Below are 72,089 nucleotides of genomic sequence, written 5' to 3' on the forward strand. Positions count from 1 at the left end.
ACAGGGAAAGTGGCTGAAGAGCTGAGCTTCAAAGAAAAATAAAGATTCTGAGTGGTGGAAGAAGAACATTTTAGGTATGGGGCCAACTTGTTTGCATATATAAAGTCAGGTGATAGAATGCCAAATTCAGTAAACAACCAGTAATCCAGTTTGATTGAATTGTAGAGATCATGAAACATTGCATTAGTATAAAAACAAAGGTGGAAAGGTAGGTTGGAATAAAATTGGGGAGGGCCTGAAATTTGCAGGCTCAGGAACTTGTCTTTTATACTAGAGGAGCAGGAGAGTAAATTGTTCAGGCAGTGCTGTGGGAAGATGATTTTGACAGTTGAGTGGACAGTGAGTTATTCATCTCCTGTCACCACAATTCCTGCAGCTTGACCAGTGGGGCCTCTACACAATCAAGTACTCTGGGGAAGAAGATTCCAGTTTTTTTTTTTTTTTTTTGCTAGTAGTTTGCCTTGTTTCACACTCTTTAATCTTTTTTTTTTTTTCTGGGTCTTGATTTTATCTTTTGTAAAAGAAGAGAGGTGGACTAGAGGATCTCCAAGATGTCTTCTAGTTCAAAGTTTTATGATTTGTGGGGAAAAAAGAAAATTTATCAATTTCCCCACTGTCTCCCGCTAGTTAGTTGGTCAATAAATATTTATTAGGCACCTACTATGTACCAGGTACTATGTTAAATGATAGTATGCAGAATTAAATATTATTATTATTATTATTTGAGGAATTCTGGGTTAAATGACTTTCCCAGGATCACATAGCTAGGCAGTATCTGAGGTCAGATTTGAACTCAGATCTTTCCTAACTTCAGTAATGGTATCCTATCTACTGCCCCTCGGGATATGAAGATAGGCAAAAAACAAAAAACTCTGTACTCAATGAATTAAGAGTTTAATGAGGGAGGAAGGGGAATGGAACAACATGAAAATAATTACGCACAAACAAGTATACAAGATAAACTGGAGATAATTAATGGAGAGAAGGCACTGGAATTAAGGTTCATTAAGGAAATCTCATACAAATTGGGATTTTCAGTTGAGATTTGCAGAAGATCAGGGAAGCTAGGCCATAGAGATGAGGAGGAAGGATATGTGAGGTATGAGGCACAGCAGGTGAAAATGTCTAGAGTTTGGATATGGACGATTGCCAAAGAAGTGGGTGTAACTAGATCACAGAGTACATGGGGGATGGAGAGAGTCAAATAAGATGTAAGAACACTAGAGAAGGAGTCAGACTGTGAAAAGTTTTGGGCGCCAAACAGAGGATCTTCTACTTGATAGCTAAATAAGGGACAATTCCATATCTTCCTTCCTCAATTTTTTCTTTCTTTTCTTCTTCTTCTTCTTACTCCTTTATTTGGGAAGATAAATCACAGGGTAGTAGGAATCTCTTTTTCTGGAAAGAAAAGCACTGGGATGTAATGAGAAACATTGCATTAAGCATCTGAGCAAATTTCTAGGAGGGTGACACAATGTCTGCTAAGTTCTCTCCTCACTCCAACAGTCTCATTCACTAAGGCAGTGCTTAATTCCAGTCTTCTATAAGGAATGGAGAAAAAGATCTCCAAGGACCTTGCCAAGGTTCTGGTTGAATCAGAAAAAAGTGGAAGGAAAGCCACAATTTTCTTTCAGTCTTTTGACATCTTCTAGTGTTGGTCCAGCCCAGATTTGTATCTGACCCTACAGTGTTGGATACTGGCATTTCCTAGGTCCTCTATCACTTCTTTAATAGTCACATGGCTCAATGCCATGTCTTGCACGTGTCTTCTGACTAAGGAGGGAATATATAAACATGGCTTTTCTTTTTTTTTTTCTTTTTTTTTATTGTTGAACATATTGTTGAACTTTAAAGGAATAAAATAATACATTTTTATTGGTCTTTTGAATATCATTGAAGTATTACCTCTGGCTTTTATAAAAATCATCCCATTAATCGAAACACAGCAAAGTGGTGCTAACCCCAAACCTAGGAAGTTTAGGCATGCCTTTTCTAGGCCTCAAGCTTCATTGAACATTTCTCTTCCCTGAAATTTTTTCTTCTTCTTCCTCAAAGCTTCTATTTCTTTTTTCATCCTTCTTTCTTTTTTCTTTTTCTTTCTTTCTTTTATTTTTTCTTCTTTGTTTTAATTTTTTATTGTTTTATTTTTTCTGGTTATACAGGTATATTAACTTTTTAAATACACATGTCTTTATGAATTATGTTGAGAGAGAAAAATCAGAAAAAAGGGAAAGAACCAAAGGAGAGAAAAAAAAAAAGAAAAAAGAAGTGAACATAGTTATGTGTTGATTTACATTCAATCTCCATAGTTTTCTTTCTGGATGCAGATGGTGTTTTCTATACAAAGTTTATTGAGATTGCCTTGGTTCTTCTTCTTCTTCTTCTTCTTCTTCTTCTTCTTCTTCTTCTTCTTCTTCTTCTTCTTCTTCTTCTTCTTCTTCTTCTTCTTCTCCTTCTTCTTCTTCTTCTTCTTCTTCTTCTTCTTCTTCTTCTTCTTCTTCTTCTCCTCCTCCTCCTCCTCCTCCTCCTCCTCTTCTTCCTCCTCCTCCTCTTCTTCCTCCTCCTCCTCCTCTTCTTCCTCCTCCTCCTCCTCCTCCTCCTCTTCCTCTCTCCCTCCTCCTCTTCCTCCTCTTCCTCCTCCTCCTCCTCTTCCTCCTCCTCTCTCCTCCTCCTCCTCCTCTTCTTCTTCTTCTTCCTCTTCCTCCTCTTCTTCTTCCTCCTCCTCCTCCTCCTCTCCCTCTTCTTCCTCCTCCTTCTCTTCCTCTTCCTCCTCCTCCTCCTCTTCCTCTTCTTCCTCCTCCTTCTCTTCCTTCTTCTTTTTCTCCTTCCTCCTCTTTCTCTCAGACTGCCTCTAGACCCTCCTCAGATGTTTCCTAAAAACCGATTCTCTGACTCTGCCTAGATCTTCTTGATTCTCTTTCCTTCAAGTTTTTTCTCTCTTTGATTGGCTTCCCGAAACGGGTCCAATGTTTTCTCGCTTCACTCTGACCTATTTCCCTAGAACTGTTTTCCTGTCACCAACATTCCAGACATGTGGAAAATCATACTGATATCCTTTGTATTATGATGCAATGGATAGAACACTGGACCTGGAATGAGGAAGACCTGCGTTCAGATCTTGCTTTAGAAACTTATTAACTAGGAGAAAGCGTTCAACCCTGGACAAACCACTTAATCTCTTTCTGCCTTAATTTCCTCAACTGTAAAATGGGAATAATCTTCCAGGGCTATTATGAGGATAAAATGAGAGCCTTTCTAATTCTAAATGCTATATAAATGCTAGTGATTATTACTATGATAAATAAGTAGGTAGGTGGTATAGTGAATAGAATGTGAGGCTTTGAGTCATAAAGGCTTATCTTCTTAGTTCAAATATAGTCTCAGACATTTTCTAGTTGTTTGATCCTGGGCAGGTTACTTAACCTTGTTTGCCTCAGTTTCTTTATCTATAAAACAAATTGGAGAAAGAAATGGCAAACCACTCCAATAACTTTGTTAAAAAAAATCCAAGATAGGATCATGAAGAGCTGGACGTGTCTGAGAGAAATAAATAACAATGACAAATTATTATTGTTATTACCTTCTAGTGCTCTGAAGAATAGAACTCAGGACTGGGAGTGACCTTCATGGCCATCTGGTGCATTTTCCCTCTTAAAAGGAATTTCTTCTACAATGTCTCAAATAACGTCTTCAACATTTTGGAGACTCTGTTTAGAGCATTTCTGGGAGGTTTGGAGGAGCTAACTTGTGTGTCCATATACCATGAATGTAATGCATAATTAACACACTATAAAACAAATTGGAGAAAGAAATGGCAAACCACTCCAATAACTTTGTTAAAAAAAATCCAAGATAGGATCATGAAGAGCTGGACGTGTCTGAGAGAAATAAATAACAATGACAAATTATTATTGTTATTACCTTCTAGTGCTCTGAAGAATAGAACTCAGGACTGGGAGTGACCTTCATGGCCATCTGGTGCATTTTCCCTCTTAAAAGGAATTTCTTCTACAATGTCTCAATAAGCAGTCTTAACTGTGTTGGGGAACTCGCTGTCTTCAAGGACAGCCATTTCATTGGGAGGAGAGTTTGGAAGGGGAGGACTAGCAATAGTGATGTGCACATATACACATGAATGTAATGCATAATTAACACACACATATGTATATACATCCACATATATACGTGTACATACATACATTCATATATACATGTACATACATTCACATATGCATATAGAATGTGTGTGTATATATATATATATATATATATATATATAGAGAGAGAGAGAGAGAGAGAGAGAGAGAGAGAGAGAAATAGAGACAGAAAGAGACAGAGATAGAGACACAGAGAGAGAAACAAACAGAGAGAGTCATTGAACTATTTTAAAGGATGTACAGGAGAGAATGAAACATACTAAAAAAAAGCAAGTGGTATTAAATGTGGATTCATATTTTTTTATTTCAGTCCTCTATTTGTGTTCTACTGTGTATACCAAAATTCTCTCCTCTTCTCTCCTCTCCTCTCCTGTCTCTTAATTAAGTTCAAAATTCAAAACAGTAAAAAAAGAACGTATTTCTTATAACTGCTGAAATTTGTCCCATTGCAACTTTGACTCAATTTATTTAGTCCAGTTCAATTCAACAAACATTTAAGGACCTGTTATGTGATAGGTTCTGAGCTGAGCACTTGTTGTTGTTGTTGTCTGTTGACTGAGGCTAAGAACCAAAATAACCTTTCTTCTGTAAGACAATGAACCCACAGGCATTGATTCAGAATTTGCCATAATGCTAGGTACCATGTTAGGTGCTGGACACAAACAAAGAACAAATGGCTCCTGTCTTCCAGTAACTTACATACAAATACTTGAAGGTGACAGTCCTGGTTCCCCTGAATCTCACTGGAGAGAAGAGAGAATCTTTGGGTGTTGGGAGGGTGGGACTGGAGCAGACTCGGGCATCCAATCTTCTTCAGCTCCATTACCCAACTTAATTTACCACCTGCACTGCCCTAGGGCTTACAACAGGGTTGTGGAACAAACCCCACAGAACAGACAGAGCTCCATTGACAGTAGTCTGGGCTGGGGCACAGGAATCCAACTCTGTCACCAGGGTGTTGGGGGAGGGAAAGGAGAAACTAGTGGGAACTCGGTGTCTTATTCCAAGTTAGGAAATGTGTAGGGGTTCGGTTGGAGGTGGGGGTGGGAGAAAAAGCGTCCTCCCCAGCTCAGATAGTGATTAATCCTGGCTCCTCCTCGGGAGAGGAGATAACACTGAGGGAGGTGTAGGGGATGGGGGTGGATACCCAGACCCACAGCTGCCCCTCCCTCTCCCTCCTCCTTGGGCAATGGGGCAGGAGTGTCTGTGGGAGCCATGAGAGACACCTTTCCTGGGAGCAGATAAAAGGACCATCTCCTTGTCTCCTGGGATCTTCACTACCCTTTCAGCCTGAGTCTAACTATACTCACCTTCCTTCCCAGCATCCATGAAAGCCTCCATGTCTCGCCAGACCTATAGCACCAAAGGGGGCTTCAGCTCTTGCTCAGCCTCTGGCAGCCGGGGTATGGATGGTGCTCGCACCCACACCAGCTTCAGCTCCGTGACGATGTCCAGGGGAGGAAGCAGGCTTGGGGGGGCTGCCTGTGGTGGCCCCAAGACCAGCTTTAGCAGCCACAGCCTCTATAATTTGGGTGCTAACAGGAGCATCTCTGGCAGTGTGGTTCAGAGGGCATCCCAAGGGAGGTCCTTTGGGGGAGCTGGTAGCTTTTTAGGTCTGGGTACCATGAGGTCAAACTTTGGGGCCTCCTGCCCTGCTGGGGGCATCCAGGAGGTGACTGTCAACCAAAGCTTGCTGACTCCTCTTAATGTGGAGATTGATCCTGAGATTCAGAGGGTGAGGATACAAGAGCGGGAGCAGATCAAGACCCTCAACAATAAGTTTGCTTCTTTCATTGATAAGGTGAGCTGGGGAGGCTGGGGTGAAGGGGTGGAGAATCATGTGTGGAATTTTGTCTAAGCCTATTAGAAAGCAGGTCCTAGATATGAAATGGGACTGGCCCCTACACTAGCCCAGGTCCACCCGGGCCTTCTTCCTGTGGGTCTCATTCCACTGCTATTGACTAGAACTGTTGTCACCTCTTTTGTGGAGTTAGGGAAAGAACATTTGATTCAGGAGTTCTTGGATTCAAATCCTGGAAGTGCAAATTGCTTTATTTCTCAGTCTTCTCGTCTGTAAAAGGGAGATGGTAACAATATTTCCACTAATAGTCATGGTTGTTGTGAGGGAATGTTCCAAGTGTCAGGTTTAGATGGTCACAGAGCAGCTTTCAACTATCTTCAAATCTTTGAGGAGCTGACATTTCGGAAGGGGCATTAATTGGTCTTGTTCCACCTGGTCTCAGAAAGCAGAACTCAGAACAATGGGTGGGAAGTGGAGAGAAGCAAAATTCAGCTTGGGAAATCTAAATTAGAACTGTCCAGCAGTTGGTGACTTCCCTAAAAGGTCTTCAGGTAAAAGTTGAATGACTACTTGCTGGAGGCTGATGTAGAAGGTCAAGTCCAGTTTAGAGTAGGGGGCCTCAGAGGTCCCTTCCAAAATGAAGCATCAGTGAAATTTTTATTGTGAAAAGGTGATGTTCCAAAGGATGATAGGTTTCTTATTTCTTGTCTTCTCAATGAGTGGAGGAGGGACTGAAGAGAATTCATAATTAAAAATTAATTTAAAAAATGGAAAAACAATGCCCCAAAGTTTTAGTGATTGATCACATCTTCTTTAGGTTAAACTGTCAGTTGACAAGCATTAAGTGTGTGTCTGGCACTGTACCTTTGTACTTGGAGACATAAAGAAAGACAAAACCATGGTTCTTGCTTTCAAGTCCATTCTAATGGGGGAGATAATATGTATACAACTATGTATACCTAATATCTATTTATCATATTTGTGTATATGTATTATGCATAAATATATAGTATATACGTTATATATAGTGTATATGTATATAATATATATATTTCTCTTTATATACATTTATATAAGATATAATATAAAGGATAGATAATCTCAAAAGGAAGGTATTGAAGCAGAGGTGGATGCTTGGGGTGGAATAGGTTGAGTCTGGAAGGAAGCTAAGGAAACCAGGAGGCAGAGGTGAGAGGGCAAAGCATTCTAGGCTTGGAATATTTTTCCTGTATTCCCATTTACCTACTCTTGACAGAGCCCTGGAAATAGTAACTGTGCTCAATGTAAAGAAATGAAAATTAGTGGGTAGAACTGAACTGGAGAGAACCTTCAGTCTAGATGCAGGGTATCACCAAATGCTCTAGCATGGTTATAGAATTAGTGCCAGGATAGTACCAGGATAGACAGTGCAGTGGGAAAGATTGTCTAATCTTAGAATGACTTTAAATTGGGTGCTTAATAGCAGGGACAAGGAAAAAGGTGAAACCTCCAGGGGATAGAAAGCTTAGTATGCTCTGGGGCAGAGGTATTGATGAAATAATTTTTTGCCTAGGAAGGGATTCTAAGTTTTGAAGATTTGTATTTGGAGATACTATTATTCTTTAATAACAGAGAAATCTTGTTTAATTTATTATAGTTATGTGGACTTTCTTTTTTGTTATATATGTTCCATTAATCTACAGAATGATAATTTCCATATGACTCTTTTATTGTTTAGGAAATGTTTGGGGAAGCATTACACTACACTTCCAGTAAATGGCAGAACTAGAGGTTGAACAGAGATTTCTCAAATCCAAGTCCAATATTCTATCTACTCTCATTATTCCTATTGTTACACTGGTGACACATCACTGGACTATCAACACTACATTTCAAAGGATTTAGCATTGGAAATAAACTCACAGGTCACCTGGTTCAACCTGCACATTTTGCAAATGAGGAAGCTGAAGCCGGAGATGTAATGTGACTGATTAACCCATGACTATACAATGGCCATGTCAATAGTAGGGCTGAGATCTGACTCCAACTCAACTTTAGTTGGGTAAGATCTCTACCAACTCTCCCGATTTTGCAGATGGGGGCACTTAGCCCCAGGAAGGTTTTAGATTCTCACCAAAGTTGGGGGTTTGGGACCCTTGTCTTGTTTTTCAGAAGGGTTTCCAAGGGACAGTAAGAACAATCATGAGAGCACCAGATGGAAGACCAGAGAAAGGCTTGTCTCACCTCCAGATTCTCTCATTTCTTTTCCTTCCCCATTCCATCTGGTCTTGGGATATAATCATTAATAAAGAGAAGGGGATGGAATTACTCTGTGTTCTTGTTCACCATTCTATCTCTGCCTTCCAAACCTTGGAACTGCCTTCTCTCTCACCTCCCCCAGTCACATCTCTCTCAAGTGCTGGGTCACCAGCCTCATCTGAGATGCTGTTGATATCATATGGAAGGAAAGAGGTCTAGGCCTAGGATTGGGAGATACAGATTTTATACCCAGACATTTTGCTACTTGGGCTAGCTCCTTCACCACTCTGTGCCTCAGTTTCTACAACTGTAAAATGGGAACAATAATATTTCTGTTAACTCCCTTCCAGGGTTGCCATAAAGAAAGGACTTTGTGAGTCTGAAGGTCAGCTGTCATTATTTATATGATACTTTGGTATTTTCACATCATTATCTTTTCTAATCTTGGAAATAAGGACAGATAGGGCAGGAAGTATTGTAGTCATTTTACTGATGGGGAAACTAAGTCTCAGAGAGGTCAAGTGAGTAGCTATTCAGTGAGCTCAATTTTCCTGATTGGGGGCTATTATATATATTATATTATATTAATATATATATTCTACATATTATATAATTATATAATATATGCTTCTATTTGTAGCACAATGCCTCTGAGGTCACTGGGGATTTTTGGTTATTCCTCTGGTCAACTGGCATTTCTCTCTCTGCGCCTTCTCCCTTGCCTCATGATAGGTGCCGAGACTGACATGATGCTGTTCCACAGCTAGTGGCCCAATACCTCCTTGGCTTTCTTTGCCTATCATCAGGAGAGATTTTATGGTTCTGTACAGGTGGTGGCCTCAGGGTAGAGAAGAAAGGTGAAATCATGAAGCAAGTCTTTCTTACCCTCTCCCTTAGTGACTCTTGACTCCAGTGAGATTACTCTAGTCGAAGCTCATACAAGAAATCCTCCAATTTCTTCGGCAGAACTGGGCACCATTTGAATGACTCACAAAGGAGAGAGAAGTGTCCAACTCTCAATCAACAAGCCTTCCAGAATAGTTTCCAGGAAAGCACATTAGGGTCTCCCATCAGAAAAAAATTCTAACTCTTCCTCTAGTCTCAAGTGTAAACTGCTTCTGTTGGATCATAGTAGGGAAGATCATGGTAGGTATTCAATATAAATGTGGATCTGAGTCTTGTTTATTAATTGTGTGATTCTGGGCAAGTCATATAATGTTCATGAGCCTCAGTTTCCTCATGTGAAAACTATTGATAACCATACTCATAATACGTGCCTCTGATGGGTAAACTTCAAGTGCCATGTAAATATGAATTGCTGTGGTTACTGCTAGATCAGGTTATATAGACAGATCTCTATAATGAGATGGGGCAGGGGAATAGGGAAGCTTAGGTCTCTTCCCACTGCTGAGTATAAGAGCTCAAGCCCTTTCTTTCTTCATGTGGCAAATGGAAAGAGCATTGGAATTGAGAGCAAAGAAACTGGATTTCCTAGCTGTGTGATCTTGGCTGTCACTGCATTTCCTGGGCCTCTGTTTTAGTCTTTGGAAAATGGATCATAGTTGATTCTCTCAATAGAGTTATCCCTTCCACATCACAACTTTTCCTATCATGGTTTTGATGGGGTCAGAATAGCAATTTCTAGTTTGAAATACACATATATTTCATATAGGTCCTTGATTGAGAATTGGACGCTTCTATCCTTTGTGAAGTCTTTCAAATGGTGCTCAATTTTGCCTGAGCAATTAGAGAATTTCTTGTAGGAGCTTCAACTAGAGCAATCTCACTGGAGTCAAGAGTCTCTAAGGGAGAGGATGCCTTTATTTAGGAAAAGAGGTTACAGACAAAATGAAGAGAGTGGTAAATATGAAACAGATTTAGGAGAGCAATAAATTTGAGAAATCATAATTGTAAAGAATATTATAAAAATAGTATAATAGAGATTTGGTTACAGTTCAATCAACCTGAAGAAATCAAGTCAGGCATCTATCACAGATTACAAAGGGGTGCTATTTTCTTTACATGAAAATAGCTTCACATGTTAAAACAATTACAGTGCAGAGTCATAAATGATTGAGCAATTTACATTTCAGGGTGCACAGCTTTGAGGTCTCAGGGAAGCAAAGGCAGTAAGGGGAGGAATCAGGGAGGAGTGATAGATCAGAGGGAGGGATCAAGGAGGAACCAGGTGGAATCCACCTGGCAGACCATAACCCAGATCTGTCTAAAGATGTGCTAATCAAGATCTCTGAGGTTGGAAGGTTAGATAGTGGAAGCTTATAAAGAGTTCCATCCTTCCATCACACATTTGCTCATTTTTGGATCCTGATTGATTCAGATTGAATGCAAATAGCAATCATTTCTTCTTTGGCCAGAAAAGTTGAGAGTCTTTTCCCTCCCAGATTTATTTATTTAGATTTTTTTCTTTTTTTGATTAAGTTAAAGAAGAGATTCTTTGCCTCAATTGCTACCTAGCTTTAATCACTGAATGGGGTGCTCTCAGTCAAAGAGATACATGTTGAAGATCTTAAGCTTAAAAAGGCCAAGATCTCCCACTGCATCCAGGGCCATTTACAGTTGTCTTAATTTATATCTAGTCATTGGACCCAGATGTCTCTGGAGGGAGAAGTGAGACAGGTGACCTTACTTCTCTCTCCCTTAAATCTAATTCATTTGTATGTCATGGTGTCACCTCCTTGATATCAGGGTCTTCTTTGAGAATGAAGGACAAAAACAGAAACAACAATCTATATAAACAGAATGGTCTTTGGTTATGGCCGATAACTGGTCATCTTCCTGTAAGTTCATTTCAAAGTCCACACAAAACCCACAAAGTAGGTTGGCATAAGACATTAAATAGGAGTTTTTGAGAGTTTTGCTCTCAAAGGCCAGCAGATGATGCAGAAAAAGTTTAGAAATTCAGAAATGCATAAAACATATAATATTGTATAATAACAATACATTTTATCTTTTAATACCATAATAATTCAGACTTCTTCTCTGGTACAAGGGGAAAGCCAAAAAATTTTATGTGAATTTTTCAGATTGTGGAAGGGGGGTACCACGTCCCAATCCAGGGAATGTGAAAGGTTTAAGTGTACTGTGATTCCATAACTCCAGGTACGGTTTTTGGAGCAGCAGAACAAAGTGTTGGAGACCAAGTGGGCCTTGCTTCAGGAGCAGGGCCAGAATACCAAGAGTCCTGAGAATTTGGAGCCATTGTTGGAATCACATATCAACAAACTTATGAGATACCTGGATATGCTCAATAATGAGAAGGAGAAGATGAAAACTGAACTGAGTAATGTGCAAGACCAGGTGGATAACTTCAAAGACAGGTGAGGGGAGGAGGAAAGGGGTGGGGCCAATTTGGAGGTGGAAGGGTAGGGTTGGGATGGAGCATCTTTAGAAAGACAAATCAAGGACAGAATATCTAGGGGATCAGGACACTATAGTCTCTTTTGTCTCTGGAAAAGCATAAATATAATTCCTTCCCTCCTCCCCTTTGCTCTCAGACACAGACACCATTGATCTTTGAATAACAACTCTCTATATTTCCTTTATGTTTTCATTTATTCATAGTTTTGAAAATGTTTTTTCTTCATACAAGGAGCCCTTTCTACAATAGCTGACATTTCTTCCTCCTTCTCCTGCTTTTCTTTTATATCTCAAATGACTAGTACCTTTTTTAAGTTCCTAAGAAATGCTTATTGATTTGCATTGACTTGTTTTTATGTATTTCCACAGATATTATTAGGATTCTGAAAAGGAGTTCTTTAGAGAGACAGATCTCTTACAAAAGCCACAATCTCTGTTTTGAGGATTATCCCTTTTCCATTGGTTTAATAATTATTCTTCAAATAGTTTGGAGGATGAGCTGTTAGCAAATTTTAATTGTTTAAACTTTATTATTCCAATATAGTACCCATTTTACCTAATTTGTATGCTAAAGTATCTGATCTCCAAAGGAGGGAATATACGAATAAATGTAATACTTCCATATAATTCACCACTTAGCAGGAAATTGCTTCTCCTTTTGGGTGATAGTGAAGATTGTCTGGGGAGAGGGTCTTCAGGATTCTGGCTCACCTAGTGGGTCCTCAAAGAGAATGAGGCACAAGATCAAGCCTGAATTTAGGTTGCATTTTGTCACAGATTTGAAGAAGAAATCCACAAGCGAACAGAAGCAGAGAATGAGTATGTTGTTCTCAAGAAGGTGAGTAGAGCAGGCATTTCTATGGTGTTCAGAATATCTCCTAATGGGATGTTGGCTTCCAGAAACTTTGTCCCTTAATGTTATTCTTTCTTGCCATTAGGAAGTTGATCATGATTACTCAGTTAGGGAGAATCTCAAGGCCAATGTCTTCATCCTGAGGGAGAATATGGACTTCCTTATGAATTTCTTTGATGCGGTAAGACGACCCAGGGAGTATGACATTTGGGCAACATTCTGCATGCATTATTGAAAAGTTTCTAAATATATTCTGTTCTGGATTGACTCAACCAGTTCCAACTGGACCTTCATAGGAAAAGAATGGGCCTTGACCTAACTCTTACCTATGGTTCATCCTAATTAATTTGTAACAGGGTAAAAGGAGAATACAGAAAACAAATAGGGTCCAGAATATTTTGGATGAGAGGGAAAGGGGAAACATAGACTAAAAATAGAAATTTATAGCCTATCTGAAATTAGAGAATTCATTTGGGAGTCAGAGAAGAGAAGCTTAGAATGAAAACTTGAGATTTGACATGAGATCATAGAATCATATACTCTAAAGAGTTGAAAGCAATCTTAACAGTTTTGGAATCCATACACATACCACCCCCTTCTCAACTACATGTAGGAATCCCTCTAGGTTGTCATCTGAACTTTAAAAAAGATGTATTTTTTTCCACCAACTTCATGTTAAAACAATTTTTTATATTCTTAAAATTTTGAGTTTTAAATTCTTTTTCCTTCTTTCCATCCCCGCTCCCTGAGAGAGCAAGCAATTTGAATTAGATTAAGCATGTAAAGTAATGCAAAATATATTTCCGTATTAGTTATAGTGTGAAGAAAAACACAGGCCCCCACAATCCATATTCCCTCAAACCCAAATAGTTTGATCTACATTTAGACTCCATCAGTTCTTTCTGTAGGAGGAGAATATTTTTCATTATGAATCTTTTGGAATTGTCTTGAATCTGTATTACTGAGAATAGCACAGTATTACTATCTCTGTTTCTTCTCTGCTTTTTTCACTTCACTTTGCATTAGTTCATGTAAGTCTTCCCAGATTTTTCTGAAACCATTCCCCTCTTAAGTACTTATAGCACAATAACATTCCATCATAATCATGTACCACAGTTCGTTCAACTATTCTCCAATTGATGGACATCTCAGTTTTTAATTCTTTGCTATCATAGAAAGAGCTACTATAAATATTTTTGTACAAATGGGTCTCTCTCTCTCTCTCTCTCTCTCTCTCTCTCTCTCTCTCTCTAACTAAACTTTGCTCTAATTCTTTTAGTCATGGAGATCACAAGACTATAAAGTTAGAGCTGGAAAGAGTTGCAGAGGCCATTAGGATTATAGATTTAAGTCTAGAATGTCGTCTAGTCCAATTCTCTCATTTTAAAGATGAGGAAACTGAGTCCCAGTCTTGCCCAAGGTCATGCTGGTAGGAAGGGTCAAACTCAAGACTTCTGTTTGCAAAGCCACCATGATGCATTTCATGGTCTATTGCTAAGCCACTGAAGTTGTTAGATAAGTTTTTCCTTATAGGTGAGTTGAAACTATAGCTTTCATCTCTTGGTATTAGTTTTGCTCTCTGGAACTAAATACATACTAAATTTGTTCTGCTAGATGACTTTTAGAGTATTTGAAGAGTGCTATAGTATCATTCTCAAGTTTTTTATTTTTCAGAATAATGCACTCTCCTGAATGCACTAAAAATTGTAAATTTTTCTCAGTATGACACTGATAGCATAGTGTAACCATTCACTCCTCTTACCTGGATGGTCCTTTCAGTGAAACTCGTATTGCATTAGCTCTCTCTCTCTTTCCCTCTCTTTGTCTCTTTCCCGCTCCTCTCTCCATATCTTTCTCTCCCTTCCCCTATTCTTCTCTCATTCTCTCCTCTTTTTCTCTCTCCCTGTATTTCCTTCTCCTCCTCCTCCTCCTCCTCTTCCTCCTCCTCCTCCTCCTCCTCCTCCTCCTCCTCTCCCTCCTCCTCCTCTTCCTCCTCCTCCTTCTCCTCCTCCTCCTCTTCCTCCTCCTCCTCTTTCTCCTCCCCTTTCTCCTCCTCCTTCTACTCCTCCTTCTCCTCCTTCTTTTTTCTTCTTCTTTCTCCTCTCTTTCTTCTTCCTTCTCTCTTCTTCTTTTTTCTTTCTTTTATCCCTTCCTCTTTTTTCCCTCTTCCACTTTTTTCTTTCCCCATCTCTTTCCTCTACTCTCCTCCCCCTACTTTTCTTTCTTTCCCTTCCTCTCTTTCACCTCTACCCCCTTTCCTCCCCCACCCCCACCTTGAATATCTCTTTCTTCAGCAGCTGCATTTGCTCATATTGAGCTTGTGGTCAATTCATAGATCTTTTTCACATGAAATGCTTGAATCTAAAATGAGGGACCTCCCTTTTATTGAATTTTTTAAAGGTTAAAAATTTTAAAACTTTAAAGAATATTGAATAAGAATAGAAAGGATTAAACCTATATAATAGATTTGAATGACACCTACGAAACAAATGCAAAAAATGTACTTTTATCTTTTAAAAAAGTTAATTTATTTATGTTTAATGCACATTGCTTTATGAATCATGTTGGACCCAATACCAATTTTATCCTATTTAGGGATCATCTTTTCTCCTTCATTTGGTAGCTCTGTCTCTGTTCCTCCCCTTTTTGGGTGAGTCAAACATTCCAGAAGGTTGGCAGCCTTCTTTTAAATCCAAGTCTGTTGAAAAAAAAACATGAAAAAGAACCAGGTCCAAACCAGAATCTTGTGACACCATTACAGTGTTTCTTCTAGGTTGGCATTGATTAGTCAATACTCTGTGAATTTAGTTCTTCACCTACCTAACTCTTAGCATAATTATCCATGCTTTTCTGCCTTATCTACAAAGAAAACAGAAGAAAATGTTATATGACTTGCAGAAATCAAGATAAAATATGTTTCTGAATTCTATCAATCTAGTAACCCTAGCAAAACAAAACAAAACAAAATATAAACAAAAACAAAAATGAAGTTATGTTAGCTCAGCTTAAAATTTTTTTATTGTTTTCAATTAACAAACATTTATTTTCTATACTCCACCCTGTCCCCTTTCACTGAGGAAAAACAAAAACAACTCTTGTAACTAATATGCATCCATAATCAAACATAACAAATTCTAACTTTGGTCACGTCCAAAATTGATTTGCCTAATTCTGGATATTTAGCCCATCACTTCTCAAGCAGAATGTATTCATCAACTATTGGTTGGAATTATGAGTTATCCAATATTTATATGATTGTTGTTACTACATTAATTGTTTTACAAGTTCCTCCCTTTTTAGTCTGCATTTTTTTTTTCTTAGTGAACTCTACCTGGTTTCCAGTGAATATTACTTCTATTTCCAAGTTTTCACAAATTATCAGCCTCAATCATTTGTTCTAGAATTTTTCAAAACAATGATGTTGCAATTATGAATCTGGAGTTTTTGGGATTGACTTTTCCTTCTTTGAAGTCTGGGATATTTGTCCATCTCTAGTCTTTTTTCTGTTCTTTTTTTTTTTTTTTTCATTTATTTTATTTTATTTTATTTTTTATTTAATAGCCTTTAATTTACAGGATATATACATGGGTAACTTTACAGCATTAACAATTGCCAAACCTCTTGTTCCAATTTTTCACCTCTTACCCCCCCCCACCCCCTCCCCTAAATGGCAGGATGACCAGTAGATGTTAAATATATTAAAATATAACTTAGATACACAATAAGTATACATGACCAAAACATTATTTTGCTGTACAAAAAGAATCAGACTCTGAATTATTGTACAATTAGCTTGTGAAGGAAATCAAAGATGCAGGTGTGCATAAATATAGGGGCTGGGAATTCAATGTAATGGTTTTTAGTCATCTCCCAGAGTTCTTTTTCTGGGTATAGCTAGTTCAGTTCATTACTGCTCCATTAGAAATGATTTGGTTGATCTCGTTGCTGAGGATGGCCTGATCCATCAGGACTGGTCATCATCTAGTATTGTTGTTGAAGTATATAATGATCTCCTGGTCCTGCTCATTTCACTTAGCATCAGTTCGTGTAAGTCTCTCCAGGCCTTTCTGAAATCATCCTGTTGGTCATTTCTTACAGAACAGTAATATTCCATAATTTTCATATACCACAATTTATTCAGCCATTCTCCAACTGATGGACATCCATTCAGTTTCCAGTTTCTAGCCACTACAAAAGGGCTGCCACAAACATTCGTGCACATACAGGTCCCTTTCCCTTCTTTATAATCTCTTTGGGATATAATCCCAGTAGTAACACTGCTGGATCAAAGGGTATGCACAGTTTGATAACTTTTTGAGCATAGTTCCAAACTTCTCTCCAAAATGGTTGGATTCGTTCACAACTCCACCAACAATGAATCAATGTCCCAGTTTTCCCACATCCCCTCCAACAATCATCATTATTTTTTCCTGTCATCTTAGCCAATCTGACAGGTGTGTAGTGGTATCTTAGAGTTGTCTTAATTCTTTTTTCTGTTCTTTATTTCATAATCACCATAAGTCACTGACTAATCATATGATCACACAATTAGTTATTTTCAAGAAATTTTTAGATTTTTAGTTTTTTTAATACTTGGGATTTATTAATATTAATTATAATTAATCTGAATATGAGGAAAGGTAAGAAGTTTTTCAAGCTTTCAGGGAATCTAGAATCTACTTGGGGAGATAAAACATATATGAATATAATGAGCAACTGATAAGATAGGATGTGGCAGCAGAGATTATTGATTGAGATCTGGAAGGAACTATGTAGTCCAACTCCCTCATTTTATAGATGAAGAAACTGAACCCCTATAAGTTTAAGTGGCTTATCTAAGATTATAGTTAAAACATAGATGAGTTAGAATTCAAACTAAGGTCATCTTTCTCCAATCTTAGACATTAAGTTCTAGAAATCTGACTAACTTTGTGATGCTGAGCAAATTATGTCACCTACTCCAGGACTTGTTTTTCTCTTCTGTAAAATGAGAATCTTCTCATTTTTGGAACCTATGAACCTAGAAGAATATAGGTCTCCTGCTGCCCATTTTGACCTAAGGAGATGAAGGCGGGAAGGTTGAAGGGATCCAAATAGTAGCTTCATTTGTCCCTATAGGAGCGGGAAGGGACCCAAACTCAAGTTTCTGATACCAATGTTGTCCTGTCCATGGATAACAATCGAAGCCTGGATCTGGACAGCATTATTGCTGAGGTCAAAAGCCAGTATGAGGAGATTGCCAGAAGGAGTCGAGCAGAGGCAGAATCATGGTACCAGACCAAGGTGAGTGAGTGCAAGTTTTTGGCTCAAGGCAAGGGGGAAGACTAAGGCTGATTCCCCAAACTAAGGGTTAGACTGGAAATAAGAGCCCCATTCAGAGTGACTGGACACTCATGAATTAATTGAAGGCAGGGACTATTCTATTTTCCAACTTTCTATGCGTATTCTGCCTGGAAAAAATGATCAAAAAGAGAGGTTAATTCTCAAGCAAGTTCCTTGAGGGGGTCCCACAAAACGGATATGGCCTTTTGACCACTTGGATCTCTTCTGGGCATGTGGGCTATCTAGGTTTGTTGTCTATGTAACTGTCTGTGGGTCTACCACAATTTGGACTACTAGTATGAAGAGCTCCAGGTGACAGCTGGGAAGCATGGGGACCACCTTCGAGACACCAAGAATGAAATTGCTGAGCTCACCCGAGTCGTGCAGAGACTGCAGGGGGAGATTGACTCAGTGAAGAAGCAGGTGGGGACAACCTCGGTCAGGAGGTTGGGGAAGGGGTGGTCCCAGAGCTATGTCCACTGCCATCCACAGTAGCTGGGGACATCTTCATGAAAAAGGGCCTGACACTTATTACTCTACTATTGGATTGGGAATGTGCTCGTAATACTTGTAAACTATCCTGGATCTGTAATATGAACCTCAGGGTTGTTTAGTTTGAAAAAGAGCACACTGAAGGGGAGCAAATGGTGAGTTCTTTGAAAAAAAGCTGGGTCCATCTGGAAGAGGCAAGTACATGCCAGTCCAGAAATGGTGAGACAGCCTTTGCTTGAATACTTCCAGTAATGGGGAGCTCACACCACATGAGACAGACAACATTTGCTTTTCCCTCTTCTCTGATTATTTTGGGCTGAATCTGGAGGTGAGAATTTAAAGACGGTGATGCTGGAAAGTGTTCTCTATACATTTCCCTTTCTCCAGTGCCAGCAGCTGGAGACAGCTATCGCTGACTCGGAGCAGCGGGGGGAGATGGCTGTCAAAGATGCCCAGAAGAAACTGGGAGACCTGGAAAAGGCCCTTCACCACAGCAAGGAGGAGCTGACCAAGCTTCTGAGGGATTACCAGGAGCTGATGAACATCAAATTGGCCTTGGATTTGGAGATCGCTACCTACAAGAAATTGCTGGAGAGTGAGGAGAGCAGGTAACCAGGCTGGCCGTGATGGCTGGAGGTTGAAATAAGGGACACATGTGATATATGCAATATAGGTGAAATAATCAAATATGTACATAGGAAATAATTGAATATGTGAAATATATTCAACATAACATAGGAAACATAGGAAATAATTGAATATATTATGAATGAGATAATTGATTATATAATATATCAATATTGAATAGATAATATATGACATAATTGAACACATAAAATATAATTGAAGCTCTTGACAATTATTTTTGTAATAGAATTCTGATCTGATGTGGGAAATGTGGAGCTAAATAGTGTTGGTAGACACTATGTTTTTTTAGATTTATTTTATCTTGCAGCTATTATAAGTGCCAATGAAGCTAGTTTTTTTTTTACTTCCTCCTGTTTCCAAACAAAAGAAACCCCAAATATGAAATGATACTTTTATGTAAAATTTTGTTAAGTTGTGACTGGACCCATGATGAGGGTCAGTATTTCAAAGCCCTTAGTTTTCTGAATCCAGCTGAGGGAAAGTGGTATGACCCTGAGGGAGACATTCATTTGTTTAAGCCTTAATAGGAGGAAGAAAATGGTGACCTTTCCAGTTCCTTCTTAGTTGGGTCTATTAAGTGGTGGCCAAGGAAGATTGAAACCCTATAAGAAGTGAGCAGGAGGAAGGAGGTCAAGGGAGAATACCCAAGCATATGGATTCTCAACATTGACTCATTTAAATGTTCTTATGCACAGAAGTGGAAAGTTTGGGATGGGGTATGATTTAGAATGATTGACTCATTTTATTCTGTTCCATGAACTAGGGATTTAAAAAAAAGTGAGAGAGAGAATGAAAGTGACAGGGGAAACTAGGTAGCACAATAGAGAGAGATCAGGTCCAGGAGCTAGAGGACTTAAATTCCAATCCAGCCTCAGACACTTCCTAGCTATGTGACCTTGGACAAGTTACTTAACTCTGATTACTTCTCCCTCCAAAATAAAGAAAATGAAAGTGGCCATCCTTATCCTCATGGAGTAAATATGTTGTTTCAGTCTGAAATATATCCCCATTTCCTAGGACTGTATATAGGATCAGAGAGGCGAGGACCAGAGAGCCACTGGTTCTCAAACTTTTGTTTTCAGTATCTTTATCCTATTAAAAATTATTGAGGATCTCTCCAAAGTGTTTTTGTTTATTTGGATTATATTTATAGACATTTACCATATTGGAAATAAAAACTATTTTTGAATTTGTAGACCCTCTAAAAGGGTCCCCAGGATTCTCTAGACCACACTTTGAGAACCACTGAGACGGTTAATGTAAAATGAGGTAGCTAGGCAGCATTTAAATACTACGTATTAAACAAATGCTTGTTGATTGATGATTGATAAAGTCAACTCTGTTTGCAGCTTCAGTGCCTCATTTTGAGAACTCTTGAGTTCCTTAAGTCTAAATAAGCCCTTCTTAATTTCTATCAAACTGGGGGAGTTTGGGATAGGGGCCAAATGATAAATGATTATGTTGGTCGGGAGGAAACCATCCAAGCTAAATTGAGAGAGGCTTTGTCCTCAGAAGGTGGGACACCAAGCAAAGATTATTTTTGGCCATGGAATCTCATTTAACTGTTTACTAAGGCATCTAGACACTGTAACCTGCATTTATAGTGGGAGTATCCACACCAGAGAAAGACATCATAGTTCCTTAAACTATTGAAACATCAGGCTAACTGACTCATCCAGGAGATAATTACCATTGTTGAACATGGCTCTGTTGACATTTTCCTTTCTTGTGTTTACTTAATTCTCTGGCTGATTTGATCAGCTCCTCTGTTGATCTAAAGGTCTGGCTGGTAGCTTAACTCAATGGGGGAAGATCTCCTGAGGCTCTACTTCCCACAAATGAGTTTGCAACCAACACAATCCCCTCCCCTATTTCTCTAGAAAGTGTGATTCAAATAGTTAGTCAATAAACATTTATTAAGCAGCTACTGTGCTTCAGGCATTGTGCTAAAAGCCAGTAAGAAGGCAGCTCTGTACTGACTGCTCCGTATTCACTTCATCCTTGTCTTAGTTTTAGAAGTCATGTGGGATAGACCTCAGAACATTATGTCTCCAAAAAGCACAATTTTGTTTTTGTTCCGCAAAAGGATAAAAGCATAACCCAAAGCCAAAGAGAGAAGGGATTCTTAGACTTTTTGCCATTTTGTATAATAACAACATAAAGGCAATCAATATGACTGGTCCTCTACTGAGAATCATTGCCCCTCCATTGACCTGGGAGATAGAAAGGTCTGGCCACTAGACAGAGCTTCCAGGGAATGGGGAAAAGGGGATGAATTTTCTTTTGGACCTTTGAACTGGCAGCTCTTGGACCTGCTAAACCTGTTCTCATCTTTTCTTCTACAGAATGTCTGGAGAGTGTCCCAATGCTATTAGCATTTGTAAGTATCCTCCATGAATTCTTCTGTCCTTAATTCCACTCCTGCCCTTTGAGAAAAACAAACTAGTCTGACAGGCAGAATTTGGATATGGATCTAGTCTTATTCTGTTACTTAGTTTTCCCCCCATGTCCCCATTCCCAAGGCTTTTCCCCTTCATCTCTGCTCCTCCCCATCACCCCCAGAAAAGATTAGCATCTGTCAACATACAATCTCAGATTTTCCTCTCTTTAGATAGAATTCCTTGCAATCTGGAATCTTAAGAGTTGGAGGGCACCAAATTCTACCTGAAGCACTTCTGTTCAAAGACCTACAGTAATGGGGAGCTCACTACTTCCCGAGGCTAGCCATTTCATTCATGGACAATTCCCTTTGTTAGGAAGTTTTTCCTTACACTAAACTTAAATCTGGCCTCTTGTAACTCTGCCTATTGGGTCTTCAGAATCTGGCAATACAAGTTGAATTCTCCTTTCATGGGACCATCCTCTAAATACTTGAAAGTTGCTGTTGTGTTCCTGCTAATTTTTTCCCCTCCGTTAAACCCTCTAGTTCATTGAAACATTTCTTGTAAGACATGGTCTTGATACTTCTTACTGTGATGGACACCATCCTCTGGACTTCTTCCAATTTATCAGTGTCCCTTCTGAAATGTGACCAATGGAACTATATATGCAATTCTAAAGACAGAGAGAATTTCCTTGTCAAAATCTGCCTACTTTCTGTTTAGTTCACTGCCTAATTTCTTTTGAATTCTCCAGATGATTTCTGTGAGATCCTCCTGCCTTTTTCACTTAGTGTGACTTTTAAAAAATTAACCTTCCTGGTTAATGTCCTAACTCTTCCTCTTTTTTTTGCAGCTGTGACGGGAAGCTCTACCACTATGTGTGGTGGAGGCAGTCAGGTGATCGGCAGTGGCAGCTTCGGGGGTGGGTTGTCCATGGGCAACAGTGGTGGAGGAGTGAAGGGGAGCTATGGATCTTATGTCAAGGCAGGTCCTAGCACTGGGGGAACCTCCATTTTGAAGAAGGTCACAAGTACCACAGTCAAGTCATCCAGCAGGAGGTATTAACCATCCTGTGACAAGTCAAGCTGTTGCTGGCCATTGTTTCTTGCAAGCTTTTCTTTTCTACTTTCCCACCCTGAATCTTTCTTTCTTCCCTCATGCCCAATCATTTAGACCTTTACAGAACTCCCCATTCAGGAGCCCCAAATAACCAGGAAAATCACATTTACATATGTTTGCATATGATGTCATTTGCATTTCATTTTGCATTTTATTTTGGCACAGCTAATGGAAGAAGTATTGAGCCTCTCAGGATAAGAAAGTTGAATTGGGCTGGCTGGTATAGTGGAAAGACCATGGGATTTGGATTTGAAAACTTGGGTTTAAATTTTAGTTTTGCTCTGTAATCTTGGGCAGGATACATAAGCCTTTTAGAATTTCTTCAGTTTCCTATTTTGTAAAATGAAAAGATTGTATTGGATGTCCTCTGAAGTCCCTTTCAGTATTAGATTCTATGATTAGTGGGGGGTTAATTTCAGTTGAATTCTCAAAGCAGCCCCAGTTTACCTCATTCTCCCTACCTATGCATGCTGAGTTTTTTGGTTAATGTACTGGTGACATACACAATTTGATCATAAAGCATCAGGTATAAGGAGAGGGGGAAATCATCTGTTCTGCTTCCAACCCAAACAAAGCCAAACCCAAGTATCTCCCAGATCCATCCTTTAATCGTTCTTCCCCCCACCCCCTTTATGTTGCCTTTGATGCATCTCAATAAACAGCAACTATGTCTCTCATTGTCTCATTATTGTCTATCTTATTGACCTAAGCTTGAATCAAGTCAATTGATTCCTTGGTAATAGAGAGGAAATAAGAGTAGAAGTGGCTGAAGACATTGAAGATGGGGCAGATTGAGTTCATGTTTAGTTTTCAACACCTAGAAAAGTCAAAATAGGAAGTGATGGGTTGGTGTGTCCTCCTCCCCTTCCTTACCCCTCCAATCAGTAGCCTGTCTCCTCTGCTGAAAGACAGGTGTCCTATTTTCCCCAGGTGTGATTTTTGGTTTGAGGTCCCAATTCCAAGGGATAGAGAGGTACTCTATTTGGGATGTACTGGAGGTATCTCAGACTAGCTTGAGAGGCAATTGTTAAGTTTTCAACATGAAATAGGCAAATCACTATAAATCAAGGCTCAACTTATTGTAGTGTTGATTATCTAGATTTAGGAAAGTGATGGGGAAAATGTTAATAATGCAGATTAAACTACTTTTTTTGGGGGAAAGAAAATATCTATATTTTATTTTTTCTCTTCATTTTTACTTTATTTTTTAATAATAGCTTTTTATTTTTAAAATATAGTTTTCAGGATTCATCCTTGCAAAACCTTGTGTTCCAAATTTTTCTCCCTCCCTTCTCCCCACACCTCTCCCCTTGACAGCAAGTAATCCAATACAGCTTAAACATGTGCAGTTCTTCTAAATGTAGTTCTACATGCTGCACAAGAAAAATCAGATCAAAAAGGAAAAAAAGTAAAAAAAGAAAAAAGCAAACAAACAACAACAAAAGGTGAAAATACTATATTGTGATTCACATTCAGTCCCCACAGTTCTTTCTTTGAATGAAGATGGCTCTCTCCATCACAAGTCTCTTGTAATTGTTTTGAATCTGCTCATTGCTGAAAATATCCAAGTCTATCACAGTTGATCATCACATAATATTGTTCTTGGTTCTACTTACCTCACTTAACATCAGGCCTGTAAGTCTCTCCAGGCCCTTCTGAGATCATCCTGCTGATTGTTTCTTATAGAACAATAATATTCCATTACATTCATATACCATAACTTAAATCAGCCATTCCCCAATTGATGGGCATCCATTCAGGATTAAACTACATTTAAAAAATTATTTAATATTCTTATTTTCCCTAGTTACATTTAAAATAATTTTTTTCACATTTGTTTTAAAAATTTTGAGTTTTAAATTTTATCCCTTATTCTCAACCCCCACCTCATTGAGAAAGCACTTGTAAAGTGACTGCATGCTTTTTTTTTTTAAAGACAGAGAAGGTTGTTAAACATTTACTTACACATATCTTGTGAATGACTGTCATGTCACTCTAAGGATGAATGCCAAGTAATATATCTCATGGATGTTTTAGCAGCACTTCTTGAAGGGCATGCTTCCTTGAGCTTATCCTTCTTAGTCCTACTCCAACTGTCAATACATATGATATCAAAGCCAGGATCTCTGTGAGGTCCCAGGAGAAATGTTAGGAGGTGATGAAATTTGAAGCAGCTTATCAGCAAAGTCTCAGTTTTTCATGAGCATTGAGAGTTTTGAAGTGCTAGTTGGATTTGTGTGACTGGTTGGTTTTTTAAGCAGCTTTGTACTGTGGAAAGATGATTAATTCTGAAGTCAGAGGAACCAAGTTCAAATTTTGCCTCTGATATTATGATCTGTGGCACTTGGGGCAATTTCCCTCTCCCCCCAATACATGCAAAGATAGTTTTCAACATTCACCCTTACAAAATCTTGAGTTTCATATTTTTCTTTCTCCTTCCCTACTTTCTCCCTCTCTAGATAGAAAGTAATCCAAATATAGGTTAAACGTGTACTTCTTTTAAACACATTTCCACATTTATCTTGCTACAAAGGAAAAATTAAATTGGAAAAAAGTAAGAAAGAAAAAACCAAAAATAACAAAAAAGGTGAAAATATTATAAGATATTATATTGTGATCCACATTCAGTCCTCACAGTTTGGGGAATTTTTTTTAAACTTTCCTAGGTCTCAATTTCCTCAGGGGCCAAGGGAAGGAGTTTTTTGGTCTCTGAGGTTCTTTCTAACTCCAAACTTCAGGTCCTATATTTCTATGCAGGTGGATGTTATCTAAGGAGGAAGAAGAAGAGGAAGGTCAATGATAAGAAGTTTCTTATATTTAGCTTTATTTATGATTAGATATTGATCTTGGAAGGTGATCTTTTTCTTTCTTCTTTTTTTGGTGAGACAATGAGAATTAAGTAACTTGTCCAGAGTCACACAGCTGGTAAGTGTTAAGTGTCTGAGGCTAGATTTGAATTCAAGTCCTCCTAACTTCAGGGCCAGTGCTCTGTCCCTTGCACCATCTAACAGACCCGGAGACTCTCTTTTCTTTTCTCTCTATACTCCTTTACGTGGTGGCCTCTTCAGCTTTCATGGATTTAATTAACTATTCAGATAATGCCTACATCTCAACAATCAGCAATAGTCTGTCTCCTTGGTTGTAGTCCTTTTGGATGTCTCCAACTCAATGTCCTGTAAACATCTCAAACTCAACATCACAACAACAAAATCTCCTCATATTTCCCCCTATATCCACTCCTCTTCTAAAATCCTCCAGTTCTGTTCAGTACGTCACCATCTCTCTAATTACTCAAGTTCACAACTTTGGTGTCATCCACAACTCCCTACTTTCATTCACTCCACTTATCCAGTCAATTACTGATCTTGTTGTTCCTACATCCACAAAATCTCTTATCTGTCCCTACACAGCCAATATCTTACTTGACAAATAGAATAGTCTTCTAATTGATATCCCTTCCTCAAATCTCTCTCTGCTGCAATCTATCCTCCATGTAAGTACTGAAATGATTTTCCTAAAGCCCGGTCAGTGGCTCCCTCTTACTTCTAGAATTAAATAACACAAATAATAAATAAATATCTCTGTTTGACATCTTTTGAAACCTACTCTTAGGAGTGCACGTATTTAACCTATAACAGATTGCTTACTGTCTTGAGGAGGGGGGAGATGTAATGGTCTGAAGCTCGAGTTGATGCACTGAGGTCCCAAGCACGTGAGGCTAAATAGTAATTGAACCATACTCTATGAATATATATGCTTGGAGAAAGAATGGCCCCCGCCCACTCTCTGTGCAAGTCCTGATGTGTTGTATAGGAAATGATGTAGGGACGATTTTGGTGGGTGGAGACAAGAGGAGCAGGAAGAGAGGCGGAGAGAGACTAATGGCTGGGTCCCTGTCGCAGCTGTTCACATTGCTATCGCTATCCCCCTTCACCTCCATTAAAAATAAAGATAGAAGATTTTCCCTTGACCTGAATTCCTGACTCTGGGTGATTTTAAAATATACGATCATCACAGGGAGATAAAAGAGGGAGGGAGTAAAATTTAGAACACAAAGTTTTACAAAATGAATGTTGAAAACAATCTTTACATATATTTGGAAAAATAAAATATTATTGAAAAAAAGTCAATCGAAACCTACTCTTCCCAGTGTTCTTATACATTATGGCCCTTTATGTGTTCTATAGCACATGCAGGTAAAAATGACTTCCTCACTGTTCCTTAGGATCATTTCTTAGGATTTCCTTAGAATTCCTTTAATTCTATATGCAGCCTTTCTACTTGCCCCCAGATACTTGTGCTTTCACTTCCCAAATGTACTCACCTCTAGTTTTTAAATGCTTATATATCCACTTGTGTATTATCATGGAATGCAAACCTCTCCAGAACAAGCTCCATTTCATTTTTTTCTTTTTATCACCAGAATCTAGCACAATGGATGACATATAGTAGGCATTCAAGAAATGCTTGTTAATTCAGTCTGCTCAGTTCAGTTGCTGATAAGTATCCTGAGAATGACCTTGGGAAAACTACTATTATTTTAGGATTGGGATGGAGGTAGCGGGAGTGGGAAATATGGAGGAGAAATCTATTGAGGTTCTTGTAAAACAACAAGGCAAAAAAACCAAATAGTTGAATCTAGCTATGAGATTATAAGATATTTATTACCCTACAAATATGGGAAGGAAAGAGGATGGGGGGACAGAGGGAATGGAATTTGGGAATGTCAGTTGAAGGATTTCTTCATTGGGAGTATATTAGACCAGGGAAAAAGTATATGTAAAGATTCAGAGTTGTAAAAGAGCAAGACTTAAATGGAAGATTGAGTTGTTTATATTCTGGAGTGGGTTGTTTAAATCACTGAATCTCAGAAATGAAAGGGACCTTAAAAGAACTGTAATTCCAACCTCTACTGAAACATCAATGCCTGAGAAATTATCAGCTGGCTTCTACTTGGAAGCCTCCAGTAATAGGCACCTCATTTGCATCTGTGGCAGATGATTACATATTTGGACAGCTCTATTTATCAGAAAATTTCTCCAGTTGAGTCAGATTCTGCCTTCCTGTAATTAGTCCTAGCACTTCCTGCACAGAGAAAACAAATCTAAGACCTTTCCTCAGCTCTTCAGATATTATGTCCCCACTTCTGTAGACTAAATATACCCTCTATTAACCAAATGATCAGTGTCAAGAACTTCAGTCTGAGTAGGCAAAGCAGAGAGAGTCATGCACTGACAGCAAGCAAGATTTTGAGGTCCCTTTGCAATTTGAGTATGACAGGGATGATGAATAGAGATTCTGGGACTTTCTCAGCAATAGGAAAACAGACCAGTATTTCCAGAAGTCCAGTCTAGTTTCTGGGAGATGAGAAGAGGAGTGAAGAGGATGGAGGTAGGGCGGATTAAGAGCTAGGAAAACTAAAGACTAATCCATTCTAAATATTAAACCTTATCTATGTCCTCAAGGAGGCCATGTCCAATTGGGAATAAAGAAAGTTTTGATTTTTCCTTTAAGACTATTCTAATTATTGGAGGTGATCTTCAGAACATGTGGCTAAAGGAGGACTCAATGATCCCCATCTCTAGTAATAGCCCACTCTCTTAAGATTCCATTCCCAGGGAAGGCTTGGGGGACAGACATCAAGAAGGATTTTCCTGTATTTCAAGTGTGTGGATGGCAAGTAGCAACACAGGAGAGCAAGAAAAGGTGGATTCATCTTAGTTCTGGCAGATGTGGAAGAAGGTCAGATCTGCCTTTGTGTAAACTGGTATGAATCCTGCCTGCGGAATGATAGGAGATGAACAGGACTTAAAAGGACTGAAATATGGAAAAAGTTTCTAAGCCATTCCCTCAGTGACTAATGTCTTCCCTAGACCCATAAGTTGAAATCACTTTCTATTCTGTCATCATCTTCCAATACTCAATCCATCACCTAGTGCTGTTAATTATACCTTTTCATTTTTTTTTCTTCGATTTGTCTATTCCTTGACAGCTCCACAGTTGCTTCCTTCCCTGGATTTAATGATTCTCTTCTTCCATTTGGATGACTACAACAGCCTCCTCCATGGGCTATCTTGCTCCAATCTGCTCCCCTTACCCCCAAAATGCAATACACACAAGAGAGTTTATAGAATTCTATTTTCCTTATGTGATCCCCCAGTTCAGAAAGCTGCAAGGTTTTCTTCCTACTCATTGGAATAAATGCACATGCCTCATTCTGGCATTCAAGGATCTTCATGTATTCTCCTCCTGTTCCTTGCAAAATCAGCAAGAGTTTGCCTGATTATCTACATTATAGTATATGGACACGAATAAGATGGGGACCTCTGAATTCATTGACACAGAAAATTACTGTGAAGTCAAGTCAAAAGCCATTTTTTCAGCTCTTAATATATATCACACATAGTGTTAAGTGTTAGAAAATGGCTCTTCCATCAATGCAGGTTGAGGTATCCTTTCTGTAAGTTATATTCTTATAGAATTGCCTAGGGCACTGAAAGTAATAAAACTTGAGCTGTCTCATTAACGAGCGTGTGTCAGAGATTTTCCTAGCTTTAAGGCTAACTCTATATGCTATATCACACTTCCTCTATAAAAGTCAGTCAAGTAGCATTTATTAAGCCCTACTCAGTGTCAGGCACTATGCTAAGCATTGTGGATACAGAGAGTTTGCAAGGAGCTCATGATTTAAAGAAAGCAACTATTCAGATAGAAGTATATTTACAAACAGGATCTATGCAGAGTAAACTTGGAAGAGTCTCAAAGGGAAGATACTAAAATCAAGGAGGACTGTCAAAGACTTCACATGTGCTGAGGCTCAAAGGGAGTTAGAGGTGGAGATGAGGAGACATGTTCCAGGCATGGGACATAACCATGGAAAACTCTCAGAGTTAGGAAATGAGTGTGTGTGTGCGTGTGTGTGTGTGTGTGTGTGTGTGTGTGTGTAAAATAGTAAGGAGGCCAGAATTCCTAAATTATAAAGTTCATGGAAGGAAAAAAGTGTGAGAAGATTTCTAACCTTGACCTCTGTCTTTTTTCCTCAGGCACTAGTTATTTTTAGTGACAATTGTAACATATCAAAGTAAAATGATTGTTTTCTACTCAGAATGAAGAGAGACTTGGGTTTGAGTCACAACCTTGTTGTCTATCAGGGCTATTTTGGGGGAAGTACTTTTTTACTTTTTTTTTTCTTTTCAAATTTATGACATTCTTTTCTTTTTAAATTTTGAGTTTCTCCCTCTTTCTATCCTTCCCCCATCCACTGAGAAGACAAGCAATATGGTGTCTATACTTGTGAAACTATGCCAAAGATATGTCCATGTTAGCCACATTTCAAAAAAAAAAGGCAAGAGAAATAAAGTTAGAAAATTATATTCCAATTTGTAGTCAGAGTTCATCAGTAATATGTGAAAGTAGATAATTTTTTTTCATCATGAATTCTTTGGAATTTTCTTGAAACATTGTATTGATTAGAGTGGCCAAGTCTGTCACAGTTGATCATCATTGCTGTTTCTGTGCAAAATGATCTTCTGGTTCTTCTCACTTCACTTTGCATTTGCTCATACAGATCTTATCAAGTTTTTCTGAAATAATTTCCCTTGTCATTGCCCACAGCACTAAATAGTATTCTATAACAATCATATGCCACAATTTGTTCAGTCATTCCCCAATTTGTGAGCATCTCCTAGGCAGTCAGAAAAGGATACAAGGACACTCTTAAAGCCTCTTTTAAGAACTTTAGAAGACATCGGCATAGGATCACTCAACATAATACCCCTTTATTTTTAGTTTCTCTATGTCTTTCTGTTTCAAGTGTATCCTTTTTTTAAAGACTTTGTTGGATTCTAGTTTTTAATCCATTTTGCTATTCACTTTCATTTTATGAATGAGCTCATCCTACTCACAGCTATAGTTAAAATTATTAACTGTGATTTTTCCCTCTATCTTATTTTCTTCTGTTCTTGTTTTCTATTTGGCTTGTAACCATTCCCTCTTTAATCTATTCTCTCTTTTATCATTCTCCCTCCTCTCCTTTTCTGTTTTTCCTTTACCCTCCTATTTTTCTATTGGGGAAGTTATATTTCTAAATGCAGCTGAGTGTGTGTGTGTGTGTGTATATATATATTCTAGCCTCTTGAACCAATTCCAATGTGAATGATGTTCAAGCATTTCTCACCACCTCTTTCCATTTTCACCTATACTATACAAACTTCGTTGAATGCCTTTTTTATGTGAGAGAATTTTCTATATTCTTTCTCTCCCTTCCCCCTTCTTCCAGTATAGCCCTTATTCTCACTCCATTTGTTTTATTTGCTTGTTTGTTTTTGTTTTTGGAGATAATTCCAACATAATTGATTATGCCCTCTGTCTAGGCAAAACTGTTTTTGCCTAGTTTTGCCTAGTTTTAACTGTTTAGATGTTATATGTATCATCTTACCATATAAGAATGTAAAATAGTTTAATTTTTTAAAGATCCTTATGATTACTCTTTCATGTTTACTCTTTTATGTTTTTCTTGAGTCTTGTGTTTGAATGTCAAATTTTCTGTTCAGCTTTTGGTCTTTTCATTAGGAATCTTTGAAAGTCCTCTATTTCATTAAATATCTCTCCATGCTTCCCTTCCTCCAAAGATTATACTCAGTTTTGCTGGGTAGAGGAGTTTTGGTTGTAATCCATTGTCTTCTGGAATAGCATATTTGAAACTCTGACTTCTTTAATGTAGAAATCATTAAAGCTTTTGTGATCCTGACTGTGGCTCCACAATATTTGAATTATTTCTTTTTGGTTGCTTGAAGTATTTTTTTTTGACCTGGGAGCTCCAGAATTTGGCTATAAAAGTTTTCTTTTGGGGATCATTTTCAGATGGTGGTCAGTGGATTGTTTCAATTTCTATTTAACCTTCTGGATATAAGATAACAGGGCACTTTTCCTTTGTAATTTCTTGAAATATGATGTCAAGGTTCTTTCTCTCTTCATGGTTTTCCAGGTAGTTCAATAATTCTTAAGTTATCTTTCATTGATCTATTTTCCAAGTCAATTGTTTTTCCCATGAAATATATCATATTTGTGTCTATTTCTCTCACTCTTTTGTTTTATTGTTTCTATGATGTCTCATGAAGTCATGGAGATTTTATTTTCCCAATTCTAATTTTTAAGGAATTATTTTATTCAGTGAAATTTTGGACACAGAAATCAAATTTACTGTCTTAAAGTTTCAGTACTTAATTTAAAATAAAAGATTCTCTGATTCTAAAAAAAAAACAAAGCAGAAGTCAAATGGTATGAAAACTTATTTGCATTGCTTTAAAATGAGTAACTAATGTGTCACCAAAAGTACAAAGTAGAGTATTAAGTTTCCTTAGACTTCCTTGGAAGAGAACACACACATTTGGTGGGCAACTGGAATCTCTATGTCAAATGACATTATGGTGAATTTTGTCAAGCTCATTTCTAATTCAGGAACCAGGTCCCAATGCCTTAGATATGACCTCTGATTACCTTTTGTCAGTAATCTCACTGAAATGTGGAAATTCAGGGTGGAGATAAAAAAGTTTTTCTTGACTTCCCATATTTGGTACTTTCCAGGAAAAAGAACCCCAAGCATATTGAGGCAGGGCTTTCAGAATTCTTGCTCAAGAGCAAATGCTAATGACCATTCATCAATGCTCACTGGGAAGGACAGAGTCATCATTAGTGGCAAGGGGTTGTCAGATGACTGAAATCATTTCTTTTGTGCTTTGGTAGCATTTTCTAAAATTTTTCTGTTATTCAATCTTGTTTTAAATGTTATCCATCTTGTTTTAAATTTTCACTTTGCTGCTGCTTACATGGAGATTCTACTACATCCTCTGTGTCATTCTTGGAATAGTCAACTATAATTTTCTTCTGTCATTTGGTTAATGGAGAAGCTGAATTGCTAGGTTTTCCCTTAACTTGACACCTTTAACTTTTCCAATTGCTTACAGCCTATCAAAAACAGATTTCTTTACACCAGCTGTGGCCACACTTTTGTCTTTATTTACTTTTATCTTTAGGACACTGAATGTTGAAAACATGATAGTTGTCTTGAAAAGGGGCTTGGACAAATCTAGATCTACTTTCTATAGATCTAGAAACAAGGGAAGACTAATTTCATACTTCTAGTATTTTTGAAGCTATTTTTAAAACTGCCTCTATTCACTGAAGCAATACATCTAAATCTTTTATTCCATGATTTGAATTGAGGTTCAGCAAACACTCAAAAGACTTAAGACAGTTTTGATACATTTTGTTCAAACCAGAAAGTTCAAGTAAGTTATGTCTAAAAGCCATCTCATACTGGTGACAGCAAGGTCCAGACACATGACAACAAGCTTTTCCTCTACTATTCTTATTGTTTTCTTTATCTCTTCCAGGAATTGTTGTTGGGCTTGGATTCAATTAGAATTTTTCTTTGAAGTTTTGTTTGTAGGTATTTTCACTTTGTTATCTTTTTTGTCTTTTTTTTTTTTTTTTTTTTTTTTAGTTTAGATCTTGGTTTTCCCTGTCACTCTAGTAGCTTTTTAAGGTCGAATTATTATTTTATTGTCTGCTCATTTTTCCAATCCATTTCTTGACTTTGAATTTTATGTTAAAGTTGGGCTCTGCTCACATAAGAATTGAAAGGTACTGTGTCAAGCTTTAGGCTTTTTTTGTGTGTGCAGCTGTTTTTAGAGCTAGTTCTTGGGGTCTGCAAGGTTTTTTGATGCTTCCAAGGTATTGTGATCCTGAGAGAGGTGTGGACACTGTTCTTCTGGTTGGCACTCTAGCCCAGAAAGAATTTCTTTGCCTTGGAATTGCAGCCAGGGTCCTTGATCCTTTGTGACTACTCCCCCAATGTGCTCCTCTCTGCTCTGCAATTGTGACCCAGAACTATGTTTGAGTAATATAGTTGCCAGTCAGTTCCAACTGTACCCACTGCCCCCTAAGGGTCCTCGATAATCTCTTTCTGACCAGTTTTCTGATCCATTATTTTTGGGCTTTTATTTTATCAAAATAAAATTTGACTTGAGGTATTTTTTTAAAGTTGGAGGGGTGGGACAGTTAGGTGGCATAGTGGATAGCGTACCAGTGCTGAAGTCAGGAGGACCTGAATTCAAATCTAACCTCAGACACTTAACACTTCCTAACTGTGTGACCCTGGGCATGTCACTTAACCTTAATTGCCTCAGCAAAAAAAAAAAAAAAATAAAGTTGTAGGGGAAAGTTGGGAGAGTTCAGCTGTATTGCCTCTTGGCTCTGCCTTCCCTTTTCTGACCTTTCAAATGGTGTAGAAAATAATACACTTATGACAAGTGTATTATTGATAAGTGTATTCAATTTATAGTCAGAGGACCTGGATTCAAATCCTAGTTTTGCTACTTGCTACCTGTGTGTCTTTGGGCAAGTGATTTAATTTTTCTCAGACTCAGTTTCCTTATCTGTCAAATGAAAGATATGGATTAGATGGTAGGTAAGGTCTTTTCTAAGTCTTTGAACCTATTATTATTAAATATTCTATGTTTGGGGAATGCTCATAGCAGCCTAAATTAGCTCATTCACTACAACAATTGAAATTAAGGCTTTCTATAAGATTTTGAGGAGTCTTAAAGGGAGACTTGATCATTTTGTCCTACCCATATCAATTTGCATATCTGATAACAAATACCTCTTCAAATGAGTAATTATGTGGTAAACCAGGACTTTTATAGAAAGGGGCAAAAGAGAAAACCAATGGACAAGACTTTCATGTCCAAAAGAGAATGGTTGGAAGATATTCTTTCTATTTGTCTGGAGATGGGGGGATATGGGGCTGCTGTAGTCCTCCAAACCTGTGTCCATATTGAGGTGGTAGGATGTTAGCTCTCTCAAGATAATTTCAAACTTTTCCTTTTGTATATATGAGTCTCATCCTTTATGATTCCTGTTTTTTATGGCTCCCAGAATGATGATTGATGGGCCATAAGTTGTCGTCTGTTATCTCTGCTTTCAGATCTAGTCACTGGGGATGGTAATTAACTGAGAAGTGTGAGAATATGAGATTATAATGTCTCCTCCTTACTTAAGGCTGATTAATTAGGGAGATATGCAGTATCTTATCCATTATCCCAAATACGATGAGGTTGTTTGGGCCCTGATAGGCCCTTTGTAAGGAACCCACTTCAGTTTGTTGTCCATACACTTCATGAGAGAACTTCCAGGGAGGCAGCAGTGATAAAGAAATGAGATGGGAGCATCTGAATGGTAGTTTGGAATCTTGGTGCTGCATTCAAAAAGGTTTTTATATTATATCTATAATATGTATATGTATACATCTACATTTATACATATATAGATGATACCCTATGTAAAATATCCATTTAATAATATATCAATATATAATATATTGATATAAATATAAACTATACAAATATAATTATATAAACATAAAATATAAATACACAAATTATATAAAATATAAGTATGCATATTTAATATAAATTTACATAAATATACAGTACATATTTTATGTAAAGTTTTATATAGAATTTTTTTTTCAGCAACCAATATCAGCTTGTATCCATTCTCTGGTACATGATAACTTACCATGGTACATGATAATATGTAACAGGGTCTTTAGGTCCTCCCCAATCTCCCAGGGTCTGTGTGTGCTGCCACCTCCTGACCCTTACCTTTGGGCATCCCCCTTATTGAACTGCTGACAGCTCCTTCTCCTTGCATTCACCAGAGAGCTAAGCTAGCTTCAGGTCTCTAAAACTGGGTGACTCAGGGTGACTTAACTTTAAGTGACTGAATGGAGAGTAGGAACAGGTTTGACAGAGGACAGGAGCATTTTCCCATATCACCCACCTGCGTTGGAGTTGAGGGTGTAAAGAAAATTTTTGGTATAAATAATCCCAGAACTAAATACAAGGGCTTAACTCAGAACCCTGCAAAGCCTTTAGCAAACAAATAATCTCTTACCTTCTCCACACCCTAGATAGCTTCTCATCTTGATTATGGAAAACAGAGGTGTCAAGGGGAAAAGGGAATAAGCAATTTTAAATCACCTACTATGTGCCAGGCACTATGTAAAGCACTTCAAAAATAGTATCTCATTTGACTTAGGGGACGAGAGGTGTCTTCACAAATCAATACAGTGTGTAAATCTGATGAGAGGTTGAGAGAGAGGGAGGGAGGTTTTCAGGGGGCCTGTTTTCTATTCATACCAAGACAGAACAACAAGAGCTGACGGACTCTTTGGAATAGGTTGTCTGTTCCAAATTTCACAGTCTAGATAGTTTTTCCTAATAGATCCTCAAAGATATTTAAAAATTATTGAGGATCCCAAAGAGCTTTTATTTACATGGGATAGAGTTAATTGCTGTTGATTATATTAGATATTAAAATCAATACATTAAAATGTTTATTATTTTGTTTATAAGTAATACATTCATTATATGTTAACATAAATAATAATTTTAATGAAAAACTATTTTACAAAACAAAAAATTAGAATAGAGGCATTAATAAATTTTTTTATAACTTTATATTTTAAAGATATTTTGTAACTTTTAAAATATTTTAAAATTTTCCTTAGTAATTTTTAAATGTCTGGTCTCATAAAAGATAATGCAATTTTCCAAATTACTTCTGCATTTAATCTTTCATGATATGTCATTTTGATTGAAGCATATGAAGACAATCTGGCCTTGCATAGATATGTAGTTAGAAAGAATCTTGGAGTATCCAGGGATCGGAGACCCATATGCTGTGAACCTCTGATGTAGTGGAAAGAGTGACATTAGGAGGTCTGGATTTGCAGATATACTTTGTCCCTCATTAACCATATGACTGTGGGCAAGCAATTGAGTCTCTTTTTCCTTGCATGTAAAAAAAGAAACCAATTATATTTATTTTGTTATTTTAATTCTCAGAAGTAAAAGGTACTCCCACTTGAATTAGAAACTCCCCACCTCTCAATGTAGCCTATTGGGGCTTGACTTAGATACTTCCAGTGATCTGGAAGAACAATAGCTCACATTTATAAATTGTGCTTGATGGTGACAAGCTTTTGTTAGGAAAAAAAAGTTATTTTATTTTTTGAATTAACAAAATCTATTTCCTTTTCCTCTCACCACCCATTCAGAGGAGGAAAACTTCCACAAAACTCTTGTCACAAATGAGTAGAATTAAGCAAAGCAATTCACATATTGATCATGTCCAAAAAATTGTGTGTTTTCTTCTACATCTTAAGTCCCTCATTCTTTTGTCAGGAAAGAGGTAGTTTGCTTTATCAGGGGTCTTCTGGACTAATGATTGGACACTACATTGATCAATATTCTTTAGTCTTTCAAAGGGTTTCAAAGCCCTCAACTATAATCCTCACAGCAAATCTGGGAGGCAGATCCTATTTTCCAGAAAAGGAAACTGAGGCTTGGAGACATTAAGAGAAGGGAAACAACAGAGCTGAGATCCTCATCTGTAAAATGGGGGTAATAACAAGAAATTTGCCTCTGGCCTCAGAGAGTTGTTACAAGAATTTTGTAAAGCTGAGAACGCTGTCAAAATGTGAGTTGTTATAAAAGGTGCACTATGCTCTTTAATAAAAATTATTGTTTCTATTGCATCATAAGTTTTGCAAAGCACTTTTAACAAATCTAAGAAATCATAATATAAGCATTTGATCTCATTTTGCAGATGAGGAATTGAGATTCAGAGGGTTGTGACTAGCCCAAGATCATGAAGCTGGGACTTGAACTCAGATCTTCTCTTCATTACAGAAAAGCAAGGTATCACTGGGTCTCATTTTATAGCTGCAACTTTGTTATTATAAACTCTGGCTCACAAACATCCCCAGTAAAGCAAACAAGGGATGCCCATCAATTGGTATAAATGAGTGAATGAGTTGTAGTATATAAATGTAATGTAATACTATTGTGCTATAAGAAGTGATGAGCAAATGGGTTTCAGAAAAACCTCAAATGACTTATGTGAATGGATGCAAAATAGAAGGGGTAGAACCAGGAGAACAATGTACACAATAACAGAAACATTGTACAATGATCAATTGTGGTTGACTTAGATTTTCTCAGTAATACAATGATCCAAGACAATTCCAAAACACTCATGATAGAAAATGCTATTCATATTCAGAGAAATAGTTGATGGAATCTGCAGATCAAAGCATAATATTTTCACTCTTTTTGGTATTTTTCCTTTTGTTCTTTTTTTTTTTTTTTACAATAGGACAAATATGTAAATATGTTTAAAGTGATGTATAAACTTTATCAGATTGTTGTTGTCTTGGGGAAGGAGAATGGGAAAAAGGATGGAGGGAAAAAATTGGAATCTAAAATCTTTCAAAAAATTAATGTTGAAAATTGTCTTTGCATGTAATTAGAAAAAATAAAATATTATTAAATTGAAAAAAATCCTAAAAAAATCTCTAGATCATAAACTTCCCCAATGAAGCAAACAAGAGATACATGGAGAACAGAACTGGGGTGAAGAGGCCAAGGTGAGCCAACAGGAGGGTGTGATGTCAGGGTAATATTACTGAACAGGAAGGATTAAGGGCCTGGGATTGGGGAATTCAGTTCTAGTTTATCCACCTCTGTCTTAGGTTCCAACCCACCTTTCTACTTTTCAGTTGAAAGAAAATAGAAAAGATGAGAGAAAACTCCCTGAAAATGGATTTACTAAGTTCATTCAGTTCATCTAGGTGTTGGTGCCTGCCCAGTCACATTCCTGGCTTGGTCTATAGGGACTATACCTAGTATAGAATTCATGTTATTTTCCAGCTTTCTCTCAGGTTTGTTCATTCCAAGGAAGACTTTTGAGGAACCAGAAAAGGGATTTGAATTCTTCTAGGAAAGATCATATCCATATTGTATGAAGGGAAGTTTAAGGTACTGTAAAGATTTCATTTGACCTGTCTAAAAAGAACTTATTCATTTTGTCCCTCAAATCCTTTAAAAAAGATTTCATCTAAAACATTTGTTTTCCTTCTCTCTCTCTCTCCCCATTGAATAGCAAAAAACCAAAGCCAAAATTAAAAATAAAACCTAATAGAGATAAACATTGTAATAAATATTCATAGTTTAAGCAAAGCAAATTCTTGAATTGGTCATGACTAAAAATGTGTTTCATTCTGCATTTTGAGTCATCACTTCAGTGCCAGGTGGTAGATATTATGTTTTATCATTAATCTTCTGAAATGATATACTATCACTTATTCATCCATTCCCCAATTGATAAGTATCCCCTTAATTTCTATTTTTTTCCCATTACAAAAAAGCTACTAAAATATTTTTTTGTATATAGGTGTCACTTGCTTGTCTTTGATCTCTTTTTTTAAATTAAAGTTTTTTATTTTCAAAATATATGCATAGGTAATTTTTAACATTCACCCCTGTAAAACTTTGTGTTTCAAATTTTTTCACCTTCGTCCTCCCACTTCCTTTCCTAGACAACAAGTAATCCAATATATGTTAAACATGTGCAATTCTTCAAAACATATTTCTGCAATTATCATGCTACACAAGAAAAATCAAATCAAAAAGGAAAAAAATGAGAAAGAAAACAAAATGCAAGCAAACAGCAATAAAAAAGTGAAAATACTATGTTATGCTCCATACTCAGTCCCCACAGTCCTCTTTCTGGGTGCAGATGGCTCTCTTTATCACAAGACCACTGGAATTGGCCTGAATCACTTCATTGTTGAAAAGAGGCACGTCCATCAGAGTTGATCATCATATATATAATGATCTCCTGGTTCTGCTCGTTTCACTCAGTATCAGTTCATCTAAATCTCTCCAGGCCTTTCTGAAATCATCCTGCTGATCATTTCTTATAGATAATATTCCATAACATTCATATACCACAATCTATTCATCCATTCTCCATCTGATGGGCATCCACTCAGTTTCCAGTTTCTTGCCACTGCAAAAAGGGCTGCCACAAACATTTTTGCACTTATAAGTCCTTTCCTCAAATGTATTCAATGGCTTAGTTAATTGAGGGGTATAGTTTCAAGTTTCAAATTACTTTCCAGAGGGATGGGATCAATGCACAACTCCACTAATAGTACATTAGTATCTGGCCCTTGAATTTAGTTTGGGTAAGTGTACAAATCTAGCCGTCAGACTATAAAGAAGAGTAGAGTCAATTATTGGAAAGAACTCCTTTGGTTACAACACTCTGCCATGAGCAGAATCCCTATAATGAGTCTGAGTGAATGGGTGGAGATTTAGAGAGAGGAAGAGACACAGGCTCTTGTCCTTTGAATTATAGGCACACTTTTTTTATACATGTAAAAATAAATCTAGGAGCAACTGGTCAGAGATAGCGATTTCAATACTGGTGGAATGGGGATTTGGTTGGGGTGAGGAATGGGAAAATAGTTATTCTGAAAAGGCTTCCGAGATGAAGTAAAATTTGAGCAGAAGCTGGATGAAGGGAGAAATAGCATTTAGTGACTGACTCATGCTGTCTGCAAGTGGAGTCCAAAGATCTAAGTTCTAGTTCTCTACATTTACTTATGTGCAAATCACTCTCCCTTTCTGGACAGCAGTTTTCTTTTCTTTAAAATAAAGTATTTGGATTAGATGACCTCTACCTAGTTTCTTTGAAAGGAAGGAAACTAGCATTTATCAAGTTCCAACTATCTGCCAGGTATAGTTCATTTAATCCTCACAACAATCCTGGGAGGTAGGTGCTGTTATTTTCTTCATTCTGTAGTTGAAGAAATTGAGGCAACAGAGGATAACTGACTTACCCAGCTAGTGTGTGAAGTTGGATTTGAACGCAGGGCTTCCTGGCTCAAAGTCCAGGACTCTAACCACTACACCATCTACTGCCTTCTGAGAGAAGGCAACCTTGGTTGGTGGGGACATTGGAGAATAGCCTTACAAGACAAGAGAGCACAAGGGATGTGTGTGTGTGTGTGTGTGTGTGTGTGTGTGTGTGTGTGTGTATTTGGGGGATGGGAAAGAAAAAAATCTGTCTAGGTAGGAATTAAATGATTGGCGGAAAGGGCTAAATGGTATGGAGGGAGGGTTTTGAATTTGGTTTTCAGGGCAGGGACTTTCTGTCTCCTATTGTGATAATATATGACTGATAAAATGCAGCCTTTATGGTCTCCAAAGGCTTAATGAGTAGGTGTTGACTGATTCACTGTCTATGCCTCTCTTTCTTGGGATGGGGGTGTTGAAGATGGACCCTACTTGCATTTAGATTCCTGGGGACCTCCCCTACTCTTACTGTCTCTAGATTTCCCAGACACCACCAACAAGCAGCCTTTTCATTTTTCTTTTTGGGCAATAATGGACATAATAGACATGATGGATGGGGAGAGAGAATTCAGGGGTTAGCATAGAGAAAGATTTTATGGGGGGTTAAAACAAGAGGAAAACAATGACAGTGATTGATCCCTGAACCAGTCACTTGGGTCTTTATAAAGGTCTTTAGGCACTTTCATTTCCACTTTCTTCATCTATACAATGAAGAGGCTCATTCCCCTTTTTTCCTTTCCTTCTTTTAGATTTTTCTAGTTGGTTCATAGAACTCATAATTACTTAGGATCATTATCTTTCCTGAGTGGATTATCTGTGCTCCAGAATAGGTCTCTTCATTTTTTTCTCTTTTCCCTCTTCAAGAGGCTGCTTGGGCTAATAGAGCAGGTAAAGGACAGGGAATAAAAATCCTGCTTCTTTGTTTCTGTCTAGCAGAAGCTGTCTACAAATTTTCCATAAACTGGATGGGCAGTTAATAGGTAACAGTAACATTTGTACCTAGAGTAAAAATTTGGATGGGAAACCATGTGTCTCTTTATCCAGATTCCTCTAGCCAATAGGAACAATAAGAAGGACATGTATCATTTGGAGTGATAAATTGTGTATTCTTAATAATATCATCTTGGCAGCTGGGGTAATTTATTTATTTATTTTTCTGAGGCAATTGGGGTTAAGTGACTTGTCCAGGGTCACACAGCTGGGAAGTGTTAAGTGTCTGAGGTTGGATTTGAACTCAGGTCCTCCTGACTTCAGAGCCAGTGCTCTATCCACTGTGCTATCTAGCTGCTCCTGGGGTAATTTATTTATAATGCCTCAGCATTTTATGGGGATATCAAATGCACAAGATAGGACACAGAATAGAAAATACTCTATAGCAGGACTTCTTAAACTTTTTCCAGTCATGACTCCTTTTTGACCAAGAAATTTTTATGCAACCCCACTATATAGGTATATAAAGTAGATACACAAATAAAACATTTATTAATAATAAATAATAATTTTGCAACCTTCTACATTAAGCTACAAGATCCCATATGGGATCACGAACCATACTTTGAAGAAGCTGGGGCTGTATAGGAAATAGACAGCTTGGTGTGGTGGTGGTACAAACTTATAATTCCTGCTGAGGCTGGTGGACTGTTTGAGATAAGGAGTTCTGAAATGAAGTAAGGCTAAGTTTGATTGCGTGTATGTCCAATCTGCTACCACTAAATCTGTCACCAATATGGTGGCATTGGTTGCTGCCAAAAGTGGGTAGACCATCCTCATAATGGAGAGATCACTGGCCAAACAGTGAGAGGAAATGGATTTAATTTCTGACATGTGATTTCATCATACCCGTGTCACTTAAAGTAATAGATGATCCAATGAATAGAATGCTGGATTTTGGTTCTGGAAAACCTTAGTTAAAATCCCACCTCAAATGCTTACTATCCTTACTAGTCACTTAATCCTTGTCTGCCTCAGTTTCCTTATCTGTAAAACAGGATAGTACCTATCTTCCAGGTGAGAATCAGGTGAGATATTTGTAAAGTGTTTCACAAACTAAGTATCATATACTGTCTGGTATTATTATTATTATTACCACCTAATTTTCTTATGTCTGTTTCTTCAACTATAAAATAGTGTCAAACAAGATGACCGTTTAAAAAAGTTCTAAGTTCTATATTCCTTTGATGCTAAAACTAGCTGGACATGGAAGAAACCATGTCCTTTGATTCTCAGTTCCTTGCTTCCTGAATACTGCTGAGTTTGCCTTTGATACTGGTGTAATAGAGAGCCCCTGCAGGCTATCAGGCAGGTACAATTGATCTGATCCAAGTAACTGTGCCCTCCAAATGACTTTTGTAGGTGTGTTTAGTGACAAAGCAGGTACAAGAAAGATGGGCTCTTGCCAAAGACCCAGCCCAAGGGATGTTTTGGATTTTTTCCTTTTTATGCCCCTGTAACCAAACCCAGCTGCTCCAGCACATATATATAGGAGCTCTGAGCAGAAGGCTCTTCATTTACTGGCTCTGGCCTAATTCCCCTCTTGCTGCTACAGTTATCTGAAGGTCCTCTCTTCTCCACCAGTCATGCTTGCCAGACATCAAGGCATCCGGGCCAGCTCAACGGGCTTTAGCAGTGGGTCAGCAGTGGTGGGTAGGGGCAGGCGGGCTGCCTTCAGTTCTGTCTCTATCACTGGTGGTGGAGGCCGCAGCTCCTCTTCTGGAGGCTTTGGCAGCAAAAGTCTCTATAACTTCGGGAGGAACAGGTGCATGAGTGTGGCAGGGGGCCGGCAAGGGGCTGGATTTGGATTTGGGGCTGGAGGTGCTGGAGGTTTTGGTGCTGGAGGCTTTGGTGCTGGAGGTTTTGGTGCTGGAGGTTTTGGTGGGGCATTTAATGGCCAAGGGGGACCCAACTTCGCTGTGTGCCCTGTCGGTGGGATTCAAGAGGTGACCATTAACCAGAGCCTGCTGACCCCTCTCCATCTGGAGATTGACCCAGAGATCCAGAAGGTGCGGACAGAAGAGAGGGAGCAGATCAAGACCCTCAACAACAAGTTTGCCTCCTTCATTGACAAGGTGAGCTGGTCTAAGTCTAGATAAGTGCAGGTGTTAGGATGCAGAGCTCTGGAGTCTCACACTGATTTGGAATCAGAGGACTTGGAAATGAGGACAGGATCTGACAAATACTAGTTGAGAGCCTTGGGCATGTCATTTCCTCTTCTTTTCTTTTTTTTCTTCTCTTTAAAAGTGTGGGTCCTATTTTATTTTACCTTTGTATCTCTAGGAGTTGCTTTGAGGTCTTGAACCCTTAGTGAAAAAAGTGACTAACTCTTGGATTCAAATCTCTCTATTGATTGTTATTTGTGTGGTTCATGACACATCACTTAGTTTGCCTGTGCCAGTTTCCTGCTCTGTAGGATAGACATGCGTATGTGAACTAAATGAACTCTGTGGTTCTTTTCTAAGATGTTATGTGACATGAAACAAGTCAGTCACCCTCTCTGGGTTTCAATTTCTACTAGCTACAAAATGGAATCATTTCTCTAACTGAAGGGATCATAGATTAGTTTCCAGATGGATGACATATAGCATTCCACCTGGAGTCAGGAAGATCTGAGTTCAAATCCTACTTCAGACCCTGAGGATTTCACTTAATTTTTCTTTTCTTCAGTTTCCTTATCTATAAAATGAGAATTACAATAGCATCTTCTCTTCAGAGTTGTGAGAATAAAATGAAATGATATTTGTGAAGTGTACTTTGCAAATTAAAGGTTTGCCACATAGCACTATTTAAATGCTATATGTGAATGTTACCTACTGAAACTAGTGGATGAATTAAAAATATTATAGAAGCCAAAGTAATGCTACTGGTGAACTTTGAGTTCACAGGATGTGCTATGATATATTGAATAAGTGATAAATCCTTTGGATTGTAAAGTGGGAATAATAATTACACTTTAATGGCTTCCTTATTTTGAGAAAGTTTTGGCTTGGGGAAGAATATGGCTTAACTCTATTGAGGAGTTGACTAAAAACAAATCTGGGAAGAATGGTTTCTTCTCCAGTACATATCTGCTTCAGGTTTAGCTAATGGACTAAGCCAAATATGATGGCTGGTAAAGAGCAAATCAGCCTTCAAATAGCTGAGTCACACATTACGAAAGAATTGCATGAGTATGATCCCTGATGCCTTTTCCCTAGTCCCTGGGACAACTCTTTCAGGAGCTCCACTCAGATAGACTTTTAAAATATGTCTAAATCTTTCTTATCCTATATACAAGGGCTAGATCAAGAAACATTTGAATGTATCTAAAAAGAACTGAATAAAAGAACCCTGGATTTGGGATCTAAAGACTTGTGTTCAAATGCAGGCTCACTTACTTATCACTTAAATTATCTCTAGAAAGATATTTAACTTTCCTCTCTATGCCTTAGTTTTCCTTAGAAGACTTCTAATGGTCCCTCTAAACTCCTGGTTCTTAATGATTTATTATTCTTGTTAAAGGCCAGGAAGTAGGGAATATCATGGTTTTAAAAAAAACTATATATATTAGTATCAAAACACATAACACATTATGTGTTCTAATGCTTAAGCTTAATGACCTTACCATACATTAGTATTAGAATGTATCTTATAAACTTAGCGATTATCATTGACTCTCACTATTTACAGATGTGGAGACCATTTGAGGCCACTTTAATCTTACCTTATTTCACTGGACATAAATCTAGACCATTTCAAGTTTTTTCCATTTATATACTATATATTTTTCATGAACATTTTTTATTATTAAATTTTATTTTTAATTTATGGAATAAAACAAGAATTTTTATAACAGTGTAATAAAAAGATGACTGCACATGAAACTGCAAATCTACTATATATAACTTGCTATTCCTTTCAAATATACAAAAGAATTATCATATAAATTTCCTTTTTTTCTCTTCCTCCCACCCTAGAGATGGCTATCAATAGAGACAAATAGATATTATATATATAATTATTCTATATATATTATCAGTTCTTTTTTTGTATGCAGATACTATCTTTTTTCATATGGCCTTTATAGTTAATTTGGGTATTTTAATAGTCAAAATAACATTCATTCAAAGTCATTTCTAAAATAATATTGCTATCATAATACAATGTTCTCTTGGTTCTGCTCATTTTGTTCTTCATTATTTCATGCAAATCTTTCCAAATATTTCTAAAATAATTGAGCTCATCATTTCTTATTCCATCACAATCATGTACCATAACTTGCTCAGCCATTATTAATTATGTATAATTATTTGCATGTTGTCTTTCTCATTAGGATGTGAGTTTCTCTAGAGTGTATTTTTTTTGACTTTCTTTGTTATCTCCAATGCTTGTCACAATGGCTGCTTACATTGTAAAATGCTTAATAAGTGTGTAAAGGTTGACTAACTGTCCTTCTACTGGCATTTCCAAGAGCATAGTAAAGAACCATGTAAGCAGGAATTGCCACCAAAATCAAACCAAGAATTCATATTTAATCTAAGCCCTTAGCCTGCTGTGACCTACCAAGCTCTTTTCACTAGAAGAAAGCTTGTAGTTACTATAACTCTACTGAAAATCAGAGAAAGAACCTTAAAGATATAAATGTTTCATTTAAGAAATAGGGAAAATGAGATTTACTTGTTTCTAAGGTCCCATTGAGTTCTGAATTAAGGATTATTCTTCCCTCTATTTCTAGTCAAAATTAGATGATTCACTCCCCATTTTCCCTTCTCTTCAGATGGAAAGCATTTCTCTTCCGGGAACTCCACTGATGGAAGAGAAGAACTGAGTTATTCTGTTTTTGAACTGGTGGTTCCCTTCCAGGGCTTGTAGCTGAACTGCACTGCCCCAAGCTCCAGATACTGACACTGACTTTTTGGCTATCCACTGTGCCACCTAGCTGCACCATTGGCTTCTCTTTTTTTATTTCTATTTTTTTTAACTGTAGGTGAGATTCCTTGAGCAGCAGAACAAAATCTTGGAGACCAAGTGGAATCTCCTGCAACAGCAGACGACTACCACATCTAGCAAAAACCTAGAACCTTACTTTGAGTCATATATTAGCTGCCTGAAGAAACAGTTGGACAGCTTGGTCAATGACAAAAGCCGCCTACAGTCTGAATTGAAGATTATGCAGGACAGTGTGGAAGACTTCAAGAAAAAGTACGTTTCACCTGGAGTAGGGTGGCAGGGATTAGCAGTCTACCAGGAGCTTGGCTAGTTGATTTATGAAGTCTCTTCCCAGGTCTAATTTTCTGGAAATCAAATATCATATGCAGATAACCATTCTCAATCCATTCTCCTTAAACTTCTAGACATAGTTTAGAGTTGGAAATACTAAAGGCTCAACAAAGGCCATTGAGTCCATGTTCCTTCCTCTAGACATACACATCTTCAATGAATTCAATAATCTGAGGGTTAAATAATAAACAAATGAACAAAGAATTGATTTTACATCACCAATGGCTTATTGACAGCTAAAACCAAATATCTCAAAGTCAACACAACTAAAACAGAGCTTGTTATCTTTCCTCCAAGCCCAGCTCTCTTCCAAGCTGGGGTTCAAGAATCAGAGGCAGTTTTGATGTGCTAGCATGGTCAAATAAAAGGCCAAAAGTAATGGAAATAGGACTGGCTTGGGAGTCAGGAGAACTAGTATTGAGTTTCAGCTCTATCACTGATCAGCTGAGTGATTTTGGGCAAGTCACATCTCCGGGTCCAAGTTATCCTCATCTGTAACATGAAAATTAGATTAGATAATTAGATAAAGGTAAAAGTACCTTTCAGGTCTGACACCTATGATTCTGATTTCCAATTCTAACAAAAAGAATAAACTACTGTAGCTTATCACATGAAATTGGAGACCAAATAAGCACATGGTGATGAGAAAATACAACTATTTCTTCTTGTGGCTGTTTCTACACTGTACCGAAGAGGCTCAAATATTATTAAGAAATGGAGATGGCCAAATTGGGTAGAAATCATGAATTCTTTTCCTCTGTTAGCATCAGCTTACCTGGATGAGGATGCCCTCTATGTAGCATTGTGTAGAGGCAATTTAAAAATTCCTTTTCCTTTGGAACAAACTTTCAAACTTTCTTTTTGCTTCTATAGTCTCAAGACTGATTTCCAGAGTTGAAACTCTCATGGAAGAATTCTGGAAAGTTTAATTTTCTGGACATTTTCACCTGAGTATTTTGTAGCCTCTTTGTGGCTCAAGAAACACTAGCTAAACATGTTTTCCCTCTCCCACCTCCCTTCTTCTCTCTGACCCCAACAGATATGAAGACGAGATCAACAAGCGTACTACTGCTGAGAATGATTTTGTGGTCCTCAAAAAGGTAGGATGTGAGCTCTCTGAGGGACTGATAATTGTTTTGTGTCTATATCTCTGGAGCCTTGAACAGTGCTCTTTGCACAAGTAGGTAGATAGTCAATGAGTGCTTACTGAATTGAACTGATGATGAAGATGGAAGAAAAATTCCTGTAATACCTTTGCTTTCCTTTTTTGATCACTCTTTGACTTGACTCATCTGGTTTATCCATTTCCATTGAACCAAATTAATACTCCAAACCCGACTCCACTTAATTGTGGCTAGGTCTGTGAAGTCAAAGGGAATTGGGGAATTGATCCAGGATCTAAGAAATTTAGACTGTGCAGATAGCTCATTTGATTAATTAATTCCCTTTCCCCCGATAGACTTTAAAACTTCCTGTATAGGTAGAATTTGATATAGTATTGGCCATTGTCCCTTTAATTAGTTTTTTTCTAAGTACTTCTGCAAATCTTACTGAGATACTTCTTCTGGTACTTGCAGTCTTTCCAGTAACAAAATACTATCTTATCCACCTCCCTTTGTAGGATGTAGATGCTGCCTACATGAACAAAGTGGAGTTGCAAGCCAAGGTAGATGCCCAAAATGATGAGATCAATTTCCTAAGGACCCTTTATGAAATGGTAAGAACTTCTTTATTTTCCTCTGGATCTGTGATACTGGTGGTTAGAAATTATTCCCTGTCCATTTAAAGGAACTCTTTTTTCTTGTCTGAAAAATGAAAACTCATTGGGAGAAGAACTCAAAATGGTGGAAGTGATCATGAGACAGAGATTTTATGGGTGGACATGATTGATTCTATTAGTGGAATTCTTCAGGGTCAAAGATTTTATTGGTGAAAATGACCCAGTTCCATCCTATGGGGTGCTCCCTGAGTTAAGAGCAGAGAAATCTTTTTATATGCAAATGAATATTTGAACAGTGAATATTGAACTAAATTGAATTGAGTTTTTGAAACTCAATTATTGCAGAATAGTAGAATTATCCTCCTGCAGAAATAGATCACACTCCAGTTACCATTTTAAAGTTACCAAAACACTTCCTTTACAACATCTCTTCCTCTATATAATGTTTCCTAGAGCTGGCAGCTTTCGACCAGTCTGAGCCTTTATGGTCTAGTCCTATTTAAATTGAAAAAAAAACCCAGATTTGTAATAATCAGAAATCATTTAGAAGGACATACATTTGGGTGCCAAGGTTAGAATCTATGTTTGTGCTTTGTAGGAACTGTCACAGATGCAGAATCATGTCAGTGATACCTCTGTGATCGTCTCCATGGACAACAACCGATCTTTGGATCTGAACAGCATCATCAGTGAGATCCAACTGCAGTATGAGAATATCATCCAGAAGAGCAAGGAAGAGGCTCAAAATCTGTACCAGAACGAGGTGGGTGATGGATGATCTGGGGGCATGCTTCTGGAATTTCAAAGATCATTCCACCATTCATCAATATGTCCTTGGCAAATTTAAGTAAAAGCCTTGGCTAAGCAAATGATGGTTAATCTGCTTCAGAGGGTCCACATAGATGTGTTCCCAAATGAGGTAGAGATGATTAGGGATTATTTAATATTTGGGAATGAGTATTTATGCCTTCTAACTTGGAAAATGGAGAATTGACCCAACTTGGCATTTCCATGGCTTTTAGGTTCAACAGCTTCAGATTTCTGTTGACCTGTATGGTGACAATCTGAAGACTACCAAGAGTGAGATCTCTGAGCTCAACAGGATGATTCAGAGGCTTCGGGCTGAGATTGAGAACGTCAAGAAGCAAGTAAGTGTGAAAAAGAGATGGGGATGGGGGGGATGACAAAGCTGAATAATGCAAGAGAGGCAAACAGATGAAGTGTCTAAAACAAATCAGATGGACACTTGTCCTCTTCTTAAAAAGGCTAGAATAAGGAAACCTGGATCCAGGTCTTAGCTATTAACTAGCAGAATGATTTTGGGTGAGTTATTTCTCAATCCTCAGTTTTCTATAATAACAATAACAATAGCAACAACAGTGATGATAGCTAACAACTCTCTTAGGTTTTTAAAATAAATGAGACATGTAGTATATATAACAGAATTATGAATTTGGAATCAGAATTAATAAGCTTTTTTTTAAAACATTGTAAAGTCAAAGGATTTGCATTTGAGTCTTAACTCTACCCCCTACAATTTATTTGTAGACTTTTCAAGTCTCTGTGCCAACAGTTAACACTTTCTTGCCCCCTATAGTGTCAAACTCTGCAGACATCTGTGAGTGATGCTGAACAGCGTGGGGAGCTGGCCCTGAAGGATGCCCTCAGCAAGCAGACTGAGCTGGAAGGGGCCCTGCGGAAGGCCAAGGAGGAGCTGACCCGGCTGTTGCGAGAATATCAAGACTTGATGAACGTCAAGCTGGCCCTGGATCTTGAGATTGCCACATACAGGAAGCTTCTGGAAGGAGAAGAATGCAGGTGAGATGGGGGTATAGGTACCTCTAAGATAAATAGCTAGATCTGTTTTATACCAGAATAGTTTTCTAGAGAAGCATCAGACATGTAAGCATAAAGGACTTTAGTTAGACCTAAAAAAGATTTCCTTCAGAAACTGTTGTTCAAATGAAACAGGAGGTGTGAAAACAGAGAGTTTTCTCCTCTGTTTGGTAGGGTGAGAGGAATAAATCCTGTTTAGATGCAGGGATGGCTTATGATTCACCACAAATTTTTCTCATTCCACAGGATGTCTGGAGAATGCCAGAGTGCTGTAAACATCTGTAAGTAGCCTTCATGTCTTCTTGCTCATGTATTGAACAAAATTTGGATTTTGGGAGGTTTGATCTCCTATTTGTTGATCTAATGATCTAACCCAATATTGCTTATTAATTATTATTATTTTTGCTTCTCCCCCCTACAGCTGTGGTTGGTGGCAGTGTCAGCTCCGGATCCCTCAGAGGAGCCTTCGGCAGCTACTCTGGGCATGGGCTGGGTAGCAGTTTAGGCGGTGGAAGTGGCTTTGGGATTAGTGGTGGCAGCTCCAGCACCAAGATTGTCTCCTCCACCACTATGGGCAAGAGGACCAGCCGATAATGGAGAGATGGCTCCCTGTATCCACCTGAGCACCCACAACTCTATCTCTTCAATTTCTTTTCCTCTTTCACCTTAAGCACATACCTTTGCCCCAGGCCCTCTGGGTCTGGCTCTCAGGAACTGTTTGAGGATGAGATCATCCTCTTCTCTCACTCCTTATTCTCTTCCAAGGGTATCCTTGAGGGGATAGTGTCTTTGGCCAACTCTTTCTGAGTGTTTTATTGCCTTGTTGCTGCTCTGGATGGGCTTCTTGATTGGACCAGGCAGTAGTTATTACTTGACTTTTTATCTTGGTCAGATAGGGGAGAAAAATAGCTAGGCGGTCTCCCCTCCTTTTAAATAATCGTGCCCTTTTCTCAATAAAATATTCCATCTCTTACTCATAAGTGGAACTTCTCAATCTCTTAATCAGATTGCAATCTTCCACTGGTGGACTTCGTATTTTCCTAAACAGATATGTTTCCACCCAGATCGGGGTTTGTTTACATGCCTGCAATAGATACATCTTCTCCCATTTAAAATAGGCAATTTAACATCCTTACCTTATTCATGCCAATCCAGAATTCATTCTCCATCACCAAAAGGGAAAAGTTCTGGTTCTTCAAGGTTGACACCCAGTCAGTTGTCCTTTTACCTCCCCTTTCCTCCACTGCTCACTTATTATCTTTTTCTGTTCCTATTTTGATGTATACTCAATAAAATACACTTATCATTCATCCTGAGTCAATTGTGTTTATAACTAAGACAGAAGCATAGTTTATGTGGCTGAAATTATTCAGATAGTTCATGTCACTGAGATAAAAATGGCTTACACCTTTTTTTAATGGACTCTTTGACAGTCTGGTGACACCTATGGATCCCTTCTGAGAACAATGCTTTTAAATACAAAAAAAAAATAAAATGACTAGGATTACAAAGGAAAACAATTATGCTGAAATACAGTTATATACAAGGCTATAGACCCTGGGTTGAGATCCCTTAATCTAGAGGCTTTGTCTTGGCTTATGATGTCCTCTGGCACTGAGAGGTTGAGGGAGCCAAGAACATTGAGAAACCAATCAAACCAAATTCCCCAAACAAATAAAGAGGCCACAGGTGAGAGGGAAGTTGGCTGACTATGCTCTCCAAATGGTCAGATTCTCTAAGAGCTAAATTCAATCACTAAAAAGGTTTTAGCTTTTGTCCATGTAGGAAAAAGGCTAAAGACCGATGGAATGGGTGAGGTCTCCTTGTCAAGAACTTGCTCCAGCATTCAGCTATTGAATGAATATGCTGAGCCCATGGGACTTGTGATTTTTCACAAATGGGAACAGCTTACACAAAGGAATAGACTCTAAGCCACCCATAATTTACAGGTTTAGAGAGTTGCCTTAGGGTTATTGAGGTTAAATAACTTGTTCACACACTTGTTAAGTGTCAGAAGTGGGATTCCAATCCGTGTGTCCCTGAATCTCAATCTACCATTCTATCTGCTGATTTTCCACGAAGGATTGAATAAGTAAATGAATGGGTTTTGTCTCAACAAAGCTTTCTTGTCTCTTTAATTTCCCTGCTTCTTCGGGAGCATGGCAGGATATTCAATGAAGGAAATAATAATGGGACAGTGAAGGAAGTCACTTAGGGAAGAGAAAGTCCTATAGATATGGGGGATTATTGTTGTTATTGATAGAAAGGCTGTAATATCAATATTTTTTGAGAGGCAATTTGGAATTCATTTAGTCTAATATCTTAATTTTATAGGTGAGGAAACTGTCACCCAGAGAAGGAAAAGGACTCAGCTTGTGACAGTTGGGACTAAACTCCAAACTCTCAGCACATCTCTTTGATTTTCTGAAGATTCTGTTTGGATGAAAAGTTGAAAAAGTTAAAACACATTCACAGTCACTTGGGGACTTAGAGAAACTGGGAAGGTCATCATACACATTTCATTCCCTTTAGGATTCTGGGATGAAACTGTCCCATTGCTTCTACTTTCAAAGGTCATAATTAGTGTTAAGGTATCAAAGGTCACATCCATTGTAGTTTCTAGGTGATACTTATTATCACTTATAACACACAGGATCAAGAGTCAGTCACATCAGACAGTTATTTCAAGCCCTAGGATTTCTAACTCTGGGGTACAGCTAGTAATCAAACAAATGGTCATTCATCATCATTGTTGGAGTTTTATATATAAAGTATCACTAATAACAGCAATAGCAACCATGAGGTAATAATAGTACAAGAAGGTGCTAAAGAAAAATGTAATTAAAATTCTTTGATTTGGGCTGGGACTTTCTCACTATAAATAAGGACCTTCTTCCCTTTAGTACAATCTTCTTTTAGGGGGAGATCATAACTTAACAAAACAACAATAATAATTCTTCACAGGTTTCTAGCCTGAGATGAGATATAGGTCTATGAATACACTGCCATCCATTTTGCAAGCCATCTTTAATGGAAGGGTTTTCTTAGGTGATAGAAAGTCTCATTAGTAGGTAGAGGCCAGAAGACCTGGATACAAATCCTGTCTCAGATACTTTTTAGCTATGTGAATCTGGGCAAGTTTCTTAATCACTTTCTGCCTTATTTTCCTTGTCCATAAAATGAAGGATTTGAACTTGATACTTTCCAGCTCTAAATTTAAGCCTAAGAAAACTTTTAATTCTCACAAGTATCAAGTTTTTCCTATATTGCTAGTTCTTACCCATTCTAGGTAGACATCACTATTCTCCTTGGTTGCTGAATAGCTCTGGCTCCCTACCCACTTCCTCTGCTCCCCTGAATTGGTTAATATATTGCATCTTTCAATTCCAATTCATCTTTCCCCAGTCATAGTCGGCTCCTCTCTTTGCTGTGTAGATCACATTGCCTTTCTTGTGATATTCTCTGTTCTTCTGCTTCTTCAATCCCTGGCCTGTGAAATTCACTCCTTGGACATTGGTGTATGGGTCCAATACTGTCCTGGGTGACCAAACATACAAATGGCAAATTTCAAGGTATAGACATTTGACAGGTGATTTTTATTGAGAAGCCCAAACCTGCTGGAAGACTCTGTCCTTCACAAAGGCCACTAATCTCCTAATTGTCTGTTTCTTATTGCCCCAGCTTCTCCCAGGCATGTGTCAGAAAAGGAAATCTCTACAATGCTGTCAAACTGCTTCGGTGTCTTCTTAACATTGTTTCCTGCCTGCTGCTTGGCCCCTGGGAAAATACCAGTTTAGCTCAGCTCCAAGTATCTTGGGCTGGGGGAGACTGGGCTTTGGCAGGGGCGGGGCTAGGTTTCTTAAGCAGTGCACTCCTTGGCACACCTTACAGGCTGGAGTATTTTCTCTTCTCTACTCAAATAGAAAAAAACATAAATAGCTAGATTTTATTTCCTCTGCTTCCATTCAGGGGCTAACATCTTTGTTACTTTTGGGACTTTTCATGCACATAGGTAAGGGTGAGGATTTTAATTTAGGACTAGAGAATGAAGACTGGACCTATGATTTCATGGGTTTAGTGAATTCTCAAATAAGGAAGTCTCCTCTGCTAATGTAGGGCAGCACCTTTTCTTAATGAGTAGTTTTAAAATTGTTTTTTCCCAATTAAAAAGCATTGATTTTCTCTCCCTCTCAATTTCTGCTTGGTTGTCAGAGAGAGAAAAACGAGATTTTAAAAAATGCATAGTCAAGCAAAACAAATTCCCACATTGGCCATATTCCAAAATGTGTGTCTCATTCTGCATTTTGAGTCCATCACCTTTCTGTCAGGAAGTGAAAATAAAAAAAAAATCATCTGTGCTGCTCCTGAATCATGATTGGCCACTGTATTGACCAGAAATCCTAAGTCTTTCAAAGTCTGAAACCAGTAGTGTTAAAGAATTGCCTAGAATATTTAGAATATCATAAGACCACAGATTTAGATCTGGAAAGGACTTTTAGTCAACTGTCTTTATTTTACAGATGGGAAAATGAAGGCACAGAGAGGTTAAATGACAATGATCACACAGCTAGTGAGTGAGTGCCTGAGGCAGGACTGAACTTCAAGTCTTCCTGGTTCTAGTGCAGCACTACATCTGTTTCAGTATTTGCCCTGGATGATAGCAGTGTGTTCCCGATGGCACCAACAATGATTCTCTGTTCACTACCATACAATGCCTCTCTTCCAGTGTTTTAATTAAAGCTCTAAAACTCTGATTTTAAATTATAGCACAATTTCCTGGTAGGGATCCTGTATTAGCCAATGAATCATCTAGATTGAGAAAAAAAAGCAATTTTTTGACTGATCCTGGACTGATATAGATCTGTCAAGCTGGACTGGGGACAATATTACCTTCCAAGGATTATAATGTATAGGTACAGATATCCTTGTCTGCTTGCCTTCTGAAATCAAGATTCAGTGACACAGAGTCTCCAAACAAACCTTAGAGATCTGCTCCTCTAAATGCCTCATTTTACTGATGAGGGGAAGTGACCTTTCACTGAAAAACAGGCTTATTCACCGCAGTAAAAATACTATGATGTTTAACTATTTTTGTTGTAAATATGAAAAAACACCAAATTTACCAATAAAAATATCTTGGTATCTTACATATTTATTATGTTTAAGATTTGTTTGTGTGCTGTTATAAAATTATAATAATCTCACACTTTTATACGAATGTCATTTTGTAAATTTTTTATAGAAAGTATGAGCCTTTTTTGTAAAAAAAAAAAAAAAGGAAAACATATCAAGTCTGAAGTCACTGTAAACTAAATGCTTCATGTTATTGTTCCAATTCCATTTCTACCAGACTATGAGTTTTTTGAGATCTTGTTTACATATAAAGACAAAATAGATACAAGTTTTTGGGCAATGCATACTTTTCAATTATATCACATACACTCCTGATATGTAAAGACTCTAGAATTGAGTATATACACGTATGTTGTGAGATTCTGATTTTTAGAGGATTAAGCACTTCTCCTACAACATGGCCGCTTACAAATATGTGAACATCCAACCTTCACTTGAAGATTTTCAGTGACGAGGGGTAGCCCCTTCCATTTCTGGATGGTTCTAATTGTTAAACTTTCTTTTGTAGTTGTTCGATTGCTTAGTAGTTGCCCTGTTTGGGCAAATTTGGCAAAGATACTTGAATGAGGTAGTTTACCATTACATTTTCTTTTCCAGTTCATTTTTACAGATGATGAAATTGAGGCAAATAGGCTTAAAGTGATTCGTCTTGGGTCACACAGCTAGTAAATGTCTGAGGTTGGATTTGACCTCAGATCCTTCGGATTCTAGGTCAAGCATTCTATCCACTGTGCCACCTAGCTGCTTTATATTGAATCAAAATCTATAATTCTGCTGTGTCTTTTAGTTCTGCCCTCTGAGGCCAAATAAAACAAATTGAATCTCTCTCCCATATAATAGCTTTTTGGATACCTGAAGATAACAATCCTATCACCCTTTCCCTAAGCCTTTTCTATTTTTTAGGAATATTCAGCATCTTTATATACTCTCATGAGCAAACTATCCCTTTGAAACAGTCTTACTGGAGAGTGAAAGACCTTATTAAGGGTCTAAGGAAAGAATAATTGTCATGGAAAAAGAAATAAAATTGTATCAGTGAGATTAGGAGGAGTAATTGGGCAAATCTTGAATTGGTAATTTTCTCCATATGTATGTCTTCCATAGGTCATTGTCTCTAATACTCCTGCTCTGTTGTATTCTTTTGTTGAATGAACCCCTAAAGTTTGTATCCAATCATGTGAATTGCAACATTAAATATGAAGTTATTGCTTATTTTTATGTAAGTGAAATTCTAGAGGTTGTTGTCAGAAAAGTCTGGAAAGGCTTACCACTTATTGATGATAAATGAAGTGAGCAGAACCAGGAGAACACTGTATAACAGTAACAACAAGATTATGTGATGATCAACTATGATGGATTGGGCTCTTCTCAACAATGCAATGATTAAAGGTAATTCCAAAAGAACTGAGATGGAAAATGTCATCCGCATCCAGAGAGAGAGAATGTGTATTAAAGCATAGTATTTTCACTTTTTTTTTGTTGTTGTTTATTTTTTCTTTCTCATGTTCTTTTTTCACTTTTGGTCTGATTTTTCTTGCACAACATGACAAATAAGGAAATATATTTAAAAGAATTACACAAATTTAATCTACATCAGATTGCTTGCTATTTTGGGGAGGAGAGAGAAAAGATAGGAAGGGAGAAAAATTTGGAACACAAAGTCTTACAAAAATGAATGCTGAAAATTCTCTTTACATATATTTGGAAAAATAAAATGATATCGAGAAAAAACCTTCAAATGAGCTAAATATGATCTACATATTAAAAAGTTGCATTATAAAAAAATTGGAGGAGGGAAAGAGAATACATTTCATATTTCAATATTTAAGAGAAAAATTTCAATATTTAAGAGAAAAATTCTTGACTAAATAAAATATCGACAAGATAAATGGAATAGTAGGAGAGTAGGTGCAATGGATAGAGCACTGGCTCTGGAATCTGGAAAACATGAGTTCAACTCCATCCTCAAACATTTTGCTAGCTGTGTGACCCTAGGCAACTGACTTAACTATTATCTGCCTTTGTTTCCTTAACTGTAAAATGGTGATGATAATTACAGCACTTTCCTCCAAGAGTTGTTATGAGGATCAGATGAGAAAATATCTGTAAAGTGTTTAGCACAGATTATGGTACATAATTGCTGTGATCACTATTATTGTCATGAATCTGTACCATTGTTTGCTGAGTGTCATCTACTTAGACTATTTTATTATATTATCATGGTAACATTTCATTTGTCTTGTTTACTTCTTCATTACTGGTTTGCCTAGATGAGGGTCAATGTTACTTGAAAAGTATTGCAATGTTTTTCAAGTGGAAACTCATAGAGATCTCTAATTTTTGGGATGGACTCAAATAAAATTAAGGTCAGGCGATGAGAAGGAATAGGAGGAGCTAGGGATTAGATAACTAAAAAAAGAGAGAAGAAAATAGAAACTTTAAAAAGTTCACTGAAGCATTAAAAAACACATAATAGAAGACAGAAGGAAAGTCAGAAAGAATTAGTCATCAGGATAACTTTGAAAGTTGTATGTTGAATGCATTTTTAAAAAGGAAAGCAAGAGATTCATAATAGATTTGCAGTGTCATATATAATTCAATTCTTCTTTTCTACTGCATATATGGAAAAGCTCATTTCATTTAATACTGGAGTTCATAATAAAAAATAGAAAAAAGGAAAGACAAATCAGAATACGAAGAGACTGTGTGGTAATTCATAGCAAAGTCAAGTCAAAGCTATTTGGCTAGGACTCTTTAAATCATGTGATCTATTTGGGTCATTCAAAAATCCTGGATGCAATGAGGAGTGGGAGATATTACTTGAATACTGATCTGTTCATGTGCTTCTGAGAAGTAAGAGTTAATCAAGAACACAGTATCCTTTGCAGACAAAGACGGGATGCTATGTAGAGAATTCACTGATTTTAATCTCTCCAAAGAGATTAAATTTTTCAATTCTGATGGCGCAATGGATAGAGTGCTAGGCTTATGGTCACAGAGACCCAAGTGCAAATCCAGCTTCAGACTCTTACTAGCTGTGTGATCACCACTTTATCTCGGTTTGTTTCAATTTCTTCATCTGTAAAATAGACATTATAATAGTACCTATATCAAAGGGTTGTAAAGATCAAATGAGTTTTTTTATTATAGCTTTTTATTTACAAGATATATGCATGGGTAATTTTTCAGCATTGACAATTGCAAAACCTTTTGTTCCAACTTTTCCCCTCTTTCCCCCCACCCCTTCCCCAGATGGCAGGTGATTAAATGAATTAATAATCATTAAACACTTTGCATAATGACTGGCACATGGTAAGTGCTATATACATTTAATGATTATTGTTATTATTATTGATGTTAGCTATGCAGAATAGGAGGAAGATTTCAACTGTAGTGGGAGAGATTACAGGCTCAAGAAGGAATTTTCTCAGGTCAGGGTGAGGGTGTCAGAGGCCTGGGTGGGCCTAACAATTGAATCTTCCATGGAGATTCTGGAGAGTTAGAGAGTCCAGGTGAGGTTATAATCCCTGAGGCAGAGGGGTGGTTGGAATAACCTCCTGTATCATCATCTTTGTGAGTCTATGATGAATTGCAATATAATGATTCATTCTTTTTTTCCAGGTGAAAGGGCCTTAGGATATACCTAAATCCATAATCTTTTTAATTAATTAATTAATTAATTAATTAATTTTTTGTTTTTGTTTTTGTTTTTATGTATTTATTTATTTATTTTATTAAATAACTTTTTATTGACAGAACCCATGCCAGGGTAATTTTTTACAACATTATCCCTTGCACTCACTTCTGTTCCGATTTTTCCTCTCCCTCCCTCCACCCTCTCCCCAAGATGGCAATCAGTCCTATACATGTTAAATAGATTACAGTAGATCTTGGATACAATATATGTGTGCAGAACCGAACAGTTTTCTTGTTGCTCAGGAAGAATTGGATTTAGAAGGTATAAATAACCTGGGAGGAAGAACAAAAATGCAAGCAGTTTACATTCTAAATCCATAATCTTAATGGAATTAAATGATATAGATGTTTTTCATGATGAACATAGTCTAATTTTATTTTTTTCTACTGGTTTTTGAGAGGTCTCAATCTGATTAAAAAAAATAGTGCTTTACAGGCTTTTTTTTTTTTTTTACATTATTTTCACTTGCCAGTGACTGCACATCCTGCACAGAGTTCTTTCTTGTAACAAAGACATATAAATACAAAAAGACATATAAAGACAAAATAAAATGTTATATGACCATAGAAAACTTAATAGATTTGGAGTCAGAGGTTCTGGTTTCGAATTCTGGCCATCATATTGGCCAAATCAATTCATCAATTTGAGCTTCAGTCCTTATCTTTAAAAATGAAGTGGTTGGACCTGATGATTTATGAGTAGCCCTTCTCCAAGTTCTAAATTTATGACCCACAATCTACAATCTACATACCTCACTTCTCAGAGGCAGGAATATATTTCACCATCAGACCACTTCCTGCACCATGCTGCCTATATTCTGGCTATCCCCTACATCCCTTTCCCATGGGAAACCTGGAATATTCCCCTGGGATGCTGAGCTCTGATAGGTGTTTTCCCTAATCTTGTTCAGAATCAGACCTTCATGTCACAGCGTATAGTCTTATGCTTACCCCATTCCAGATTCTAGCTCCCTTATATGCTGTCCTCCTTCATTAGAGCAGAAGCTTTTTGAGAGCTGCTTAGTACAGAGCTTGGCACATAGTAGGTGCTTAATAAATGATTTTTTTATCTAGCTATTGTCTACCATCAGGATTGGTCACTCCACTGACCAGTGTTCCGAAGTCTTTAAAGGTTGTTTTCCTTTATGTTATTGTTGTTATCAGGTAGATTGTTCTCTTGGATCTACTCACTTCAATCTGCATCAGTTCTATTACATGCAATTACAATTTGTTCAGTTGTTTCCCATGCACCTGATCTTCAAGACCATCTACTTGCTACTTAACTCCCATCTTACCTCTAGCTTCTTTTATCTTTTGACTTCTTTACATTTTAAAAATTAATTTTTTTTGCAATGAACAAGCATTTATTTCTCTCCCTTCCACTCTTTCCCCCTCCCCACTAGGGGAAAAATACTGTGTGACAAATATACATAGTCAAGTAGAGCAAATTCCCATATTGATCATGTCCAATCTCTGTCAGGAGTATACTCTAACTAAAGACATCTGTTTCCCATCCATCATATTCAAGCCACTCCTGTTCACCTTTGAACCCATGGACTAGCTGCTGGACGAGAATCTTGGCCACCCCAACAGAGTGGCGATAGATCCTGAATACCTGTGTAGACCTGTGGGAAGCTGGGCTTCTCCAATCCATAGGATCACAAATGTCAAGAGGCAGGCTCACCTTCCCAGCCTGCATCAGGCAGAGAATACGTGGTATGTTCCTAAGGACTGGGCTCACCCAAGCATGGTCTAGTCCCAAGCACCTACCTCATATTAGGTACTTGTGAATATTTCTTGAATTGAATTGAAATAGTACTGAATCTGGAGTCAGAAAATCTGGATTGGAATGTGGATTCTACCCGTGACTAGCTCTGTGATATTAGACAAATCACTTGACATCTCAGGGACTCAGTTTCCTCTTGTGTCAAAGGAGGAAGTTGAATTTGATGATCTTTATGTATCTTTTTACTCTGATAATCTTTAATTTTATTTTCTTCATCTTTGAAATCAATTGATCTTATTTGATACCCCATCATCTCTGCCAAGTCATATCACTGTCCTCTTGTAAAATCAGCTCAAGTACTTCCTGCTTCCAGGAAGACTTACCTTGTTTCTTTCCCTTGAAGCTACTCTGTTTGTTTATGATGGTCTATCCTCTTAAATCTGATGTAATCGTACTGCTTCCTCTTTCCCAGAAATGTCTATCTTCTCTGATCACTCCCCCAATATCTGTGCCATTCTGGGGGCACACTCCTGGCTCTGGTCCTCATCATCTCTTTCCTAGGACATTGCAATGACCTGCTACTGGGTTTCCCTGCTTGAAGCATCTTCCTTTTTTCAATCTGCATCCAAATGTTATTCCTAAAGCACAAATCTGACCACATTATTTTCCTTTGCTCAAAAACCTTAATTGGCTCCCTATTACTTCTAGGAAAGGAACAGGGACTGGACCTCTGAATTCTTTGGTGTAGAGAACTCCTGGATGAGGCAATCCCTTCTGCCTTTGTAGGTTAGAACCTTCTCTGCAATTCTTAGTCATTTGGGGTGTTGAAGGGTTAAGTGATTTGTTAACATCATATGCTTTGGAAGGAAGAAGTGGAATTCATAGTCTTCCTGATTCCATGTCCAGATCTTTATCTAGTGCCTTCTATTGTTTGCAGGCTAAAATATGAAGTCCTTTTCTGTGATCTATCCTTCCAAAGTCACATCATTCCCCCATGTATATTCTGAAGTCTAGTCAGACTGACCTTGGTTGTTAGTCAGTCATGTCAGATGAATCATGACTCTGTGGACTATACTGTCTATGGGGTTTTCTTTGCAAAGACACAAGAGTGGTTCTTCATTCTTTCTTCAGTGGATTAAGGCAAACAGAGGTTAAGTGATTTGTTCAGGGTGTAATTGTCTGAGGCTGGATTTGAACTCAGATCTTCCTGACTCCAGATCCAGCATTCTATCCACTGAGCCACCCAGCTGCCTCCTAGGCAAATAGAAGTTAAGTGACTTGCCCAAGGTCACACAGCTAGTAAATGCCAGAGAGACAGAGTAGTGGAAAAAGAGAGAGACAGAGAAAGAGACACACACAGAGAGAGGCAAAGAGACAGAGACAGAGAGAGACAGAGACAGAGACAGAGAAATGTAATGGCCCAGATTAGGGGGAGTAATAGGTATACAAACAGGTGAGGGAGAAGGTCTCAGAATGGGGGTGTCTGAGACAATTTTGTCAAGTCAGATCCTCCATCGAGGCCTCGAAGAAATCCCTTTTCATATTTGAAAAACAGCGCTGGGCATAATATACTACTACCCTTTCCAGTGAATCCACACCAGCATTCAGTTAGCTTGCTGCCAGGGGTATGCCGACTGCCCTATGGCAAGGCCGGGCTAAAGCTTGAGAAGGGAATTTACTGTAGAGGGAATTTAAAGAATCCATCATGAAGTAATAAGCAGTCAGCTTGGCAGGCTCCTGAGGCACAGAACAAAGCTGTTTGAGGAACCAAACCCAGTGCCTAAGCCTCTGAAAAACACTAGAAAGGCAGAATCTGTCTTTCTGAATCAGACATGCTCAGTGATGTTGCCAAATCTGGGATTCTGGGATGTGAGAATTTCTGGAGCCTTGAAAGACTTGAAATGACAAGATCACACAGTAGCCAACAGAGCTGACTCCTGCTGGTCCCCCGTCTCACAGACGTCTATCCCAGCCTAGATGGAAGTTCTTTCTGCCTATCTCACTTTACCTGCTAGGCAGGGGCTGAACACACAGGGCAAGGCAGGGAGCAGGAGGAAGAAAGGGAAAAGGAAGAGACACAAAAGACTTGGCTAGCCCTCTGTATGTCTAATCAGCTCCTGCATAATGAAATAATGACTAAATTGACATCTCCTGAGTGTCAGCAAATGGTCCAAGATGCTTACTAATGAGACAAGACTCTAAGCTTCCAGGATGCCAGCTTTGGAAGGAACCTGAAACCCAATGCCTTGTTTTACAAATGAGGAAAATGTGTCCCAAGAGCAAAAGGTCATATAGCAAATTAGTGAATGATCTGGACTTAGAACCTGGGCACTCAGGGCAACGTTTTTGAAATGCTTCATTTTCTACTTCTTATACTCTTGGCAGGTTTCTGATTTGGAACTGGAATTCTTAAATAGGGGACCATAGATTTCATAGAGATCTGAGAATTTGGATGGGAATGAAGATTATATCTTTAATTTCATTTACCTCTAATTGAAATTTAGTGTTAACTCTAATTATTTAAAAACATGATTTTGAGAAGGGATCTATAAATTTTACCAGACTATCCAAAGGGATCTGTGGCACACAAATAAGGTTATTTGTCCAAATCCATGATTTGGAGGAAGCTCATTTGCTTTTTTCTCTAATCTCACTGAGAGCAGAGGGTAGGAGTTTGTTGTCAAGCAATGGGGATTGAGTTTAGACATAAGGAAGGCCAGCCATAGGGATAGATAGCTACAAAAAATGATATAAGTCAAGCTCTGAAGGACTTTCACAAAAAATCTTCACTGGCCTGGAATAGCTGAAGTAAGATCCTGCCTGGCATAGATAACACCATCTAACTAGAGGAATCTCTGATACAATGGAAACTGTCAACAAGGAAAACATTTAACTTCTTCAGGGAAGAGGGTCTTAGAAGGTTTTTGTCTTCTGTTTAATATGGCTTACCTGCTTCCATGGGAGATAATGGGGAAATAGCATGCAGGAGCAGGCTTTTAGTTAGGTTCATTCCTCAGATTCTTTCCTCAAGAATATTACAAAATGAGATAATATTTTAAAGTGTTTACCACATAATACCCACTTAATAAATGCTTGTTCCCTCTCCCATCCCTTAAACACAGGCTTTCAAAGATGATGTTTTATCGAGAGGAATGGAGATCCAGAGATCAGAGTCAAGGAAGAATTGCTTTGCCTCTGTGTTCATAAGGTATCATAAAGACATTCTAAATGGTCATTAAGGTAGAGTGAGCACCCATCTATTTTCAGAAAGGAAATTTATCTGGCCCATTTTCATTTCTTTGGGCATTCGGAGCTCATCGCCTTCCCTGGTTCCCTCTTTCTCAGTGCCAGCACTTGTGGCTGTTTACATTATATCCAAAATATCTGTACAAAAATAAATTCTAAAAATTCAATTTTATTTCACATTATTCTCTTGTAAGCATGCTACTTATGCTCCAGTCAAACTAGCCTTCCTTCTGTTCTGCATACCCAACATTCATTTCTTTCCTTCATGCTTTATACTTAGAATGCTCTCCCTCTTTACTTTCTGCCTTGTGGGACCTCTAGCACAAGGTTTGGTTCAAATGGGATATTTGGAAATATCTGGATGATTGAATTAGGTTGTAATGGAATTCCATTAAATGGCATTCAACTTTAGAAATATTTATGGACTACTCATCATGTGCCAGGGATTATGTTTGATCCTAAAGAAACAAAGTTAAAAAACACTTAAAATATTTAAGGATTTGACATTCTATTGTACAAAAATAAATATGAGATATTTACAATTCAATTCAATAAGCAATTATTAAGCAATTACAACATGCTGCTTCACCAAAAAAGAAAATAAAGAAATTAGGGAAGGGGATTTCTGCATGAACAAGTGGGCAATCAGAAAGTCCTCTTGTAGGACATGACTCCTGAACTGAGCTTTGAAAGGAATTTGGGGATCCCATGAGGCTGAAATGAAGAGACAGCTTTCCAGGCATAGAGAATGGAAACAAAAGATGAAACAATGAGGTGGAGAATGGTAAACAGTGACTGAAACAGTGCACTTGAGGAGGAATCAATGTGAAGTTAATTGAGAAAAACAGATGGGAATCAGATTATGAAGTAAAGAGTATTTCTCTGAGTTAGGTATCAGAGCAATTCCAGCTTTACTTTTTATTGCCTGTGTCGTTCTGGGCATGCATAAAATGAGAGGATTGGTTAAGAGTAACATTTCTTCCAACTTTAGATCTTGTGATCTGGGACCTGTGCTCTCTCCTCCCTCGGGGTCTCTCTCCTCCCTCATCCCCAAGAAGCCCAAACAGGGCTTTGCACACGTGACCCTTGAGGGGACCAAGCTCCAAACTCAGATCACCCCTCTCCTCTCTCTCCCCCCTCCCCCCCATCTTGCCAAATGCTGCTCTGGCTGGCTCCATCAGGGCCCCAGGGCGGCTGACATACACAGAGATGGCTTCTTGAATAGCCTGACGTGGATGAGTATGTCTTCTGGGCCCTGAAGAGACAAAGCCCAAGAGATGGCCTTGCCCGAGCGTGGGGCAGCCCTGGGAGTCACCATCTCCTCCACCCGCTCCAGGCAACCCTGTCACCTTAACACTTTTACCATTTCAGATTATTTTCAAGGTGTGTTTGGGAGTTTGGAACAAACTTATTGCCTCCCAGGCAAACCCAGCCCATGAATATTTGGGATTAATTATCTCTCCCTCATTTGAGCCTAACAACCTCCCCAAATGTATATAAAGGGATTTGTGTTGCAGAAGTCTTCAGTTCTCTTTCTCTCTGACTATCTGCCTGTCAGTATTACTGCTCTTCCTGCCTCGCTGCTTTCCTTGCCATCCAATCTATTTACCATGAACAGACAAGTCTGCAAGACCTCAGGTGGAGGGAGCCACGGCTTCTCTGGCCGCTCTGCCGTGGTCTCTGGCAGCAGCCGCATGAGCTGCGTGGCCCGCACAGGGCGCTCTGGCGGAGGAGCCTGTGGGGCCCGTAGTGGGGCCGGTGGCTTTGGCAGCCAAAGTCTCTACAACCTGGGTGGCAACAGGAGCATCTCCTACAGCGTGGCTGGTGGTTCCAGGGGTGGAGCCTTCGGCTTTGGTGGTGGACGCAGCAGCTGTGGAGGAGGCTTTGGAGGAGCTGGTGGCTTTGGAGGTGGCTTTGGAGGTGGCTTTGGAGGTGGCTTTGGAGGAGCTGGTGGCTTTGGAGGGGCTGCTGGTTATGGTGGGCTAGGTGGCTTTGGTGGCCCCGGTGGCTTTGGTGGCCCTGGTGGCCCTGGTGGTTTTGGACCTGGTGGCTTCCCTGGTGGGATCCAGGAAGTGACTGTGAACCAGAGCCTTCTGCAACCCCTCAATGTGGAGATAGACCCTCAGATTGGTGCTGTGAGGAGCCAGGAGAGGGAGCAGATCAAGACCCTCAACAACAAATTCGCCTCCTTCATTGACAAGGTGACACTTTGACCCAGATTTCTTTTTCCTAGTCCTTAATGTGAGGGACTTTTGCCTAGCATTCAGGGAACTGGTTCTGGTACATTTCTATACCAGAAATTCTGGGTAGCAAGAGTAGGGGGAGTGACAGAATAATTAGAGGGGAAGTGGTTGAATTCATATAATCATAGGATTCAGATCTGGAGGGGCCTTAAAGTTCATGTATAGATTTTTTTATTTTACAGATAAGGAAAGAGAAAAAGTGACTTGTTCAGGATCACTTAGATATTCAGGATTTGAACTGAAATCTTACTCCAAATCTGGCATTCTTTCCTTATTTATGACCAATGGTCTTGCTGGATCAAGGTGTGTGTGTGTGTGTTAGATGCACAATCAGGTGAAGAGCAGAAGTTAGATAAACAATGTTCTGGTGAAATCTGACCTGTATCAAAATTGTTCCATAAGGGGAAAACCTTAAATATGCAGTATATCTTAAACCTAATATTTTTCTCCTTGTTAATGATTAGCTTTTGGTGATGTGGATATTTTAGAGTTGGTTTTGTCAGAGGTTTGCCAGAGGGAGACCTGGTATTTCAAAGACTCTTCTGGGGCCAATGTGATTTGACCTCTCCCAGGGTCTGAGTGGAAACAGGGTTTGCCTTCCCCAATATAACATGTCAATCTGCAGACACACCCTCATCAAGAGTTTTCAAAGAACTCTGAGAATGAAGTGTGTGTATTTTAACACAGTCTGGTAAATTTTTGCTAATGAATCACAGAGTTCCCAGGGTTGGCAAAGATTTAATTCATCCATCCTTCCGCCTCTGAGCAGAACTGATTTTCATATTGTAGCAAGAACACTGAGTTTGCCTTAAGAAGACTTGGGTTCAATTTTGACTGTCGCTTATAAATCGTTACTTACCTCCCCTCAGTTTCATTGACTCTATCTAAGACAAAATGGTTGAACTAAACAATTTCTATGATGCCTTCCAATTTCAAAAAAGACCTGGAATTTTCTCTGCCTGCCCAGTATAGACAAGAGTCCTGGACTTGTGGAATTGCCCAGGCTAAAGATTCCAAGTCTTTCTGCTGGGGAAGTTTCTTTCTTCTCTCCCATTGCGACTGGTAACCTGAGGTTATTTCTCCTCATGCTTTGCAGGTGCGGTTTCTGGAGCAGCAGAACAAGGTTCTGGAGACCAAATGGAACTTGCTCCAGCAGCAAGGTGTCAACTCTGTCACAGGCACTAATAATCTTGATCCTCTCTTTGAGAGCTACATCAGCAACCTTCGGAGGACTCTGGATGGGCTCCAGGGAGAGAGAGGAAAATTAGATGGAGAGCTGAGGAGCATGCAAGAACTGGTGGAAGACTTCAAGAGGAAGTGAGTGCCCCACACCAGGAGCTTCTTCTCCTGATGGTTTAGCAGCAAGGTATTGATCAGAGTCAGGATTTGAATTCAAGTCTTCTTAGTCCAAATCTACTGTTCTTTTTATATAGCATAGTGCCACCTTTCCCTGATTCTCTGAGAAGACTTAAGCTGAGTCTGTATTTCCCCCTCTGCAAAATATAGATGGTAATACTTGCAAGACCTAACTCATAGGGATGTTACGAGATTACTTTTGGAACTTTAAACTGCTATGTAAATGTGTTATTATTATGCTAAACACAATCCTGTTTCTCTTTCATCCCTACAGATATGAAGATGAAATCAACAAACGTACAGCTGCTGAAAATGAGTTTGTGACACTTAAAAAGGTAAATGAGGAACATGCTTTATAATTAAAAAAAAAAGAGCAAAAAAAAAAAAAAAAGCTGAGTGAGAAAGGCATGAGATTCCTAGATCCTGAGTCATAGGCTTTGTGTGTGTGTGTGTGTATGTGTGTGTGCACATGTGTGTATGAGAGAGAGAGAGAGAGAGAGAGAGAGAGAGAGAGAGAGAGAGAGAGATACTGAGGGGTAAGGACATCTCTCTCAATTCCTTCCCCATTACACAACTGGAGAATTAGTTAGAAAACCTGGTATGTTCCCTTCTCCAAGGTCAAGGATTTCATTAATTTCTTGGTCTGTAAGAAGTCCCCTGCCTCTGATCAAGGTACCCTTGACAGGTCACTAAAAGAAATAAGAGTCTCTTATATTCAATCCTTCCACAACTAATTCTCATCCTTTTTGATGAATTTACAATTCATTGGCTAAGTAGTATTATAAATGGGTCCTTATTGTGATTCTTTTTTTCTCCAGGATGTGGATGCTGCCTACATGAACAAGGTGGAGCTTCAGAGCCGGGTGGACAGCCTGGTTGATGAAGTCAACTTCATTAGGGCTCTCTATGAAGCGGTAAGGATGCTTCCTGTTTTCTGAAGTAGAGTACCTTCAGATACCTTGGAATCTTTAGAGGTCTTTTCAGATCTGTGTTGGGGAGTCTGCAGAGTACTCCCATGCTATCATTGCTCCAACTTCTTTGTCACTGAATCCTGATCTTAAATCTGAGATAGGAAATAACAGGAACCGAGGCACTCAAATCCCCACTTGCTTATTTTTCACTCTCAATTAAGTGCCCAATTTGTATTGAACAAGTATATGCTTGGCTCTGGGGGTATTGGCTACAATGTTCACCCCACTAGGAGTTTACTATTCATGCAATAAGCATTTATTAAACACTGACTATGTGCTAGGTCTGCTTATAGACACAAAGACAAAAAATTAAATAGCTACTTTCCTTAATAAAGTTACTTTTTTTTGGAGAGATAAGATATAAATATAAATATAAAATTAAAACCCATCAGCAACATATAAATTAAGGAATAAGTAGAGTTTACTAGATTGTATGATCCATGAAGGTAGGAAGTAGATTTTAGCTAAATTCTGTATGTCTCTCCCACATTAAAAAAATGTCTCTGTACACAATAGGTGCTTAATGTCTGCTCATGGAATTGTTGGAGCTAATTTTGTCCAGGAATTTGAAAATGAAAGGGATCAATATGGATTGGAGTAGTCTCAGAAAGCTTTATAGAGGCTAAACCATGAACAATGAACAAGACTGGAAAAAATAGGAAGAAAAGGGAAAGATATTCCAGGACCAGAGGAGCTCAGAGGTCTTTGTTCTTTCTGTGAAATGGGCCTCAGGGAAATCAGGTTGTGTAGGTTTAGCAGAAATGTAGAAATTTGATGGCAAGTCTGCTAACAAGAATGGACTCCCTCCTGGTTGCATGTAAGTTTCCCTAGGATGAAGGAGGACTCTGAAGTGTGAGCTGGAGTTCTTGGAGAAGAGAGCTTCTATCCCACACCAATTTCAGAACCTCAGTGATTGAGCAGGATAATTTCTGTCCTACAGGAACTGAACCAGATGCAGACTCACGTGAGCGACACTTCTGTCATTCTCTCTATGGACAACAACCGCTCTCTTGACCTGAATAGCATCATTGTTGAGGTCCAAGCACAGTATGAAGAGATGGTTGAGAGGAGCAAGGCAGAGGCCAATGAACTGTACCAGACTAAGGTAAGTGTCAGGAATCTGTCTCAGGAGACCATTTACAGTCTAACCTAAGGTTCTGCAAATAATTTATCTTTTTGGGGAGAAGTTCCCCTTCCTTGATCTCTAATGTTTTCATACTATTGCCCATCAATTCCTGAAGTACACCTCCACCCCAATTCCCCTTGTTTGGTGGCAAGTATTTGCCTTTTACAGGGAAAGATGCATCTTTTCCTGGTTATACTGCACATAAATGACTTTAGAATTCCATGAAGCTTTATCAGAGTGAAAAAATTTCTTTATCCTGCAGCTTAGAATGAGTATAGAGCACAGATTCTTTTTTCTTTTTTTATTAAAGCTTTTTGTTTTTCAAAATATATCCGTAGATAATTCTGCAACATTAGCTCTTGCAAAGCCTTGTGTTCCAATTTTTTCCCCTTATCCCACCTCCCTCCCTAGATGGCAAGTAGGACAATATATGTTAAACATGGTAGAAATATATGTTAAATCCAACATATGCATATATATTTAATTATCTTGCTGTACAAGAAAAATAAAATCAAACCAGAAAAGAAAATGACGAAGAAAATAAAATTCAAGAAAACAATAATAAAAAGAGTGAGAATACTATGTTGTGAACCACACTCAATTCCCATAGTCCTCTCTCTGGATGTAGGTGGCTTTTTTGAGCACAAGACCATTGGAACTGGTCTGAATCATCTCACTGTTGAAGAGAGCCACGTCCATTAGAATTGATCATCATATAATATTGCTGTTGGATACAATGATCTTCTGGTTCTGCTCATTTTACTTAGCATCAGTTCATGCAAGTTACTCCAAGCCTCTCTGAAATCATCCTGCTTATCTTTTCTTATAGAACAATAATGTTCCATAGTATTCACATACCATGACTTATTCAACCATTCTCCATTTTCAATTTCTTGCCACTACAAAAAGGACTTCCATAAACATTTTTGTACATGTAGTTCCCTTTCTCTCCTTTAAGATAGAGCACAGATTCTTAACTCAGGATTCATGGACAGATTTCAGAGAATGTGTAAACTTGGATGGGAAAAATGCATCTTTATTTTTTATTAATTTTGAATTGAAATTTAGCATTTTCTTTAATTATAAATGTAGGCAATCATAAGGGATTCCCTCAATCTGTCAAAGGAGTCCAAGGTACAAAAAAGGGTGAGAATCATGGTAGAGAGGATCTTGTGTGCATGAAACAAAGGAGAAGGGAGAAAGTGGGGGAAAAATGACAAGGTTATTTGATAGAGATAGGAAAGCTGGACACTCTCAGCAGTTTTGCTTGCCTTTGTCATCAAAGTTATACATACTCAGGAACATATGTGCAAAAAATAAAGGCAAAATGGACCTCCCTGGCTCAGGTACTTCTCCACTGGCCAGCATGTGGTCCAGTACAAAGACATGTCCCTTCCTGAAACTCAATACAACATCTACTCTTCTTGTCTCTAGCTAGGAGAACTGCAAACCAAGGCTGGCAGGCATGGTGATGACTTGAAAAGCACCAAGAGTGAGATCATGGAACTCAACAGAATGATCCAAAGGCTTCGGGCTGAGATTGAGAATATCAAGAAACAGGTGGGTCAGAGTCTAGTTAGATGTTGGAGTCCATGATCCTAGAATGAAAGAAGCCTCCAGAGGCCTTCTCATTCAAATTCCTGGCTTGTCCAATAATTCTAGATGTTTTCTTCTCAAACATCTTTCAAAAAACAAAGGAAAGAGCAACTAACAAAATGGCACAGAAATAGTGGTGATATTGGCATTTATATTGCTATCTCCAGATTCTCCATCTCAATCTCTCTCAGTCTCTTGGTTTTTGTCTCTTCCTCCCTCTCTCTCTCTCTATCTGTATCTGTCTCTCTTCCTATCTCTCTGTGTCTCTATCACTCTCTGTCTCTCTCTGTTTCTCTTTTTCTATCTCTTTCTCTCCCCACTTTGTCTGTCTCTCTGTGTCTGTCTGTCTCTCTTTTTGCCTTTCTTTGTCTCAGTCTCTCTCTGTCTCTCTGTCTTTATCTTTTTCTTCTGTCTCTCTTGACAATAGAGGCATTCGGATTTAAATTTCAAGTTTCTTCAAGTACCTTAAATTGGGATATAATTCCCATTCTGATGATCTTTTCACCTGTGTCCTCTCCTTTTAGAATGTCAACCTGCAGGCAGCTATAGCTGAAGCTGAGCAGCGTGGGGAACTGGCACTCAAGGATGCCCAGGCCAAACTCCAGGGATTGCAGACTGCCCTGCAACAGGCCAAGGATGACTTGGCCCGCCTGTTGAGGGACTACCAGGACCTGATGAATGTAAAATTGGCCCTGGATGTTGAGATTGCCACCTATAGGAAACTGCTGGAGGGAGAGGAGTACAGGTGGGTAATCTTCTCTGGACCCTAAACTCACTGATTAAAAATATTAGGGAGTAGCTGCTTGAACAAGGAGGCTCAACTGTTAGATAAACCTTGCAAAGAAGCTTTGATCTTTGTTAACTTCCTCTCTCTTTTCAAGTTAGCCTTTGCCCACTCTCAATCATTAGTCCCCAAGGATTGATTTGCGAAATTCTTGAATTCAGCTTGGGCTCCCAATAATGGTGTGGTATTTTTCATCCTGGCCTTGAAATTTAAAGATATTTGCTATATAATTGAATCATCTTTT

At 38.3% G+C, this 72,089-nt stretch overlaps 3 protein-coding genes and 1 pseudogene across 3 annotated transcripts in view; 3 read left to right on the plus strand and 1 right to left on the minus strand.

The window, feature by feature from the left end:
- Positions 1–5,389: 5,389 nt before the first annotated feature.
- Positions 5,390–23,064, plus strand: KRT79 (keratin 79). The gene is made up of 9 exons (XM_003772578.2): positions 5,390–5,958; positions 11,317–11,534; positions 12,352–12,412; positions 12,513–12,608; positions 17,546–17,710; positions 18,047–18,172; positions 18,629–18,849; positions 21,235–21,269; positions 22,124–23,064. The coding sequence occupies exons 1-9, from the start codon at positions 5,485–5,487 to the stop codon at positions 22,333–22,335; spliced, it is 1,608 nt and encodes a 535-aa protein (XP_003772626.1). The 5' UTR covers positions 5,390–5,484; the 3' UTR covers positions 22,336–23,064.
- Positions 23,065–32,175: 9,111 nt separating this feature from the next.
- Positions 32,176–32,732, minus strand: LOC100914228 (annotated as a pseudogene).
- A 9,980-nt stretch (positions 32,733–42,712) lies between these two features.
- Positions 42,713–50,848, plus strand: KRT4 (keratin 4). Its single transcript, XM_012551749.2, has 9 exons — positions 42,713–43,225; positions 46,120–46,334; positions 47,452–47,512; positions 48,034–48,129; positions 48,731–48,895; positions 49,155–49,280; positions 49,730–49,950; positions 50,215–50,249; positions 50,390–50,848. The coding sequence occupies exons 1-9, from the start codon at positions 42,737–42,739 to the stop codon at positions 50,560–50,562; spliced, it is 1,581 nt and encodes a 526-aa protein (XP_012407203.1). The 5' UTR covers positions 42,713–42,736; the 3' UTR covers positions 50,563–50,848.
- Positions 50,849–65,379: 14,531 nt separating this feature from the next.
- The window catches only part of KRT3 (keratin 3), an 8,069-nt gene continuing 1,359 nt past the window's right edge, over positions 65,380–72,089 (plus strand). Inside the window, exons 1-7 of the mRNA XM_012551748.2 lie at positions 65,380–65,970; positions 67,109–67,329; positions 67,643–67,703; positions 68,187–68,282; positions 69,280–69,444; positions 70,900–71,025; positions 71,586–71,806. Of these exons, the coding sequence (XP_012407202.2) occupies positions 65,380–65,970; positions 67,109–67,329; positions 67,643–67,703; positions 68,187–68,282; positions 69,280–69,444; positions 70,900–71,025; positions 71,586–71,806 (1,481 nt within the window). The remainder of the gene's footprint in view (positions 65,971–67,108; positions 67,330–67,642; positions 67,704–68,186; positions 68,283–69,279; positions 69,445–70,899; positions 71,026–71,585; positions 71,807–72,089) is intronic.

Source organism: Sarcophilus harrisii, chromosome 5 (assembly GCF_902635505.1).
Source record: "Sarcophilus harrisii chromosome 5, mSarHar1.11, whole genome shotgun sequence".
NCBI lineage: Eukaryota > Metazoa > Chordata > Mammalia > Dasyuromorphia > Dasyuridae > Sarcophilus > Sarcophilus harrisii.

Excerpts from the sequence above, each read along its gene's own strand:
- KRT79 (XM_003772578.2), top strand. The coding sequence starts at position 5,485 with ATGAAAGCCTCCATGTCTCGCCAGACCTATAGCACCAAAGGGGGCTTC. Across the intron at positions 5,959-11,316 it reads TTGCTTCTTTCATTGATAAG|GTACGGTTTTTGGAGCAGCA; the intron begins GTGAGCTGGGGA and ends CCATAACTCCAG. Across the intron at positions 21,270-22,123 it reads TCCCAATGCTATTAGCATTT|CTGTGACGGGAAGCTCTACC; the intron begins GTAAGTATCCTC and ends TTTTTTTTGCAG.
- KRT4 (XM_012551749.2), top strand. The coding sequence starts at position 42,737 with ATGCTTGCCAGACATCAAGGCATCCGGGCCAGCTCAACGGGCTTTAGC. Across the intron at positions 47,513-48,033 it reads ATTTTGTGGTCCTCAAAAAG|GATGTAGATGCTGCCTACAT; the intron begins GTAGGATGTGAG and ends CTCCCTTTGTAG. Across the intron at positions 50,250-50,389 it reads CCAGAGTGCTGTAAACATCT|CTGTGGTTGGTGGCAGTGTC; the intron begins GTAAGTAGCCTT and ends TCCCCCCTACAG.